This window comes from Cariama cristata, unplaced genomic scaffold, assembly GCF_000690535.1.
Source record: "Cariama cristata isolate BGI_N322 unplaced genomic scaffold, ASM69053v1 scaffold24631, whole genome shotgun sequence".
NCBI lineage: Eukaryota > Metazoa > Chordata > Aves > Cariamiformes > Cariamidae > Cariama > Cariama cristata.
Genome location: NW_009600178.1, coordinates 1 through 61,715, shown reverse-complemented (window position 1 = coordinate 61,715; position 61,715 = coordinate 1). Strand labels below are relative to the sequence as shown.

The following is a 61,715-nucleotide window of genomic DNA, read 5'->3' as shown; positions in this document are numbered from 1 at the left end:
GGGAAAGAGGATTCTCAGCTTTACAGAGCCATGTTAAATACATGCTAAATCTTTCCAAAAAGAAAAGAAGTAAAACTAAGTTGGCTGAAACCACCAAGTATGTTTGACCTTTTTTCCCTATAAGCGAAATCTTAGACTTGAGCTGAGGTGTCCCTTGAATGAAAAGAAAAAAAAGAACTTGTTCCCTCTGGTACATTATTCCTTTCTAAAGATGGGGAAGATGATGTTTGCAATGTACATGATTCCAGCCTTCCACTGTAATCGACGTGGCCAGAGATCTCCCTGCCGATGGGACTGCACGGCAGATCTGCCTCCCCACAGAAGCAAACCTCTGCATCACTAATGCTTCGGAGCACCCTGGAATAGACCTTTGAATCTGCAAGAATCAGGGCTTAGAAATGACCAGTGCATCTTACCAGCCTCCCTCTCAACCTTTCACTCAACTTTCATTAATTGAAAACCAAACAAAAATATCACGCACACGCACACACAAAGAGGAATATAAAGAACATTTCTCACTGTTACAATCACAATGAAAGTCTCAGATCCCCTCTTCCCCAATGCCCAGACTTCCCAGCCCCCAGGCAAAAGTAACTGGGAGGCTGCAGAAACCCTGGCATGAGAGTGCAGAAAGGGTACAACTCACTCTCTCACATAAGCAAATTTCTAAATACCCAGTGAGGGTAAATTGAATGCCAACATTATTTGCTGGGACTGGTGCTTTGTTTATGTGATTCACCCGCAAAGTTCATTTTGTAAAAGAAGTGCAAACAAGCACTGCCATTTCTTTTTTTAAATCCGAGTCTGATGACTGGCAGAGGTCTGTACCAGCTTCTCAGGCTGCCGAACAGTGCGTCGCCTGCCCAACACAGAGCTAAAAAGTAGTTCAAAACTTGTGAAAAAGAACATTTTTCTTTTCATTTTTCATTCCTCCCATTTATGGACAAATAATGAAAAGAAAAGAAAATTTTAAAAATTGCTAACTTTTAAAGTTTGCTGATTTTCTGAAGTGCACCAGCATAATACTTAGCTAGCAGTGGAGAAAAAATTCTTACAATCCATTAAAGATAAAACCATTCCAATTTTTTTACTGAAAAAGCTGCATTCAAAACCCAGTGGAGTGGAACTTTCTTCATCAGCCTCCCTGTGCTTACTAATATGCAGATGTCTAAAAATATATATTTACCCATCACAGGTTACCTGAGTTTAATCAATCAGAAAGAAACTGTAATGTCAGTTAAAATTTAACAGTCGTCTTCTAGCTTGTGTGGCTGCAGACTTTGAAGCCATGCCCAGAATAAAGTAGGAGTTCTCTGTGGGACTAAGCTGATTTGAGCATGGTTAGAGGGTAACCTTTGAAGGACGGCCAATACAAATGAACCTCCTTGATAATATCTGCCTTGAGCATGGTGAAATGTCCCTTGGATCTGATTCACTAAATGTTTCTGTTGACTTTGAGCACCTTTCAAGATAAAAAAAAAAAAAAAAAAAATCACAGAATTTTAGTGAGAAGTTTACTCTAATGATAAGTCTAATTGTTGACCTAAAATGGGGATTGCCCAAGAGCTTTTTATGTTTTACTAAATAAAGATATTTACTGTAGCGTGATGTTAATTAATAACTGTCTGATGGGCTAATTTGGAGACCTCAGGGTGGGACTGAACAGTCAAAAGCAGAATCTTTTCTCATTTAGTCTGCATTTGCTGCCAAAAATCAGTCTTTTAGACCTCTGTTTCAGCTCTCTTATGATGAATTTAGAGCAGTGAAGGTTGTTTGCAAAAATAGTTAGATTTGCTTGCTGGAGCTGGGATGTAAAGGCACTGGTATTCTTATTCCTTCTTTTTCTCCTTCCTTCCCCAATACAATATTAGCATTTTTTAGCTATGCAGCTTATACTGAAAGTACTACAGAGCCTAGATGTAGACAGCTACAATTATGCAATACAGAATTTTAGTCCACACTGAGCTTTAAATGTCTGGATGAGATAGTACTTGTCAAATGGGACCCTGAATGTGCACTGTACGTACCTTTCTTTGCAGCTGGGAAGGTGAAGGTAAATACTAGGTACATCTTTTCGGTCCATCTTTCTCAGTGTAGTTTGTGCCAGTGCATAGATTTGAGAAGGTTTCATCTGGAAGCCCAGGGCTTCATTTGCAGCAGGATCTCCTAACCTTCTGAAGGCTGCTCCTCCTGCTTCAGGAAAAGGAGCAAGGTCCTGGCACTTGGCAGTTTTGCTGTGTGCTGCCAGAGCTCTGTGTGCTTCCTTCCCATTCCTGGCCCACCATGGATATGCCTGAGGCACGTCACCACAGGTTTGTGCTTTGTTTTTTCAAAAACACCACCTCAGATTGTCCTTGCAAAACATGGAAACCCTGACAATTTCTTTTTAATGCCAATATTTTAAGAGGTTACTTGTTGCCAGTGTTAGTATCAGTATTCACCTCATCTAGATACCTTATGTATGACACAGGTTTCTCCTGCTATCCTATTAGTGAAGTCTTATCACATTTAAATCCAATTATCATTAATTCAAAAGACAGCCAGCAGTGGATAGCTTTTCTGTGATTTTAGAGGCTGGGGTATAAGTATCACAGGTTCAACTGTATGTTTCTTTTTATGATAATTAAGTGCTGACTTCATTCCCAGGACGGAAAGGATGAACCCTCCCCTCTAGTTCAAGTGCAGGGCCCCTAGGCATCACCAAAATGTTACAGGGATCTCTGAAGCCCTGCACTGAATTTCAGCCTCTGCTCTACATTGGAGATGCCACGAAACAAACTTCCAGCAGTCTGAAGAACCTCTGCTTTCAGTAAAACGGTCCCTAACCCCCAAAGCATGCCAGCACACACACAGTGATTCAGTTCCCTCTGCCCTGTTCAGTAGCAGGTGTAAACTTGGATTTTGTGGTATGACACTTAAACAACTAATGTAGGCATGCAAGGAAATAGTAATAAAGCCATAAACCTTTGTTGTGGCCTCTGCAGCATTAATGTTACTGCAGCAGAAAGCAGAGATGACTTTTCTGGTTATGGGAGAAATACAGCTCTTGACAAAATCATGTGCCATATATGAACAACACAGAACACTTATGAAATGTGAGATTCTTCTTTTTCTTAATATATTTTAGAACATATTCTCCCACTAATGTCTTCCAGAAACATACAGGACAACCCTGCTACAGCTTAATAAGCCATTCCTTTGCTCTGTGCTTTTTGTATTTCAGCACACTTTCCCAGATGCCATTCTCAGCTGAAACAGATTTTTCTACAGGCTGTTTCTACATTTTGCAAACAAAAATGTAAACACTCTGCAGTTTAATGAACTAAAACCATGCCATGAACTAGAGGTCTTCCCTTTCTCTCCAAGTAAGCATTTAAATTGGCATCTAAACAAGTATTTAAACTTCTTTAAAGGGAGTATTGCCAAAAATTAAATCAAAGTGGCTTTCGTTCTATCTTCATACCTACTAGCTATTAATATGGAACTATTGTGGGACTCATTAACTGACAGGTGGTCCTGTTCTTATTTCAGTCCCACAAGAATCTGTTTAGATTTTCCAATCTCAAAGAGCAGTAAAAAAAGAGACAGATTTTGTTTAGCGAAAATGTGTGTATGTTGTTTAAAACATTCATAACAAATGTAGGAAAATATCTAATACTCACAGCTGATATATTAAAATTACTTTGCTAAAAGCCATAAGGTCAGGTAGCCAGAGTTTTCCAGGAAGCTGATATGTGAACAAATAGATGCACTTTCTGGGTACAGAAAACACAGACTTGCCTGCAAACAGCCGAAACACTGCCCGGTGTTTCACAGAGCCCTGTTCACATGATGCAACCACCCAGGTCTCATCCATCAACACTGGAACTGAAGCCAACCCCGAGTAGTTACGCTACATAGTAAATTTTCACTTACGTTTTACCAATGAATACTATATCCCAAAGGTACACTGCTGTGATACGAACTCAGACACAGGGAGGATCCACACCACCACAAACACAAAACACAGAAGCTACGAGTGATATGGCTCTTCCAAATGCATTCCATCAGCGCACCCCTGAATTTTGAAGGATATCAATCAGAATCTCTCTTTTGACTCTGAGTTTGATCAGAGCTGTTAGTCCTCCCGGTTAAGTGAACAGAGACAGCTGTTTGCCATCCAAGAGCAAATGCCTTACCTGATTCTTCCTCAAGTGTTAGGAATAAAAAAACTGTATGAGGTGTTTTTATTTCAGTGGCCAAAATCCTCATTCTGCATAATTTGTGTGGCTAGAAATTGCTATGTCTTATTGCAGTAGTGGACTAATGTAGCTCTGACTGGGATTAATTGACTGCATTGAAAAGATAACATGTTAATAAGGCTTATGTTACCTATATGAGTTATTTTGTATACTTTAATGTGAAGTAAATAGATATTGCTAAAAGAAAGGAAAAGACAGATCTAGGGCAAATGTTCTGCCATTTCAGGCAAAGAAAAGCCAGCTGGGAGTACCTATGCAATACCTTTGGTATCAAAACGTCCTCACTTTCAGCAGGCAGATAAGCCTGATTCTGGGCTGGACCAACCTGCTCACGCATCACTTCTGGTTCATAGCGTCTGTCTTTCCTTTCCCCTAGTCACCTAGGGTATGGAAAACATAGAAATCTGATGCAAATTGCTGATACAGAAAGTCCAGGTGAGCTCCTGCTAAGCAAGGGCTGCCCCCAGGAGCTGGACTCTTCCCTGGCCACAGCTTTCCCCTTTTGAAGCAGCTTTAGGATTTTCTTCCCCAAACATCTCCAACCCTACCTGCCCCTTGCTGCCTTTGCCAGCACTGTTTTCTGGTTCTGTTAAACCCTCTTTACCGAATTTTGTGACTATAAAGAGGGGATTTCAGTGGTGTTAATGATCTTAGCCGCAGTGCTGGGGCTGCAGCAAGTGGGATGCCAGACAGTGCAAACTTCACCGCACCTTACCAGTTGCTGTTGAAGGAAAAGACGGGCTGTTGTGGTAAGGAAGTGGTGGCAGACAAAAGGCAACTTGGTAAAAAGGAATGAGAACAACACTCCTGGCACACCCCAGCACCTTACTTTGACCCAGGAATAATCAAGGTTAAGGCTGCCTGGAAATTTGCGGTATTATTACGCTGACTCTTGCAGACTCAGGACGTTATCCTATTTGCCCTCTGCAAAGCTTCCCATGAAGAAACAAAACATTCTCCTGAGATTGGCTGCACTTTCTTACTATACAAACTATGTACTTGCCTGTACTGACCTCTAAAATAAAAGAGGGCAAGGTAGTGCTTGCCATGGCAGGAAGTGTTTCCAATCCAGAGGATTTTAATTCTTTACTTTGACCAATATATTATTTTGCTTTTACTTCATGATGAATTTGTCTTGGATTTTAAAGGTGATTGTGAGTTACAAGAATGCATCCAGGTTTTCAATGGACTTAAGCTTAGATAATATTGTGTAAGATACACCTGAAATAGGGAAATACCACAAAAAGAATTTTTTGAAAGCACTGCAATCTTTAGAACTGATGAAAAAGAAAATCTAACACATCAGACAAATACCATTGAGTGTAATGATAAGTGTCTTCCTTGTGTTACCCTGGTTTGGTTTCATTCTAAGTGCACTGAGAAGAGTCTCTTCATGGGCACTGGGCCAGGACCACACTGATATTATCAGGATGAAAAAAGTGACAATCTATTATTGCAAGCAGAATATGCTGGTGACAAATACTGGTACTGCTAACATTATATTAACATTTCTCAATACTTTTTCTCACCTGTTTCTGTTGCCTCTTTCACTTGACTGTATGTCCCCTTCCATCTGTTGCATCTGCCAAGAGGGATAACAACTGAACTTCTGACAGTCCTAACCCTGGAGAAAAAATAAATAAAATCAATGTTTAGTGGTACTCATCATTGCAGAGAGTGGAAATCAAGGGTCATTGGGAGTCATTGTATATGGCTTAATACTCATGTATCATTTTGCACATCTATTCATCCTGGGTAAAGAGAAAAGTCAGCAGCACAGAGATGTGTGTTCCAGCTTCCAGACTTGTTCTGCTAATGCAATGCTCATAGACTATGTCCTGGAGAAAACTCTTTCTTTAGGGAATATGAACACCCTTCTGCTTAAATATGATGAAAATCTGGAGAAAGAATTATTCCATGTGTAAACAAAGTGTGCTGCTTATTTTATTTAAGAGCACTTTTTAAAAAGCTGAATATGGATCAATCTTAGGGCGGAATGCTCAAGAACAACATATTTCTCAGGGTAAAATGGGGGCTGCTCTGATATTTATTCAGAATCATTCTTTATTGACACTATCAGGTTTCAACAACTGACTAGTAGTCGTGGGTTTAGCACCTCTTAAGCCTAAAAGCGTCAGTGCCTCACTATTTTAAGAAATTGCAAAGGATGCCCAGAAACACAAAGCTTGTTTCTTAATCTATGAAGACATAATTGGGAGTAAACTGAGCTAGATGCAGAGAAATATGAAACAGCCATATAAAGACAAAGAAAGTCTACTGTAATCACTGGCTGAGTTAAATCTGTATTCATAAGAAGCGTGTCAACTCAGCCAACAGAAGTTGGCAGCTATGCATATGCGGCTAGTTTTTCCAAAGGAAGGCCAAATTAAAACTAGAGTGTGTTTATTCTGGCATCAAGACACTCTCACCCCAGCTGAAAGCTCAGCTATATTTGTTCTAAGTCCAGAATTATCTTCATTGTACTCAGTGTATTATCATTCCTTTCAGATACATATACATTCTTAAATAATAATTTGCATCCAGAGGTAATGTTTTTGAGGAAGGTTAATTCTGGTGAGGTTACATGACTACTCAGCAAGCAACAGGGTACCTTCTGCAGTTCTCCACTATCTGGTGTCCTTCAGTATTTAGAGTTTTTACTAAAACCCTGCATTGCTCCTACTTTTTCATATGGGGAAAATGAAGCCTAGGGAGATTACCTGATTTACTGTAGGGTCAATAATTTCCAGTCTTCTTGCAGCCTCATTTAAGAACATTGACAACATATTGTGGTTACCGGGTAAAGGCTATTTGCTTTCAAAACAGGGCTATGACGAAATGTACTGATGTTTACAAAAGTAATTATGTCACACACAAACTATGTAGCTCAGGCAATGAATTGGCCATACTAAACCCAAAACCAAAATAATTGTGTTTACCTTATTAGAGAGAGACATATCTGTGGCTGCCTTCATTTACGCAGGTGTTATTTGGAGGAGTTACCTGGGAGCTGCAGTGCGATGGGCTTTGAGATGAGTGTCGCTGGAGCTTTGGGAAAGGCTATTGGAGAGTGACTGGAATATTGCTGTGGTTGGGATGAATCCCTGGGGAAGGGACAGAGTTGGTGAGGCTGCCTAAACCTGAGTTAGCATCAGCTGTGGTCCCACCAGGTGGCCGGTGCTTGGGTGGGCTGCTGCTGCATCTCCTGGCTAGCAGGGAGGGGTAGTGTGGAGCCACCGAGCCCTGCCCAGAGCCATGCTCTGTGTCCAACATGTCCTGTCTGCTCTCCATGCCCCGCAGGGCTGCGAGGGGATGCCAGCTGCTGCCTGCTCTAGGTCATGCAAAAGCCCTGGTACAGAGCCATGTGTGGAGTCCAGATCTCCGGAGATTCAGGCCAGTGCCTTCCTCACAAAATCCCTTTATTTCCCATCAAATCGCTCGCACTTACTCGCCAAGGTGTATGTTTGTCTGTGAACAGAAAAAAAGAACAGGAAAAAATAAAAAGAAACTTAAACCCTGTAATTACTTTATGGAAAAATCTCACAGAATTTAAAAAAAGCAGCCAGAATTTTATAGAAACAGAGCCTCACAGAACTGATAAGAAGTTTGCAGAATTTTATCAAGAATTATTACTTGTTCCTTTTATCCAGACCTGTATTCCTGCTAGAAAGTTCTGCAGCAAGCCTGAAAAGTCCAGTTATAAAGCTTTAAATTATCATTTGGACCTTGCTTAAAGATTGCCAGGGAAATGATTTCCTTCTGCAAATCACCAATTTCATACTTGAATGACAGAAAGTTTACCTTTAACAAAGTTCACTATTATCATTATAATTGAACAGTTCTATGAAACATATTCTTTTGCTACCTTACAAATGCACTTCAGTGAAGTACTGCAAGATGGCAAAGATTATTACCTTTGTATCTTTAGATGTTTGTCCATTAAACACACCTTAAAACAATTTTTTTTCCCAGGATGCCTGAATAACTGACATATCATGTAACATGAATGCATATTGTCATATTAAGTTCTCATAAACAGATTATTTGCTCATAGCATGAAATGAGTTAAATTCAGAGCTAGATTTCTATCTTTGTTAATATAAAAGCTGGCTGCAGTGGAAGTATTAAAGACATTAGTAACCAATTGTCAGTCCCAAAATACTAGTGATTTTAATAGCCTAGTAGGTAGGTTTTAAATAAATAGATGCTTTACCAGCTTTGGTTTATGTAGCCAAGTACAGCGTGTGGTTGCTGGAAAGAATGACTTTGGCATCTCAGTGGACCATAAGAGACTCCACTCCCACAGAAAGGCAGACACACAAAAGGCATCAGAGCCCGAGTCTTAGATCCCCATATGGGTTTTGCAGAAAGTTTGTGGATGTTGGAAAAGGGCTTAGGAAAGGATAATTTAGCGTCACATACATAGCTTTCAGATCAGATTTATTAGAATGTCTTCTATGATGACCAGCCTTACTAATGACAGGCCTTACTAATGGAATCCTTGCGTAGTTACTGCTATATCCAAGACCTTACGATTTGCATGAAATGCTGCCTCTTGCCATAGGCTATGCAAGAAGCTGATGCTTTGCTCTTCAGCGGTAAATTGGCAACAGAGGGATGAGCACGCTCCTACGATGTGCTGTAGCTGACATGGCGGATTAGCCATTTCCATTTGGTGGTTTGTCTTTTTTTTTTCCTGGTACCTGATAGCCGAGTTGGCTTTTGTGATCTTCTGAATCCTGTGATCACTGGAGGTCTTACTGAACTGGTAACAATACAGGACTTGGGAAAACACAGGGAAAGAAAAGGGTATTTTACCTTGTCTGCCATTTTCCTCTTCATTTGTCTATGCTTGCTCAGGAAGTCCTGCTGCTGCGGGAGGAAAAAGTGTGTGAACCCTGGTGAGCGGGCTCAGCCAAATATACTTTGCTCATGGGAAACAGGATTGATCATCAGGCCAAGGCCTAATAAGAATCTAAATTCACAGAGTGAGAAATTTTAGGTAAAAAGAACATAAAATCTGGTTTGTTTCACTTCATTCCCCGTCTCTTTGTAAGCTGTTGTGCTAACCTTTAAGAGAAACATCTGCAATAAGCCGTAACAGGGAGAATATTGGAAAGGTGCTTCAAGAAAAGTCTGAAACAAGGTTTTCATTTGCCTGAAGTGTGCCTGGTGATTGCCAAGTCACACTAACACGCTACTCACAGATTCTTGTTACCGAGAGGGCAGGCTGATAGCCTTGGCACAAGAGGCTGTTCCCTCAGCTGCAAATCCAATCCATCTCCCCAAGAGGTTTTGGCTCTGTCCTGGAGCAGCAATTGTGGGTCACCTCAGTCCCTTCCCCTGTGGATGGTTGCCAGAAGACTCGGAGGAGCACAGCAGCACTGCCAAGGGAGCGACAGGTGGGACGGCGACCGAAGGCGCAGCCCTCTGCCAGGAGAAAGCTCCTGATGATGGACCAGACCACCTGCGGGGCAGAGGGGCCAGGGGAGGCAGAGCCCACAAACCCATCCATATAGAGTGGGTGCCAGAGATACCAGGGTACTCTGTACTGTAAGCAGTCTGATGTCTGTAATGCACAAATCCCAACTTTAACTGAAATCTCTACTAGGTTTCAAGAATGCATTAATTATACTTAAAAGACGAGGTAATTATGTCATGATTTGGTCTTAGGGAATGGAAAAGAAAACATTTAACAGTGATTTAAAAATTTATAATGCAAGACTGGGTATGTTTCTGTAGATGAAATCCTTTCAGGAGTTTTTAAGCAGAGTTGTTTTTGTTGGTGTGGTGTTTTTTTTTTTCTCATCTTAACTGTCAACACTCTTCCGAGTAAACAATCCTTCACATTAGAATGAGGCTTTAATGTGGAGATAAAAGCTTGGGGTGGGTTCTTGCCCAGCGTGAACTTGCACCTTTTGGACGGAGGATAGCTCTGCTTGTTTAAATAGCTGTCTTCCTGCTAATACTGTGAAGTGCAGTTTTGGTGCTGACAATATACATGACCTGAACAAGCTCTCCACATGAACTCCATGTCAACCTATCAACAGCATTTCTTGCCTTGGACAGAGTGAAAGTTCTTCAAGAAGTTTAGAGGACAACTGGCAAACACCTAATCTCCTGTTAATAGAGAGGGAAAAAGAGCAACAGACTAGGCGATTAGTGGACAAAAAAGACCCCAACTATTTCATAATAAATAAAAACAAATTAGACTGGAGAAGAAGTCTTTTTTTGTATTAGAAGTATTTACGAAATCTAATTTTGATGAAGTTAAAGGTGATGAGTTATACAAACCCATGTTGAGATACGAATACAAATACATACCTGCAGAAACTGCAAAGGTTACATATTCTGGACATTGATTTACTTCTTTAATTCAGTCTGATCATTCAAAACTTTAAACATTCAAAGGTAGTCAACAGTTCTGGACGACAGCATTAGTATGGAAGTTATTGCCTGCAGATTAGTGACTGGTTCTGTACACTCCGCAGCAGCCACATCCTCAGGGTAATTGCACAGATAACAGCGACGCAGAGTTCGTGCTAGGAAATGGTCAAACTGACCTCGGACAGAATTTCATCTGCAGCTAGAGGAATTATATCAGAAAGTGATTAGGCACAATGGAGTCCAAACATAGAACTGGAACAGTTAATTTATGGTACTATTAATCTATTAATTCTTACTGAATAGGATGTATGTAAAAAAGTTTAAATAAATGCTGCATAAATGCCCATGGGAAACAGGTGCACAATTGCTTATGCTGTTTTTTTTTGGGTTTTTTTTGGTTTTTTTTTTTGTTTGTTTTGTGGGTTTTTTTTTGTTTGTTTTTTGTTGTTGTGACGATTTTTCTCCTTAGTATATTCAGAACCACAGTGTTTCTGAAGCTGATTATGATCCCTCCCCTCAGACTGGACAGTTATAATACCATTTCAATCTATTTTACTTGTCTTGATAAAAATCAGTTCATTAAAGAATGAGCGGTCCCTTGAAAAAGATGAGTAATATTTGGTGTAGTAGTACTTCAAGGCAGGGGGGAAAACCTACAGGAACACTCTTTACCTTCTGACACCTGAAAACAAATACCCTCAGTTTTAATTGAGGAAGTATTTGTGTTTCAAGGGTAGTCTAAGAAGTGACTTAATAATAAGGCAATTTAGGCATATTCAGAGAGGATAACAGCTTTATGTGTTTCTGGCATGCTTTATGCTGTGTGTATAAGCACTCACGAAACATCCAAGCTTGCTAAAACGGAAAAATAAAAGAAAATAAAGCCTCAAAAATGCCTTTTCATTGTGCAGATTGCAATTCTATACAAAGTTATAAATTTCACAAATAAGGAAAGAATGAATGATGAAGTTGTTCAGTTTGGGGAACATATTTTGTAAACTAGAGAGCATATAAATAGTTGTATTAAAGTCTTTGCCAATCAGGTTGTCAAACTGAAATTTCTACAGTCAAAACTTGAGTTCTATATTGACAGCATTTTACAAGTTGGTAAATATGAGATTCATCCAAAGCCTGCTAAAATCAGTGAGCATTTTCATGGGCTTGAACAAAGACTTTAACATGATATGCTTCATAACGCAAATGACACAGTGTTCTCAACACCTATCTCTGCAATACTGCTTGAAGCTTTATAACCAAAATGGATTATTTTCAGCTTAGAAAGCATGTTAAAAATTCAGTTTCATGGACAGTACAAATGCATATTTTTCAACACAGTTTTCTTCAAAACTGTCTATATTTCATTTATCTACATGAAAAAAAACCAGCTAATAAGTAGAACAGAGAACCAGAAGTCAGGAAATCCAGGTTGGTTCCAATCCTGTATGTGATTTTGTGCAAAATGTTCTGTTCTTTTGTGATGAAAATATTTTCAAAATGCCATAGGCATGCTCTCCTCCAGCACTGAAATGGAAAGGTTTTTCCGCTAACAAAATCTGCAAAAAACATACACCAAACTGAACAATTAAACTTCCTTTTTTTTTAATTATCTGCAGTCCAGAACAGAGTTTTGCAGAAGAAAGCGTTCATAAGCATCCATTGGCTGGTACGGCTTCTGCAAACACCCAGTAAAAAATTACATTTACAAATCTCTCCATATGCTATAGAAGCGAACATTTTAAGATGCCTTAAATTGCACTTGTTCACACAGAATTTACTATACACATGTGGGATGCGGACTAGAATATTGAAAAATAGCAGTAAGAATTGGTGATAATGTCTCTCGCTTTCACACAAGAAAATGTTTGAAAATAAACTGGCACCAGGAAATAAACCCCACACCTGATGTGAAGGGCAATTGAGTCCGAGACCCAGAGGTTCCCTGCCTGCTCCACTTAGCGGCTATCCAGCTCAAAGCCTGACTCCACACCCGTCCTCCACAGAGAGAAGGCAGTTCCCCCAGAGAAAATAATCCCTTTGATGGTTCAGAGGCCACACAAGGCCTTGTTTGAAGGTCTATGATGTTTTATAAACAGCTAAATACAGCCCAAAGAATCTAGTGTTGATATTACAATAAAACATATAATTTTCTGAGTTTGATAATAAAAAAGAAGTTAGTGTTATGTAATAACTGAACAATTTACCATGATGGCTTTCACAATATTCTCCATATTTTCGCCAGTCACGTCTTTCTGGCTTGTTATTTTTGCACATTGCTCAGGAAGACTTCATACTGAGACATGAAGAATGATGGTACTTTAGTTATTAGACTTACCACACTTTGCCGAATGCTTTCCCATTCTCAGCCCCTTGTGTTGTCCTCTTAGGTCACGCCTGCCTTATGAGCAAGAGGGAGGGTTTCAGGCATAACTCCTGAGCACAATCAATATTTTGGTTTAGCTGCCAACCAAAACATTTTCAGAAAACAAAGATTGAGATCAAATCAAGACAAAAGTGCAGGGGGAGTTATTTTATTTTCCTTAAGTCAGGAAGCAGAAGGCCCTGGTTCACACTGAATCAGAAACTAAGCTTTTATTCCACTTGGAGATGTTTAACAAAAGCGCCCACAGAAGTTAAAAGGTAGAGCTCCTACAGCATTCACAACGGTAGGAGAACACAGCTCTTTCTGACCGACTCAGTGTGCTTCCCTCGAGCAGGAGAGGGCCAAGCTCCCTCAGCCTGATGCAAATCACAGATTTAGGAGCTTGTAGGCTACAGGCAACACAAATTCAAGTCCTTCCCTCAGAAGACTTGAATGCCAATTCCCCCCATCGCTGATAAATGCTTTGACCACCTGACTGTTCAACAGAAAGGAGGGAAAGGCATGACACTGCCTTCACTTTGTAAATCAAATATTTCTCCCTGCAAAGCTCATGAGCTGAAATCAGCCATTAAATTTTATCAGCAATTTTGGATCAAACAAAACCTCAGGTAGGTTCTGAAGGCACAAGGGAGTATTGCTATAGGTTTGAATAGCTGTAAGCATGCAAAACCCTTTGGCTGTATTTTGTGCATACTCCATTTATCAAATATAATTTCTGATATGTATTAGTTTATCTTGCTCCAAAAATCAGATACATTTGCTATAAAACTAAATCATTATTGAAATAAGCACTTACACTACTGGCTAGATGTAACACTGAAGGTATTTACAAACTAGAACATTGCCCTAGAGTTACCTCTTGTTTTTAAACTCCCTTCAGCCAAAGCCATCCTGTGCTCTGCTTGTGGGCAGCCTGGGAACCCCACCAATAAAACCACCAAAACTAAACAAATCCAAAAAACCGCACCCTTCAATACACAAAAATAAATAAACCTTTTTTCATTATACGCAAGTTGCCAGTGTGTGGTTCAGTATTTTCTGTGGTTCTCTCTTCCCAATCTGCCTACGCTAAAAAAGTAGTTGAGGGAGACTGGAAAGGCTGTTAGTTTTACAAGATATAATGGACATATAATGCCCAGCATGTACCATATGTTAAGCTAATATAAGACATCTTTATTTAGCTGCTTTGGACTAGTAATATTCAATAATTTTGATGAAGCTCTGATTTAAGCAATACATTTCCACATTCTTTTTATATCACCACTTTTGGGTTCGATAAGCTACATGAAAAATTCTTTGCTGTTACTGACTAACAAAAGGCTCTAAGACAGTGTTTGCTGCAGATGTTTTGTCTTTTAATCTGCTACAAATTAAGGAAGCTATGATATCAATATTGCACATTTCCAAAACGGCCTTGATTTAAAAAGCTTAAAAAAAGTCACCAACCACCGGCCTGACAACTTCATAGTAGTATCTGATCTGACCAAAACACAAGAATCTCCCACTTCTTGGTTTTCTCCTTTGACCCCTGAGCTGAAAAGACACTGGGGTGTAAACTGAGTGAAGTCATCACAGAGATACCTACATGCACCTGCTTAAAGAAGAATGCTAATTGCAGAAACTTAGCACATGAGGATTTTGCATTGACAACATTCTCAGGACAGCTGTACGTCCACATACCAAACAGCATGAACAAGTGAAACCTAAAAAAGGCAGACAGATTCCCCCCCCAATTATTTTCTTCAAAGGAAATAACTGGTATTCGACCTATTAATTTGGTAATAAACCTACATTTCAAATTTCTTTGCTCACCTCCACTTATCAATTCCTAGCAAAACCTGTTTGAACACAGTTGGGAAATCAGCCCTGGAATACAGAGGCAAGATATTCAGCGAGCTTCACTGGGATCTAGCCTTCACTGACTGGCGGACATTAACAAGTGGCAACGACTCCCGAGTGAAAAACAGGAGCATTTAGAGAGCTGAAGCGAAGGGCTGCAGCCTCTGCGAAGGCTGAAGGAAGCGCCCTGCCAGGCCCCAGCTGCCGCCTCCACCATGGCTCTGCTGCAGCGCTACCTGAGCAAACACCCAGATCTCCTAGTAGCATTGGAATTGGGCTTGGCTAAAAATGGGTCCATCTAGACAGACTTGCAATAGATACTGTTAACTCTTTAGTTTTCTAAATATGGTCAATTAAGGCGAGATTTTATATGGTCCAAGACAAGTCTTGGTTTTTTTCTCATAAGTGGAGCTCAATTGCTCAATTTAAATCTGAATTCTGACAATCTGAAAGCATGTGAAACACATCACTAGTGTGGTAAGCATGGGCTATGGCAAAAGTAATAGGAGGAAAAAGCAAACATCCTTAAGGTAATTCAAATAAGCTAATCACAGGAAAAAGGAAGAGGAGATCAAATAACAATGAGTGATCTGAAACTCGTACTGCTATCCCACAGGGGTTTTTCTCTCAGACAACTTGTCTTCAATATGTAGCCTCTGTGTAGCTCCTCAGAAATGAGAGATGAAGCACAGCGACCCTCAGCGCTTCCCCCTGCCACCACCTTGAACCATTGTTTTTAACCAGACTTTTTTCTTTTTTCTTTTTTTTTTGAAGAGGCAAAGACACAATTACAAGTTGCACCCTAGACACACAACAACTCATCCTCCTTTCTCAGCAACTTTATGTGTTCTTCATTAATATTAGAATCACTTTGGTTTACGAAAATGTGCTGCAAATAGAGGACTGACATTGCATGTAGCTAGGATAAGGACTGACAAGAGAGCTAGTCAAATAATTAATCTATGTAAGTGACAACTCGGTTCTAAAATGTCTGTTAAATTCCCCTAAGTTACCCTATGTCTTGAGAAAATACAAAATAAAACCTGAGGGAAATTCAAAGTTAAAGCTTCCATTTCTTTATCATTCTACAATTACATATCTGTTTTATTATGAATGACAGTAGATCTTGAACATAGTGAAAGGCAGCATCACCATACAAAGAATGCAGATTGTTGCTATAAGTAATGACAGCAGAAATTAGCCACGTATTGGTTGTGCTGCATGAAAGTAGTAATTTCTTCTTCACAGTACACCTACAAGTATGAAAATGCTAACTGAATGCATGATTAAGCATAGCATCTGTGCTTATGTCATAGATAGTTAATAAACTCTACTAATAAAGTCAGCAACAAATAAATTTGAAAGAAATTCAAGGGCAAAAGATAAACTGAGAATACCTTTGATCATAAAATACAAAAGCCCTGATGCATCTGTTGGTGCCCCCAAGACAAGGAAGGGAAACTCAGGAAGCTAATTTTTTCTTTTGAACAACTAATGATATGAAAAATGACGCAAGCAATTACATCTTCAGATTCACAATTGCAGTATACCCATTGCAAACACACACAACCACAGCTAGCACATGGGGACTGGAAATCAAGCGAAGAGCTCAAAAAAATTCCAACACTATCACTTTAATACAAAAACTTACTCCTATTGTATCTCTTGCATTTTGGTTACATGCCTACACTAGTTGACACAAAAAAAATCAGGGAATGAGGAACAGACACAGCTCTCAGCATAGCTGAGTTGATGCTGCCTGAACAGCTTTGATTATGGGGTGATGTTTAACTCTTAAAATCAAGTATAGGAAACTAAAACTGGGTCTTCTAAACTATTTTCATTAAGATTTTAGTTCTGTACCTGTGAGTTCTTGGCCAACATCACAGACTATTGAAGAAACCGAGTTCACTTTTTGAAAGCAAGAATTTATGGGTATTGAATATTTCACTGTAAGAAACATTTAAAAAAAACTGTAAGCATGTGAAACCCATCATCAGTAGAAACTGGGCAAGCACAGGCTAGGAGATGATCAATAGTACGAAAGTAAACATCCCCTAGGTAATTCAAACATAGCTGGGTTGTAATACCCCAGGAGATTTCAGCCCATATCTGGCAACTAACAGAGCAAAGTAAGAAATTATTAACTTGGAATTCTTTTCACAGATTTACAGTAACCTCCAGTAGCACAGGCTACTGGAAAGAGTTTTCACCTTCCGCAATGTGCCATTTGAGATAATACCTTAATGCATTTCAATCAATATGCACAAATACGATATTGAATAGATTCTGAATCCTGAAACAAAACCACCCAACCTAAAAGCAATAAGGCTGTTCATATGCAACAGGAACAAATGTATGTTATTACTTTAAAAGCTTTGGTCTGAATGAATACCAAGTGCTTTCAATGCTTGGGAAAGCTTTTCTTTCACTGTAAAAATTGCCACAAAAGTCAGAATTCTGAAAGAAAAGTGATGCAGAACACTTTATTGATTTCAGTACAATTAGACAATGCAGCAAGCACTATACAGCGGTGCACATGGGAAAATATTAGTTTACTCAAGTTTTAGCTTTATCTAACATGGTGATTGAAAGAGAAATAATTTCAGTTCTTAAACTAAGATATTAATCACTATAAAAATTAAACCTCATTAGTCAAGGTAATAAAATTGTATTTCTACAACTCAAATTCCATAGAAATACTGTATAAGAAAGTACATTTTTCTCTTCCACTACTAACCAAATTTTTCCTGTCCTCATCTCTATTTTATGTAGGTCACATTTATCTGCCATGATTAATTAATTTTTCTATTAATGAATTGAAATATTTAAGAATTAATATGATGCATTTAATATCACAGAACATGTCTTGTCAGGGAATTTTAAAATCTGAGCAGGATACTCCTCTGTCTTAGAATCCAGAAAGATTTGGGAAAAGATTGCTCTGTAAATCAGGTAAGTTAGATGACAAAATTAAGTGCCTTCTCCGCTCACTGTGGTGTACGTTACTGGCCCATCTACCCATTCCTTCCTACTGATCAAGGCCAACTATTAAAACCCCCAAGCAGTATACATGCTGCCACCACAGTCCTTGAAAATAAGGTGTGTGAGGTTACATGAAATCACTAGAAGACAACCAAAACCAAGACCCACATGTTTGAGTTTAAACCACACTGTTTTCAAAATGACTGTGCTTTGGCTACTTTATATCCAGCTCGATTGATTTTCTGGGGGGACAAAACACAGTTCCTGCCCTCCACAGTATCACTACTGACATGAAATGAATAGCAAAATAAATGAATATTCTAGCTCTCCACTAGAGATCGAATGTACAAAGTAAACTCACTCATTGACAGGATGTTTGAATAACTTACACAGAGTTACAAATAGCTGTGTTCTGGTAATGCCTACAGAGACCAGCGGAGGCTGCATTGTTATTATCCAGCCTGGTAGCAGCCAGAGATGCTAGTGTAAAGATACTAAGGTCTCTGTGAGAACAGATGCATTTCTCCTGGTTAATATTAAAGCATGCTATACAGTTAAAGCACCATATAAACAAGAAGCCTATAAATTAAACCTGACCATCATACATCTACATAACATAGGACAGCTCTCATGGGAGGAAAATATTGCATCAGAAAGTAGAAGTCTATTCATCATTCACTACAAATATAAAATCATAAAAATTGATGCCAAAAAGAAAAATGGTAAATGAAGCCTTGCTGGGGTAGAACATAAAACTCCTGAAATGTGTAAATCCATTAATGAATATATCCTATTCTAACACATATAGGTATTATTTAACATTATTACTTCAGAAGAGTCCAGAACTTAACTTAGGTGCTGCCCAACTTACATGAACTTCTCCCACCCTTCCAGAGTTTAATGAGCAACTACTCTACCAGATCCTTAGAGACAAAAATCTTTCCCATTTTCCTTGACCTCAGAGTTCCTCCCTAAATGTAGCTTATCGAACAAGTTATTTTTAAATCAAATATGCATTCTAAAGTTATGAGTGCACTAACTATATCGAACTATAATAACCCTTGCCATACCTGTTGCCCTGTTATATTTTACATAAAGCCATTGGGGTTTAAAGACTTCAGTAATAATTTAATTAATAATTTGAAAGGTGCAGTTCTCTGGGTGCCCATTTTTGCTCATTAATTTAAAGAACAAAACCCACCTGACTATGAATTAGAACATTCCTAACAGAAGTGAAGCAGCTGTGGCAGTCCAAGAAGTCCCGTTATTATTTTCCCCAGACACTATGAATCTTCAAAAGTGCAAGGAACTTTAACAACATATACAACAGCACAGATCCTGAAGGAAAAAAAAAAAAAAACCTAAATAGAATGGAAAATTACTTGACCCAAACAAAAGAAGAAATTTTCTTGGAAGAGAACTAAGTGCTTTAGAAGGAAAACCATATGCTCTTACAGTCTGCCAGTCAGGACATGAAAACAGAGGCTTTGACAGACCTTTAAGATATTTCATTTTTTTCAGTGAAGGATTCTGAAAGAATATTAAATACCACAGTTATGAAAAATAACAACAGACATAGCATTTGCTTTCGGAGAAAGTCAACCAGTACCTCCACCAACTACAACTACAGAGAAGGAAATGCACCACTTTTGGCCAAAAAATCAAAAGGAAATACTGCATTTCAATTTTAAGCCCCAGCACCAGCCATCTGATCCTTAGTTGGAACAGGACAAGGCAAGCTAGGTTTTCTAATCTCTTCCTAAATGTCAGTCTTGAGCCTATTGACTGTTCAGAGATCAGTAACAATCCACTTTCTTTGAGGCTTTGGCAGAGTCTCTCACTGATCCCAACAACACATTAGAGAACTCTTAACAGAAAGAGAAGACATTTTCAAAATCCAAAGCTAGACAGAAGTGAGTGCTTCTCCCTCCTCCATGTCCATTTGCTAGAAGCCAATTTATATTTTGTTTTTGTGAATCTGAAATTATTTGTGATATACATTTATAGGGTGTATCTTTTTTCTTCATTATGTGTACTTACAACATCTACTGTTAGTTAAGATGAAAGTCTGACACGACATCTAATTAAGTGGTTTCAGTCCTCATCTTTGCTGCCATCTGTAGGTAACTTGAGTGGTACAAAGGAGACAAGAAGCAAGTTTGAATCTGATCAGGTATTAGTCCTCTGATCAGGACCTGTGTCCATGAGAAAGCATGATGTTCTTGTTACCTGCCTCTCCCGATTTTAATGTTAAAATTAGTCAGAAAAAGATAAAACATAAAACAGCTTGGCTTTGTCTCTCTTTGTACCTCAAAGTAATATTGCAACTGAGGAAATAAAAAAAAAAAATACAGAAAATTTAGTTGAGGATCCATGCGATTTTACAGTATTATTACACTATAGTATGCATTGGAACACCTGTAATTTTGACTGTAAATATGGAATATACTTCTGGGTGTATGTCTGGTAGCTGACACTCAATTTCTTTTTCAGTGAGCCATGCAATGTTTTAGCAAAACTGTTACTGTAAAAAAAACTTTTCAAAAGAAAAATAAGACAAAAGTAGATAGGTTGATCATATTTTTAAACCCATTATGATGAATTTTGGAAATCTGAAATTAAACAAGTGAGGCCAGAAATTGAAATATTTTATTTAATGACTGCACAATTTTAATACATAAAAATAGATACTTAGTAATGAATAAGTTTATACAAACCAGATTTCTTTTGTACGGTACAAAACAATGATGGAGATAAAAAAAGATTTGCTGGATTACAGGGCAAGACAAAAGAAAAACAAAACATCATTGAGGAGAAGTTTTAAAATGATCAGAGGCTTGTTTCATAAATACAGTGCAATGCTTTCATTTAACAAATACAAAATTTACTATTTAATTTATCAACATCAGGAAATATATAAAATGTCATTGAATGACAATCATTTAAAAACTGATGCAAATACAACAGCCTTTTTAGAATTCTGAGGTAATATTACATGGTAAATCAAAAAAGCTTCAATAAATAAAACTAAACCCAAGGCAAAGTGCAATTCCGTGAAAATAAGAAGATAAAGCTTTTATTTTAACAATAATAGATAAATAGTTATTAAAAGTGGGCTTAAGTAATAAAAAAATATTCTGGCTAATTTGCTGTGTTTTCAGATAAACTGTATAGCTATTTATTCATAAGCCAACCTTCCATGAATCCAATTCTACAGAGAGGGGAAAAGGGGAGGTGTTTGTTTCCAGATTTCTTAACCTACATCCACATTCCGCTGTTAGAAATTTAACATTGCTTGAAGCGATCTACTTCATTCAGTGCAATGGTGAAAGTTTCATTTATTTCTTAACACCTGAAATCCTGTAACTGAAAAATTATTTTAAAACCTCCATTTGGGAGAAACAATGTAAAATGCACAAGTTTGAAGTTCTGCTTTTAACACTTTCTGTGCTAACCTAGTTTTGTTCCAGGCTGAAGTCAATGGAAATTTTATTACTGGTTTTAAGGAGAGCATAATGAATACATTGCCAAATATTTTAAAATATCCTACTGTTTCTCTCTGCCTTAATAAAACAGTAAAATCACCAGTACCTTCCCTAGGAAATAGAATAAAATAAAATTTACACTTCGCTATTGAAGAAAATCCACAACAGCTTTGAAACTATGGATTAGGCAGATTAATTTGTTCATCATCTGTAAATCTATTGGTTGTATGTAAATAATATAGAGAGGGAAAGCAAGAATAATGTAATATTTTACTCTTGTGGCAAATAAGTAATTGAGTACAGAATCCAAAAGATATTTAAGCACCCATGCCCCAGCAGAAGTCAATGGGGAAAGCTGACAAATTAGATGTCAAAGTGTCTTGAATGATCTGGGCCTCATTCAGCTGAAAGAAAAATCTATATAACACACAGTAGCTATTCATATTAAAAAAATATACTATACTGTATGCTGATAAATTCTTTCCATTTAATGAATAAAACCCAGACTTACAATTACACCTGCATTTTAGAACCAGTTTCTTTCCCAGCTCCTAATTTACTAACTCAGAGCAGGCATACCAAGAATTCTTTTCATGTAGTTTGTGCAGTGAAAACCACAAAACATTGTCTTTAAATGCTGGCCTTCAAGTTAATGAAAGCATCAACATTCTTCTGAAATGTTATTGTATTCGCTTTTGTCACAGCTTACTTAAGATTTTCAACAAAGTTGCTGAAAAAAATGATAGCATGATACGCTGTATCAGTTTTCAGTGTGTTGTGGATTTCATTCTTTTCCTGAAATATTTCACCATATGTGGAATTTATTTTAAATATCTAGTTTTGTTTACTATAACACTACAATAGGTCTGGTTAGTTTGCTGTCAAAGAATGAACATACAAGTTGCTTAATACCTCTAGTTTGAACCGGAATCCTCTCAAGCTGAAAAAAGTACCTTTTAACGCTCTTGTACAGTGAAGTGTAAAAGCTGAATATAGAACATCTAAAACCTCTTATTCATAAAAAATAAATTTTTAGCAGTAAATGGCACTATCAAACCCCTATTTGTTCACAGGCAGTTATTTACATGCTTCTTAGACAGCCTGTTTCATTGAGAAGGAAAACCAAAATACTAAAACTGCATACATTTTATAAAGACTAAAATTCCTATTTGCCTTTGTGAAAATATGGCTACATGCTGTATGTTATATTTTTTCTATTATTCATGTTAATTGAAAACATTCTACCACTGGGTTTAGCTAATAAAGTTATATTCTGTATATTAACTCCCAGTGGGATACCTGCGATGTAAAGGAATTATGATTAATGATAAAGTGCTATTAAGAAAAACCAGAAACAAACTATAACTTAGAAATAGTCTTAGTTGGGTTTTGTTTATCAAATAGACCAACTTTTTGTACAAAGCAAGCTACTTTCTGTGGCAAAGCAAGCAATAAATGTATTGCCATTCAGGAAAAAACATACACTTCATATTTAATTTAAAAAAAATATTTAAGTTGGGTAAGACGGGCACCGTATCAAGAGACATAACAACAAAAAGCTTAAAGGCACAATTAGAAAAGAGTGAATGCTACATAAAAATGCTGTTCTTGAAGTATTTGATTTTATTCTAGACCAAAACCCTCTGCATTTGAAATTCCAATGATCAACTTTTGCTTCAGTTCCTTCTTGTTTTTGTAAGGAGGGAGACAAAGCTGGTTGAAGCAGGTATGGGCCACAGGTAACCTAAAATATTTAAAAAAAAAAAAACAACCAACAACACACATTTAATAATAATACGATAGAAGGACAACACTAGCAACTGTCTACACATTTTCAGTTAACTATTACTTAAATAAGAAAGCCTGTGAAAGGAATATTTATCCTAATGTTTTTGGTTCAAGTTCTGTTGAACACAAATAACACCACTGTTGGTCATATGCACCTCAGCTGAATTTGTTTGCCTGCAACTCCCTTCCCATCTTTCTTTTTTGTTAAGTTGGAAACATCTTCTTCCAGTTTTAAAAAACTCCAGGTACCACAAGACTTCAAAAATCAGTTTTTCTCTAAATACAAGATCTGGGTATAATCAGAATCCACAGCATGAAGAAGGAAGGTGGGTCCTGCAGTAGGTATAGAGACACCTAGATGAACCAGAGTTACTGTAGGATACAGAACTCAAAGTTCAGCCTGGTAAAATACATCCTTACAGACATATGGCTCAGTGCAGAGCGCTAAGGAGCTGACTGAAGCCCAGGGAAAACAACAGTTCACAAATTTTGGTCTTAGCCACACCACCACTTTAAGCTGCGAGTTTCTTCTGAGAGCTGAGTTTGAATATATATTGCAGATAGCTCTTAGCATTGACTGAAACACTGGAAACTCTGCCCCTCACTAGAAAGAGCTTAGTTTGATGAGAACTGTTCTTCAGTAGCAGAAGCATTTGTTTTCCATCACTATGAGATGCCATTAACATCCTGCCTCATAGCCACAGGCAATAAGAAGCTATAGGATCTTCTTGCCCTTTATATTCTCGAGTGACATGCAGAACAGCACTGAGGATATAGACTTTTCCTACAACTGATTATTTGGGGGAAGAGAGGAAAAAGACAATGAGCTGAAGCTCAACCTGACATTTGGAATGAACCCAACACACTCAAAAATTTCTAAAACTTAGACACTTAAGAGTTAAATTTTAGTATGTGACTCAAAAGCTCTCTAGTTGAAGCCCTTAGTCTTTCGAACGGCAGCAGCTTGGTCTTTGGTCATCAGCAAACCTTCTTGAAAGGGGGTAGAATCCCAAGCTACTTCTCCCTCCCTGCCCTTTAAACAAGCAAGCAAAGATACGTTAATCAGACTGGAATTCACATGCTTCAGAATTTGGAAAGTTGGGAAACTGGATATGAATTTGGCAATTCTTACTGCTATTATATTCTGTGATCCTATTGTGTGAGCAATGCAATGCCAACATGTCTACGTTCATCCATGCACAGGCAGTCTGACTGCAACAAGTATCTTGCAAAATGCAGACCTACATAATTCTAAAATGCACGCTATTTCAAAACACATTTTCCCATTTTTAAGAAAAAGAATAATTTACAGGAGAATGAACTTAAACAGAGATTTAATATTGATTTTCTTCATTTTTCATCAGATCCTCATGTTCCTTTAACATGTTACTAGAACCAGTTATTAGCTCATTGAATAAAGCATTAGAAATAGCACAGTAATGAGACAAACCAAATTTAAAAAAACAAATACCAAATTTATTTTGTTTATGCATTTAATTCAGCTCTCCACAGAAAATCCAACAAAATTTTTTACTTTAAAAATATGGTTCCATTTAAGTATTTTTATTATCCTCAATGTTTTAGAAATCTAGATAAAGCCAGTAATTACTGCATAGCAATGAGCTTCAGAGCAGTAAGCTTTTCTATACAGCATTCCAAATTATTTAATCTAACTTTCTCCAATCTTACGAAGGAAAATACTAGCTGGAAAGCATGTGGAATTTCTGAAGTCAGTGCAATACAAAATAAAATGCTACCAGAAACATAAGAACTTGGCATGAACAATTTAACCTTCACAATGAAATTACAAGGCTGCTGTATTCCTATTTCTTCTGAGCAACTTCTTTATCAGCCATACACTTACTCACCAGAGACTCTAAAGGAATGCTACATCTACTCAGTCATACATGTTAAAATTCTTATTTAAGCCATCAAGAAAGTATGCAAGCATTTTCTGCAACTGCAGGGGCTGCTATACATAATGACAGACAGACTCAACAGATTCAGAAAACTTCATGGTGATTCACAGTATATTTTCATTAGCTCAGCTGTCATGTTAGGAATAATTAAACAAACAATTTATTTGAATTGAAAACATGTAAGGAATCTCTATAAGTAAAGAATTCCTACCCTCAAGTGTAAACATGGACTGGAGAATCAATTTTGTATTAGATGGTCCCCTGCAAAATTTATGCAATCAATAAATGGGTATAACAACATTTTGAAGACAAACTAAAGGAGTCTATGAAGTTTCTTCCTTATACATTACTTTGCTCTTCTTTATAAAGACATTCAAGAGTGATAAGGGCTCTCAGGAAATAATTTAACAAAAAATTTTAAAAGTCCAGAACACTACTTACCAATTAGTGGATGTTTCACTCTTTGAAATCTTGAAATTCAAATCAGCCATTCCTCCCACAGGTACTCTATCACTTCCTGTAGCAAAATGTAACAGTTTCTTTTGAAGGTCAAGAGAAAATCCAAGTACTACATCCCAAAAGTATCTATGTTCAGAGGAGAGGGAGAAGAAAACGGTGTAAGATGCAATATCATGACAAAACAGTGTGAGGATAATAATATAACCATAAGCACTACATGATGAATGTCACTTACTGAGAATTTAACTAATGTAATATATAGGAGATCAGTGTATCCTAACATGCAAGGTTAAATGTGTTCCTGAGGACTTGACAAGTACAATGTTTTATGATTTTTGGAATTACATCTTGTCAAATGATGCCTAAACCCACTTTTCTATAAAAATATAAATGCCTTCTACTGACTGATATAAATGCAGTTAGTCTCAAACAGAATTGGAAGAGAAAAAGCATTTTTAGAAGACTAGATAATAAAAATAAAGACTCAGATTTTGCTATGCAGGATTTGAAGTTAGTCTTTTTAAACTATCTCCATTCCAATCTGATCATAACCTTTTAAAAGTATTCAGCAACACATTATGCCATTAAGGATCTAACATTTCCTACTTACAGATAACTTAATAGTGTCTTTATCTTATTTGGAAATAGGTTTTTAAAACTTCAATCATTCTCAGATTATCCTTGAAGAGATTATTCCCAACAGTCTACCATTCTATGATTTTTTTAAACTCAGTAATTAAGATGAAAAAAAAATTAAGCCTACCGTATAGTAAGATCGGTTTTCTGGTAGCCCTCATATTGGGTACTTCGCTGTAAAGCAGACATATCCAGTTCAGGACTGCCACAGACAAGAATTTCAACCTCTTCTGGACGAAGTAGCTGCCAGAAATTAAGGATAAAGTATTTAACTTCTTTAAAGATGAGAAATGATGCTACTAGATTCAGATTAAACTTTTCTTTTGACATTACAGAAAAATTAACAGAGTATCATTAAATATAAATCTATAACTTAGATATACACTGCTCTATAGAAAAATGAATTCCTCAGTACTTTGAAGAATCTCTTACCTACTGTATATAGTAAAATGCAAATTACTAGATAACATCATATTTTATTTCTTTTGTTCCTCACTTCTTTTTCATTCTTACATTTATTACACTGACTTGCTTGTCATCTCATTAGATTACAAATGGGTCAGGAAGAAAATTAAGTTTGTATGTATGGAATTCAGAGGGAGGGTCTTGATCTCAATTTTGGTTAGAACTTCCATTTCATTTACACTGAAAAGTCCGCACGTAGGTTGATGAGCAGCAGTGGCTGACAGAACTTGACTCTTAGTTGTACACACTGCTGTGCAAAGCAAATACACATAACAATAAACCATGTTTAACAACCACTAAACTTACACCTGCAGAACCTACTTATTCATTTATTACAACATCATTAAATTGCATGAAATTACGTCATGGCATTTCAATGGATTTTCATTCTCCTTCCAGAACCTTCCCTGCTGTTAGTCACATCTCCCTTGTTGAAAGTGTGTCATACTTGGCTAATTCCACAGGAATGAAGAAAATCTCATGCAAATTCTAATTGCCTCTTCTTTCTCTTCTTACTGCACAAAGGATGATGTAAGTTACAAAAGGCATTCCAACGCCAAACCGGACTGAATATGGAAGAATGTTTAACCTCAACCTCACTGCAGAAAGTAACAGGTGTTTTCAGAGGAGTCACTCAAGAGCACACAGATATAGTGGCTCTGCTGCTCGTAACTGTGAGGAATACAGAGAATCCTTGTAAACATTCATGTGAGAGCTTGCGAAGTGTCTGTGAACACATACTGATAAATCTAACTTGTGGAGCTTTATTTATCTGTTTTCAATGGAAAACTACAGAGAACAGTTGATTACCTGCTTAATTTCTTCTGCTTATGTTGGATTAATCAACTACATTGATTAATCAAGATTCTTCAGGAATTCTAAAATCATCAAGTGTAATTTATTTAATTTAGAAAGTCATTGTCACATATTTGAAACAGAATTGAAGAGTTACGTTTCATTTTATTCTTACCAGTAATGCATATGAAGCACAGACACTATGAAACCCATAATAGAAAGCTGCAAATTGTTTGTAGATTGATTTGTTGAGAAGAAAATCAACGTAGAGCTGCACATATTCTAAAAAAAAAACAAAAAACAAAAAACAAAAAACCCCCACACAAACCAAAAAAAACACAAAACACATTTTATTTTGTTACATCATAATAGTCTTAAATAATCATTTGTTGTGTTCCCTCAAATTGTACTGAATTAAGAAAAATGAATGCATTGCATTTTAGATGGTAGGCATACCAGAAAGGACTACAGTAATTTCATTTTCACACTTTGTTAAAGAAAACCTAGGCTTATAAGAGGAAAAAATGTCAAACTTAAATCTGCCAAATAAGTGTAGTTAATATGTATTGAAGTACCTTTCCTATTCTGATTTGTGACTGGAATTTTATCTCCATTTGGCTTTAAGTTGTAAGATTTTATGACACCAAATTCTTCCTGAAAAACCTGGAGAGAAAGAGGAGTCAAGGTCTGTACTGGAAAATACATTCATATACTCACAAATTACACGAAATAATAAATACAAGCTTTGTATTTCCCCTGTCTCTCTCTTTAGCACATGCTGTAATTCTGAGGGTTGTGTGGTTTTAAAAAGTTAAATATTACAAATTTGAACAAATTGCTCAAGAAATTGGTATTCAAAGTAGAAAAATTGACCCTGTTACACAGTGGCATATCAAACTGACCTGCAGGCTCTGGAGCCACAGAGTTTTTCATACAAAAGAACAATTTAGGAGCATCAAATACAATTAAGAAGGTATTTGTTCCACTGTGGCTCACCTAGTAACTCAAGAGTACCCACTTTACAAAAATTCTCATATGGTCTGACAACAATGCAATTCAAAGATGAGGAAAAAAAAAAAGTTCAATACTAGTCCAACACACATCCATAAACCAGCATGAAATTTTACTAACTAGCATGTGTTCCAAAACAATGAATAAACGAAAAAGGCTTTCTTGATTGAAGTAGCAGTTAGACATACAGGGCAGGCAAAACTATTGTAACTTGAACAAGCTATTGTTGGAGTGAGATTTCCTGGATGAAGTGTACAAAATAATCAGAGTAAGCTTTGACCAGCATCTGGGTTAGACAGAAAAGGGATTTTTTTGCAGCTAGATGAATTCCACAAACTGGGTCACCAATTGCAAGGTGATGGTGTCACAGCAAGCAAAGAGCTGAAAATGCACCAACAGCTGGCCATGCGACCCTGGCAGCCAGTACTAAGATCCACCTACGCTGCCAGGGGACAACAGCTTAAAGCCCTGTATGGAGCCAGCCTCTGTATGCCCCAAGGCCCCAGGATGAGACTGGTCTTGAAGCAAGCTTTAATGTTCATGCAGTTATACTCCAAACAATCAGCAATCACACAGTAGTAGGCCACTCCTTTGCAGAAACATTGGTAAAAATTACTGAACGAGTTTGAGATTCAATTATAATTGTGTATTTAACAACCTGAAAGGTTGAGTAAAAATCCTCTTCGACGTTGCCTTCATAGGATAGAAGTTCACTTAGTCCATGGGCCAGTTCCTATAATATGAGTAAAAACTAGTAAACCTACAAAACTAAGTGAGGTACTTTGCAAGGATGTGCCAGAATCATTGTGTTACACAGAAAGTATCATGAAAAAGGCTGTATATTCAAAATGCGTACACAAAGAAAAACTCACTGCTTAATCAATATGCGTGTGTGTATTTATTTATTTTTATTTCAGTATAAACTGTTACATTTTTCTTTTTACTATGGAAAATGTGTCTAGAATGCTCATATCGGATTTTAGTATTCTAACTTCCAGTAGGTCAAAAAATTCTGCTATGCTAGAAAACATGAGTTATTTGTTTTCAACAGAAGAATAGTAGACTTTATCAGCCTGTACTGAAAATAGGCTGTTTTCAAACAGTTTATAACTCAAGCATTAAATATAAATAAAGCAGATTTTAAATCAGTAATTTAGCCTCTTTAAAAAATGTAATACTTACGGGCATAATCTGAAACAGGTCATCTAACGTGACATCACAGATGCCTACAAGTGTGTTATGATCGCAGGGAACAATGGGAGGACTCAATAATTTCTTGTAACAGCAAGGTGGGAAACGAATATCCAAGGTGATGCTATTATATACAGCAAGTCCCATAAGCTATACATGTCAAACGTTAAGGGCAAACCCAAACATCCTTATTATACTTAATATTTTAAGTAACTTGGAAAAAATATTTTAAGATTATACTCACCATACTCTGATACATGCTAAACAAACAGAAGGAATGGAAATTATTTAATTTTTTTTGGACTGACAATTTTTAATGCGGTTTTGTATTACAATTAAGTAGTAGTTAAAATGGTCAAATGACGCACATTGACAGAACACTTGAGAATCTTTATCATAGTATTCTATACAAGCATTTATAAAATAAATTGTTCCAAAGTACTGTTATGAAAAAAGTTTTCAAAGAGAACTGTAGATATATGTTTTTAATCCAAAAATTCTGGAGAGCACTCAATATAGCAATTTTTCTTTTAAATAAATCTAAAAGCATACAGACAAACCTGCACCGGCACTACAGCTCATCTGCTAGCACATTTAATTGTATCTCGCAAACAAATTTGAAATTATACCAAAAATCAGAATAATCCCATTCATGATTCAGCTTCTCACTAGAATACTTCAGCTGGAAGATATCTACAACAATCATCTGGTCCACCTGCAGTCCGTTATATGGGGACACCATCATCTCATCTTAGTGTAGTTATACGCTTATATTATCATAAATCATTTGTCTGAGGACTTCATAAATGAGCACAGCAGAAAACCTAGGAAATAAACTTATGCTCAAAATAGGATGTTGCTTCCATTCAGTTGAAAAAAGAAGAGCGCCACATACCGATCAACGGGGACTTAAAATATTAATGCATACAAGCTCATTTATGTTTACTGAATGAAACTCAGAGGTGTAAGTACAGAAAAAATTACAACTTACATGTTTAATCTTAATTCTAGTATTTTCTGACTGTAAAATGTACCACGTACTCACATATCACCATTTTCTTCCCGTTTTTAGTTCACTTCCTTGAATGACATTCTTTTTATACATTTAAAATGGAACACATTTGTATATACATCTGAACGAGCTTCAATCAATGCCTTATTTCATCCCCATATTAACTCCTTGAATGGCTGTTTGTTTAGCACCGTCTAGAGGATATAAAAGGATACAGCTCCAATCAATCGGAATTCAGAATAGTTATCACATTTAAAGCGGCTGAACCAATGGCAGTGTGAGTCCTTGTGGTAGGTGAACATGCCTGCAGAAAAGGAAGGTGGCCTTTACAAAGCCTGAACTTCAATAAAAAGAGTCATACAAAATCTCATCTTTCTCACATATGCACCCTAAAAAGTGCTCCTAGGAGAGCCCCTATCTCCACGCTTGTTCTCAGTCCTGTTTTCCCACCCACAGCAGGAGCCTGCAGGTGCGTGGGCAAGGACCACCAAGGGCAGCACCAGGCCTGGGGCAGGCCCAAGCTCACCAGCCCTGTTGGGTGCTGGTGCAACACATTCTTAGTGCCTCCAGTCATGGGTATTCTGCAGTGTCTCTGTGCAATCTGTTTCTTCACTGTACTTCATCATCTGTACAGGCAGAAACGTTAATTGTCTAACCAAAATTTTTCTTGTTGCAACGTAAACCCATTTCTTCCTCTTTTCCTGGGTCAATAGCAGATGACAACCTTTAAATATGCTGGCATGAATCCCATGATACAAATACCACAGCCTTTACCTTCTTAGAATAGAAAGCTGTAAAAATTTTATCTTATACACACACTAGCAGCGAACGGGTATGTTTTATATTTTTTGCCAAAAAATTGTATCAGAGAAATTAAAAAAAAAAAAAAAGCCACAAATACCCTAAAAAAGTCACTCACTGGTCTAAATGACAAGCTAGATCCTACTGAAATCATGACTATTTGACTGCTATTTGCATCAGATATGGATCACTCTGTTTTAAAGAGTGATAGGAAGTAAAAACCTACATAATTAAACCACATAACAGCTTTAAGATGCCTAGGAAGTATTGCTTAGAGAAGGAAGACACTTACACTCCAGTTAAGTGCGCACTAACAGTGAAAGTAACTTCAGCAATGCAGAAGTAAATTGGATAAAACATGATGACTGGTTTTAATTTGTTGGGACTGAATGGGCCAACAGTTTATTATTGTTTCCATAGCCAGTGTACAAACCAAAGCACTGAATAGTTCTAAGGACATTTTGTATGCAGTAGCTCACCGCATCTGTGTTTGAAGACAAAGCTGGGAAAAAATAATATTTAAATGAAAAACCAAACTTCTTCGCATTAAAAATAAAGAATTAAAATCCAACTGATGTCTCAAGGACATCTAGTTCTTATGAAAATGTATAGGTAAAACTCTGCCTTCCTATTTCTGCCCACCATCGCCCCCCCCCAACAATCTAACTTCATCTTTTGAACTTTAGCTCAAAAGGGTGCTCATCACAAAAGGTCTAGTCAGTGCCTTTACCAGAAGCAACAGAACAGTTGCATGTAAGGCAGAGCAAGGTTCACATAGTGAAAGGTGGCAGTGATGCTGGAACAAAATAGGTCTCAAATCCCATTTAGTAATTATCCACACTAAGATGAAGAAAGCATTGTAACACACATAGGAGGGCAGACAACTGAGTTAATTGGGAGTTCTTTAATTTCAGGGGTTAAATCTACAGGATCAGCTAACCTGGAAAGGGTAACAACAGTGATGTTTTCCTACGCTTTTCCTTCCAAGCTTCTGACATACATTATTTGCCACTTAAACTTTAAAGACAGCAGAGTATACAGTCCCTTTCCAAGGGACAAGAACATTTCTGAACTCCTCCCACACTTGAGTGATAGTCATATCAATGAAAGAATTTACACTTTAAAGCGAGAAAGCCTGCCAGAGCTGATGAAAAAAAAATTACTCCCGAATGTTTCCAAACTGATCAGTTACCAAGCTCTGTTGACAACACATTTTTACTAACAGAACTGTCAAACTTGCAGAACACTTCCTCCAGAATAAATTGTTTCCTGTTAAGGTCGTTATCACCAAATGTCATCTCTCCATACAGACCCCTTTTTACTAGAAAAAGGACTATAAGCAAATAATGATCTCAGCAGATTTGAGGACATATTTAAGATCTAAAGCTTTGGACCTTTAGGAGTCCTATATGCAACAGAGGACCGTGAATTTAAGGGACATGAACACTTCCAGGCAAAGACAGACAAGCTCCTGCATTCCACCAATGACTATCAGGTGTTATGCTGAAGTCCCTGGAAATCAATGTTTCTAATTTAAGAACCAGCCTGAGAACATTTTAACCCATTGAAACAACAGTAACATATCCATGCACAGCTGAGGAAAGCACACTCATTTGAGAAATATTAGAGTGGGGAAAAAACCCCACCCAGATCTATCTACTGCAATATAAAACAAGTAGATTGAACTGCCTGTTTATGGATGCTCATTCATGTCTTCCAATCTCATACTTACTCGAAAAAAATCTTCCTTTTGTTTTTTTCCCCTTGGGCCTGCAAATATCATTATGGGCTCACAGGTCCTGGTAACAGCAGAGGCAGGCTATTTCATTTAGTCTCACATCTGCCCATACTGTCTCTGCACCTGAGTGAAGAACCTTTCTCTCCTGAGAGCATCTCAGACCACTTTAAGAATGCTGGCCACACAGATAACCCAAACAGAACATTATGACGATGAAGATTCAAGTAAGAACTAACCTCTACCTATACTAATCACAGGAATAGTGCCAGAACTTGCATACACTATCAGTGCAAACGGAAACCATTGATACATGGGAGGCCAGAGTCAGCAGTTTGCCAGAAATGAGCACAGTAACAGCATCCAACTGTAGCTACTTACAAAAACCAGGAAAACTCCCTAAGCTAGCCATATGAAGACAGCTGAAGGTAGTGTAAAAACAGAAAATGCAGCATGAAAAGAAAGAGGCAAGGATGGCAGGTGACAACCAAATACATTTGGATTTATCTTCACTTGAATATTTCCTTCAGAGGCTGCTATGAAAGACGCTACACTTCATCTACTCTAATCATCTGCTTCAGAGGCTGCTATATGTCTCTTCCTATTTTGGAACAGGAATATCATATTCCAGTTGCAACCAAACAACATGCTAAGCTAAATGGAAGAAACTTATTCTTAAATCCAAATACATGAATTCACACATATACTTGTGTGAATTCTAGAAGATTTCCAAGGGCAGACAAGTGTCAGTGTTTCAATGGCTTGCATAGCTTTTGCTTATTCTTCTTAGCTTGTTAGTAGGTCTAGCAATTCACTATAACTCATCGAAAACTCTTACAAGTTTTCTACTCATAAGAGAAATGGAAACAACCCTTTCAAAGGCCTGATTCCATTTGAGTTATAACAGATTTAAATTATCCTTGTCCTACTCCATAAAATACTTGATGGCCTTCTCCCACCTGCCCAGAGGTAAATCAAAATCCTGTGTCTGGATAGAGATGGCAACACTGTAACAAAACAGATATATCACAGGAAGAACTTCAAGGAAAACCTACTGCTAGTCTTGAATCCCCCTGCTTCATATCCATTATGCTCACTAGCCTAGGGATACTGACAAACTATACACATTGAGCCTCTGGTTTCTGAAATAAGGTTTAGCATGACTAAAGTCTGCAAAAGTTGAATCCTAATTTTAATTCTAAACCTTTCCATTGATCAGAAATTTGTTCTCCCTCTAATTTTGCCATACCACTGAAGCAAAATGTCAATTTTTCTGAAATGTCTGAACCTCCTTGTCAAAAGCCAAGATCTACAAAGCTCTTCAAGTATTTCCCATTCTCTTCCACTTTACTCTATGCCAAAACTTCTTGTCATCTAATATATAAATCTAACTTCCCCACTTTTGTTTTTATATCAGTTAGTAACTGGTCTGCCTAATACGGGATTCGTGAAGAATTCTTATCCATCACTGTTTTGATAATTTAAAATGAACAAATTTTTGCAATGTATTTAGAACATTTATGAGGACTCACCATAATCTGGGTGAAAAATCTGGCGAATCAGAAGAAGAAACCATTCTTTTGTGAGGCCACCCATATCAAGACCAGCTTCCCCTACAAATGTGACTTTCAACTTCTTTTTCAGATCTGCCCTCTTCCTTGCTAGCTATTGCAAAATAGGTAAGGAAGAAGAAAAAGGAGATTTAACATATTATCACTACTTCTAGCCATAGAGAACACATCTCTCTGTCTCTACCATTCTTGCTTTGTTTAAACTACTAATTTGCATCATCTCCTATGTCATGGTTTAACCCTCAGCTGGCAACTAAGCACCACACAGCCGCTTGCTCACTCCCTCCTGGTGGAATGGGGAAGAGATTGGAACAGTAAAACTGAGAAAACTCGTGAGTGGAGACAAACACAGTTTAATAAGTAAAAGCCACGCCCACAAGCAAAGCAAAACAAGGAATTCATTCACCACTTCCCATCGACAGGCAGGTGTTCAGCCATCTCCAGGAAAGCTGGGCTCCATCACACGTAACGGTTACTTGGGAAGACAAACGTCCTAACTCCAAACGTCCTCCCCTTCCTCCTTCTTCCCCCAGCTTTATATGTTGAGCATGACATCATATGGTATGGGATATCCCTTTGGTCAGTTGGGGTCAGCTGTCCCAGCTGTGTGTGCCCTCCCAACTCCTTGCGCACCCCCAGCCTACTCGCTGGTGGGGTGGGGTGAGAAGCAGAAAAGGCCTTGACCCTGGGTAAGCCCTGCTCAGCAGTAAGGAAAACATCCCTGAATTAGCAACACTGTTTCCAGTACAAATCCAAAATATAGCCACTTACCAGCTACTATGAAGAAAATTAACTCTATCCCAGCCAGAGCCAGCACATCCTACTAATAGGTCAAAACTATATTAAAACAATGATTGAATTGCAGAAGCAAGACAATCATGACTACTTGACATCATCAACTACCTTGCATATGGTGCCACTCTCTAGGCTTGAAAAGAAGGTAGACGGTATGCAAATGGACTTTTATTAAGCTACTACATACAATGAATTGAGTTTGTCTGGAATATTTTGGACCTATTAATTTTTTACATACACAGAAGACATTCTTCGAGGAAGAAATGATAGATTAAAAAAAAATTAGACATCTTTTGGAGATACTCAGAAATAAGGAGGGTAGCTAAAACTTTCAATATTTGGACACTGTTCTGTTCAGCATAAGATACCTGCCATCAAGTATCAGCTGTTTTGTAAAACTTTTTTTTGAAAATGGTAACAAGTTCTTTTCATTCCTTTGTCCTAAGAGACAGCATTTCATCCAGGTTTGCAAAAGACCTGCAAAGAATTAGATTACAGCTTTTCACAATTAGCAGTGATCTTTCAGATCAAGTCCCTACACAATTTTTCTTTAAATCATTAACTACTGGCCAGCTCCAGAGAAAGTGTTTAAACCAGTCAGGAAGATGCATGTGCTAAAATAATTTCTACATTGTTAGCTGCTCAAGTAAATTCTTGTTGCACAAATTTTATAACTATAGGTATTTGTATTATTTGACACAAACTATTTATTAGCTGAAGTGACTTTCATTTGCAAATTTTTTTTTTTTTAATTTGAAATACAAATAAGATATCTTTCCCCCACCTTCCATTTCCCACACTTTTGAGAATATGGATAATATAATACATTCTTACTCATCCCTGAGATGGGAAGAAGAAAACATCAGAAATAAATAGGAGAATATTTTGGCTATCAGAACTCTTGGTTATTTCAGTGTGGTAAAAAAAAAACACCTACAATGCCCGAGAGAAAGCAGTATTACCACTCATATTTCTTCTGTCTTAGAAGAGAAGGCCAAAATAGACAGGCCTTAATCTAGGAAGAAAAAAGATTAACTTTTGTTTTATGAACATGAGTAATCAGGATCAGGCTGTTTAGTGAGAAAGATTAGGGAACCAGATTTCACTAAATATTGTTAATTAGCCAGTTTCAGTTGATACTGAAGAATTGCCTACTTTAATGGACACATCTGTTTCATGTCTAAAAAAAAGGAAAAATTACATTCAAGAATGTGAGGAATTAGTTAAAATCAAGATAAGAACTTAAGAAAAGAAAACCTAAAATAATTCTTGTAGGATAGAGAAGTTCAAAGAAGTTCAAACTTATTACTGATTAATCACTTACTATTCATGCTCCTATCACGGAACCAAGTCCTACATAACCTGATAATTATGCACTGTATTCTTAAGACAAAAATTGCAAACACAAATACATACCGCATGGCTTGCAAACATGTATGTTTATTGTGGGCTTAGCTATGGAGCAGTATGAGGACGGAAAATAAAATTCAGAATGTCTAACCCAATCTATTCTGCAGCACTGCTATTGTGACAGTAATTCAGTTCTTTTTATTTAGTATTATATATAACCAATCTCTTAGTGCAGAAAGATTTAAATATGAGTTATCAAACTGAAATCTAACTGCAATAGCTATTCTGCAGCAACACACCATTCAATTACATTTTTTTGTTACCTCATCAAGTGAATCACTAACAAGGTGCATCCTCCTCACTTTCACATTTAGGAACAACATATTCATGTCAGGTTTCTGTCTCCGAGAGACTTTATCCACAAGGCTTTGCTATTTGAATGAAAAAGAAACATCATACATGCAGTGTCTTCATTTAAAAAACAAAGTGCCACACTTCTTAAATGTAAAGAGTCCTTAGTATCTTCCATTAAAGACATTACCCTAATTCGATAGCTGCCTCAGTATCTTCTAAGAGATGGAGAGCAATTTCTTTTCTACTGCAGACAGCATTTACACCATATTTGAACTAACTTATCAGGAAGTTTAACAAGAAGGTGGCAATTGTGCAGCAACCTTTAAAACTCCCTAAATAGTTAAAAACATACCCATAAGACTCCAGAGATTGGCTTGTTCTCTGCTTAGCTATTCACAAGACACTTCCAGCAAGACAGGAATGGAGAGGTGGTGGTGCTCCCACATTGAGCACCGAGGAAACCAGTATCACCTAGCACCTGAAGAAAATTACCACTGAAGGAGGCAGACAATGCCTCTTTCAAAACAGAAGAGGCTGCCCAGAAGCAGTACCTTTTCTGTGACTTGTAAACATACAGTTGCATCTTGGTCTTCCATGACAACATATCTTCACAGAATAAAATAAGAAACAGTCCAAAATTCTTATGGAATTTTTCTTCCTTCATTATCTTGTTAATTTAACATGCTAGCACATTATGCTGTCTTCTCAAAAAAAAGAAAAAAAAAATTACTGTAACTCCTTCTCCACAATACTGGTATTTATAAGCATCCTGAAACTAAGCACATTAAAAAAAAATATTGGGAGAATCCAGCATGGACATTTGCAGATCAGTAACAGTAAAATGGCTCAAGTTCTTTTTCAGGGTAGTCTGAAATACTAGAAGTTGATGAAAAGCTGTATGTAACATCAATCTAACAAAAACTTTTAAAATACCAATGGATGAGACACAAATCTTTATCACCAAATGACTTACCCGTGCAATACTTATCATCTGTTGTTCTGAGTCCCTTTGAATAATAACTTTTTTTGCCGCTATAGAAATAATAAATGGGTATTGACAGAAAGAAAACCTAACAACGAGAAAAGAAGATAAAATATTTCCTTTTTAGCATCTAGCATATTATTTTCTTTTCAAGAATACAGCAGTGAATCGTTGCATTATCATTCAGTAACTACCTTCTCTCCACCAATAGTAATTTGGCAAATAGCTGCAGTTTTTTTGTGTTGCATACATAAATACTCAATTCAGTAGAACCAACTGTTACTTGCAAATACTACCAGAAATTGTAATTAGAAATAATACTTATCCTCAATAAAGCCCTTTTTATTGTTTATCATTATGAACAGACCTAATAAAAACCAGTCATCTTCTGCTTTAAATACTAAATTTTAAGTGCTACACTGAATCAAAGAAAACAATAATACCTTCTTATTAAATACGAGAAAAACAGCTACCTTAGGTACACATTAGAAATATTTCTGGTTTGGCTTATTTGCTGCAGAATTGACTCTCAAAGGAACTGGTTTTTCACAGGTCCTTCAGATCTAACCCAGGGTTACAAGTATTTAGGACTTCTAAAAATTCAGATCACAGCCACATTCCTCTGCAATCAAATAATACAAATAATTTTGAAAAACTTCAGAAATCATCAAGGTAAAAGTTTTTTTTTTTTGCTACTGGTTATTTTGGTAAGTTTTTTGTCAATTTCGCTCATGTATCACCTAGTAGAAGTTCATATTGAAATACCCAGAGCTTCAGACTCTATGTGTGCATCTTCAATCCAGACTGCATGTGCACTGTGAATCCTGCCTGTGAGAAGCTCTGGATTCTAATGTCTTTAGGAAAGAAAGGAAAAAGAGGAAGAATATTTTCACTTGGCCTCCTGGAAATCCTAATCAAAAATGTTTTATCAAGGAGTGTTGACTTAGTTTGAAGAATTACATATTTCAAAATATTTCATATGGAAGGCAAACCAGGACTTGCTCCTAACTTGGCCTTCTTAGTTCTAAGTATATAGTCTTAATTGCAATTCTTTGTTGTTTTGTTGTTGTTGTTTGTTTGGTTTTTTAAGTGGAACAACACATAGTTAAAAGATGTAAAATCGGAAAAAACTGTGGTTGAAAAAAAGTAAAAGAATTAAATTTACTTTAAGAATAATACAGCTAGTCTGCACTTCAGCTACTCCAGAAATTATGTATCAAGCAAACTTTGTTTTGATGTGTATTGAATTTCTAGTGTCCCAGCTAACTGAAAAAGAAATGCAGCAGGTGGAAATCTCATAGCCCTTTTATAAATTTGGATATGGGTACCAAAACAGCCAGATAGTGCCAATGAAAAAAAATAAAAAATTGAAGCTCAGCAGTATTCAGATTCCAGTGCTTTGACTGAGAGTATGCAAAGCCTACTCTATGTTTATTGCTATCATGTGTTGTGGGTTTTTTGTTCTTCCTTCCCAAGCAGAGTATCAGGTATCAGACAGAAGCCTAGCCTGCTTTGGTGGAGCAAATCATGCTATCCAAGTTTTCCTCGACTGCTGCTAAAGGCAAGGAAAATTGCACATGCAGTAAACAAAAAGCTACATTTGGATGGCTGATGTCTTAAATTAGCTTACTGAAAAGTCTTGAAAGATGGGGAAATTTTAATTGATCTTGTGATTCAAGCTGTAAAGACTGAGTGATATATACTGATACGCTGAAAAATACAGCTATAGAAAATAAGATTTTTATTAAGAAAGCATTAATAAGATTTTAAACTTTAGCAGAAAGATGAAATGCCTGTTTCTCTAGATGTCATACTGCTGGCTGCATCTCACAAGAAGAGAAAAACCTTTGCAAGCTTTGAGTCTGTAAAGATTTAACTTGTGTGTTTATTTTTATGTAACAGAAACAGTACAAGTGATTTCACTGGAACAAATATGATCGGAGCCACATATGTAGAGGTAATTAAATACATTTTCATCATTATGTGGTAAGTATACACACAAGATCACTTTCTATGAATGTACTGGAGGATAAAATATGTCTGTAGTAAGCCACAATTAGAAGTCTATGCCAATAAATAATAAACTCATATTATTGTCACCTATATTTTACATCTTTTCTCCAGTTTGTAAAGGCAGAATGAGATTTACTACAGTCAATCTCACATCCGTGCAGTAGCAAGTATAGCAAGTAGTAGCTATGCTATGTTTTTCCAATAAAATACAGTATTTAATGTGGCTATACATACATATAAAGTTTATTAATACTGTATATACACACAGTATTTATACACTATATATAAGATAGATATACAGAGTGTAGATATGGTACTATTTGAAGTAGCACTTAACAAGAAACAACCACTTATTCCTCTTACCTGTGAGAATTTCCATAACATTGCCAGTTATGATATTCTTCCATAAGATCAATATGATCAAGTGTAGAATTATAGAAATCCGTATATGAAATAATAGGAGGACTGATCAGACTATTTGCAGCATCTACAAAGAAAACACAGAAGTCTTTCAAAATACTGCCTGGACTCAGCACATCTGTTTTCTAGGCATCCTGAGCACCAGTGACCTCAGAAAATTTAAACCAAATCAACTACTAATAACTTTGTCTCAGTCTTAGCTACAAAATTAGAACTATCACATAACACCATACCACATCATATTAATTGCTGTAGAAAATACTAAATCCCTAGTTCAGCCCATTTGACTCTAGCCCACTTAACGACACACACTAAGTTAAGGTTTCGTGGATAAAGAATGCTATGTTCTGCTGATATCAATGAAAAAGCAGTTTGATAGATGGATTTCTTAAACACTTTCATTTAATTTCAAACATAGCTACAGATAAAACATCTATATGTTTTCCAGTTAACAATTACCTGTTTGAGGTTGATGCCTGTTTGCAAAAGGGATGGAAAGGGAGGGGCACAAAATATAGTATGGAAAGATACACCTATTTCCTCAGGTAACTACTACAGCATCTAGACTCACCAGTACAAAAATTAAGTACTTGATCAAATGAAGAAAGCCAATTCACATTTAAGTTGCCTGTCTCATCATGTAACATTCCTATAATGTCAAACAGCTAATAACTTTTCTCTATTTGTACTTAAACATAATTTAATTTTGATAAGTCAGACAGAAAGTAGTGTATTTTGAATTACTAAATATCCTTTTTCCCAGGATTAAGGGATTAGCAACTCTTTCACAGATGACTAGACAACACACGTCTTGTTTTTAGATATAGTTGAGCTTATGTGTCTAAACTGTTGCTCTGAGCAGGCAGGACTGTGCAGAATGCTTTTAAGTAGAAGTTTTAACTCGACAGAGAAAAGATAGTAAATGCTCTAATCGCTAAGCTATTGGGGATGAGTGAAGGAGAAAGTTTGCATTTGCAATGGTCAAATTTGCTCTGGTCTATGAAGAGCTGGACAAGGATTTACTTTTTTAAGCTGTAGTTTTGGACTTGAGGTGTATATGCATGGCCTAACTTGTCTTAGATACTAAATACTTCTGTGTGGGTAAGCCAGTTACAGAAGAAATTCTGGCAATTACACATTTAAAACAGCTTCTTTTATAAATCTAAGGGAAACCTTAACCATCAGTTACTTCTGTGGATTTTTGTTTGAATGATGTTCAGCTGTTGTTACAGGAAAATGATGCCTAGCCATTACCCTCTACTGGAAAGCAAGTACAAAGACTTGCCAATAGATGTTTCTGGTACTTACTACTTTTTGGCATTTTATTGTAGTTTGTGCTGTGCCACCTCTCCTCCGAAAAGAGGAGAGGTTTAAACTATCACCCCCCCCCGCCCAACACGACTTTCCTAGATGTGTGTGTATACACACACACGTACATATATATATACACACACACACATATATGCATACACAGCTCAAGAAAAATACCTACTAAATAAAGCCAGGACTTTGGTTGCTGATGGAATCCACCAGGTACATTTCACCATAGGTGGAAACTCTTCAGGTTTTGCAGGAAACAGGCGTAAAGAAATAAATTGCAGTAACCTGTCCACCAGCTGCTTGAACCTCCTCTGTGAAATCCTAAACCAAACATGTTGCAGTTACTCTCATGTGATCACTGTCCACACTAGAGTTTATATTATCAGATTTCAATGTTATTTTTCAAAAACATGCTTTTGTCCTATACATAAAAGCAAAATTCCAAATACAAAGTTTGAATAAGCATGCTTTTAAATACTGGCACACAGCAGTGCTCTTAAGTGCACCCCTAACTATGCTTTTTAATGTCTGGGATTAAAAAAAAAACAAACCCCAAAATTCTTAACTATTTCACTCCACAATCTGAAAACTGAGGAATTCTCAATTTTTTATTTTGAGATCCTTGGTGCTATTGAATAAAGAGTGCAAAGTACTTCATACACTTGTGACAAGTGCACATTTTAAACGATGTGCTGCACCACTTCCATAATATCACAACAATACACATATATGTGTAGATATATTAGAGCATCCTTTTCTAAATAAGAGCTCTCCTGTTTTAATGGTTTAGATTACTAATACATGTTTTAAGAACAAAAACATCATTATGCCTACTGCATCATTAACCAAGAGGGTAAACCTTATTTGTAAACACCGATTCAAATGAAATCGTCTATTACCACAATTGTAACCAAATGTAGACATTTTACAGGGTAGGGGGAGGGAAATATAATTTCCATCCTTGCAGAGGAGAAAATCCTTTATTAACAGATTCCCTAGGAGATCAGGTAATTGTGAATATGGCCATTCAAACTTTTTTTACCCCAGACTGAACTTTCTGCACAGTCATTATAAGGAAGGCAACATGCATATCAATTTAAAAGCCACTCTTTAGGCAGTTACCCCCATATGACTTTATTAGTGAGGTGCTATTAGAGTTATTTCAATTAATTAAAAATCTAATGTCCTAACTATAGTCTCTCACCACCTCTATTACACTATGAAGCAGGGACTCAATTTCATTTGTGGTTTCCATACAATACAGTAAAGTTACAGTATCTTTTGGAAATTATGCAAGATAAACTTTTATTTAAACAAAGATCATAAAGATGTTTGTGTTAATAATATCATGTAAACATGTATCTAAAAAATTTACATACATAAGTTATTTTGCATGTGTTACGGAAAAATAACTTACATAAGTTATTTGCAATTAAGGCTTTTTGCATAAAGATATCCATTTTTATACATTATATACAGTTTGCATCTATAAATCAGTATCACTTAGTGGACTATGTTCAAATGTACTTTGAAAAAAACAAAAACATCTCTTTAGTCAATTAAATTAACTTTCATATAATTTATAAAACAGTCAACATCAATGGAAATACAGTAACAATTGTAATTCTAAAAATGGAATTTTTAATATTTTTTTTTTTAGGTTGTTTTTTTTTTTTTTTTACTTTTTAGACCAGTGCACTAGGAAATGATGGTCAGCTTCTGTTAAGGCTGCTATCTGTCTTAGCAAGTGAGCATAGATGACATAAGTAGAAGTGTTACTAAATTGAGGATTCTGAAAAAGATTAAAAAAATGTGTTAGGTTAATAAACTGCATAAAGGGAAAAAAGTCATTAGGATTTTTTCTTATGTTTGTTGTTGCCAATACAATTACGCAGGAAAGGAATTCACAAAATTACTGTGACAGTGGTAAAACTATGGAAAAAAAAAAAAAGATTTGCAACTTCTAGTTAAATTTAAAAAATACATAACTTCTATATTGTAAAGATATGATTTTTTTGTTTCAAAAGAAAGCCCACAGATAACAAAGGCAGCACTCAATATATTTTTCCGGATTGTTATTTACTTTGTAGCACACAAATTACACTCTGAGTGATGTACTTTCCATCTTAGTAATAAGGATTCTCATAGCGCCTGTATTCCAGCACATCAGTCCAAACTTATTTTCTCTTCTACGTATGAGTTCACATATTCCCACTTTTCAGTAGGATATATTCCTTATAATTCACAGCTAGTATATCTCCCCAGAGAAGAAAACTACTGTCTCAAAAATTAAATTACCCCCTGATTTTCTCAAATAACAGCAGAAACCTCTCCTTGCGTGGAGAGGTGTTATCTACGCTGGCAAAATTTAAAGGGGAAATTTGCTGCAAATGCATATCAACTATAATAGGAAAGGTAATACATTAACACAGACAGAAATCAGACAATGTAACCAGTCAGACAGACTGGAAAGAGTCTGTTGGATAAAATGCAACACTGGAGAAAGTTACAGCAATATCAAGAAGTGCATATACTGAAACTTTCTGGAAAGATCAGAGTTACAGCATACCAATAAAGCAAATCTAGAAATAAGGAAGAAGTAAGAACAAATAACCTGCTAAAACATTTGTTCTTTCAACCCAGAAAATGATAGGAAACAATTACATGTCTAACCATTTGTTCATAGTTTTAATCTATGCAACCTTTCACCATCAACTGTCTTCCATTAAGCTCCCATTCCCATCATGCATATCCTATACTTCCATATATTAACACATTCTTATAACAGGAAATTAAATGTGAAGTACCTCACATATACAAAGTATCTTGTTTTGCACAGTATACTGGTTTATAGATTATAAGTTAAGCAGATAAATACTTAAATAAAATTACTGTATTTTTCTTACCTGCAAAAGTATACAGTATGCTCTAAGATCATCTTTTGTTCGTGGCCTATGAATGAATGAAATAATAAGCAGAACCATATGTATACATCATACACAAAATAAAGAGTCATGAAATCATTCATTCTGTGATTTAACTTTGCTTTGCCAATACATGTAGAATACCATATTTAAGGATCTTCACTGCTCTCAGAAACTGAAAATGACACTTAAAGATTCTGACTACTCTCTAAAGGCAGTAGGCTATTTTAGCTTCTGTCTTTCGTATCATAACACAAGAGAGAAGGCAAAAAAAAAGAAAAGTCAGAATTAAAGAGTAAGAAGCATTCCAAAGAGGGAAGTCTATACTGTTGCCTATTTCAGGTGACACCACAGAAGAGTTTATTTGCCCCATCTTTGATATTTCCTGCCAAAACTCCCCATAAACTCCTATCACTGCAGCCTCTGTCTTTCTTGCTGTTTATCTGCTTCAAGGTTTTTACATAACCAGAAATACACACGCACCAACAGCACAGAAGAGGTAGTATAAAGTGGAGAAAGGAACAGCCAAGGGCTGGGTCACAGGTGAGTCACAACGAGGTGCTGTCTCTTGCTATATCTTTTTGTGAATCAAACTATGCATTCTCACTTCTATTACTTCTTGCTAAAATGTTATCATCTCCAAACCTCCTGCCTTTGGGCTATCCCTTTCTGCATCCTGCACTGCCCTTTCTATGCTGTTGCCACATGTGAACGGTGGGGGAATGTATGGCTGGGTCTGCCTCTCAGAGGTTCAAAGCCAGTTTACAGAGTTCACGAGAATATTTCAGCAGATTTGCCTGCCACAAAGAGACAATTCTTAGGAGCCAAATAAGTTGTATCAGAACATTTTCTTTCTTCAGCTAAAACAATAAAGACAAAACACATATCAGTTGTAAGTGCTGGCACAGCACTAATGCAAACACTTGTTATAATTACCCTTTCCATTCTTGTAGCAGACCATTAATTATTCCTTTTAGGACTGACTTCTGAACATCTTGAGGCTATGGAAAAAGGAGAGGAAAAATCATACCTGATGTAATTGTACATATTCTGTACAAGATATTGTACAATCAATCAAGTTTGTTTTGCTTGTTATTCAAGCCAGCTAAGGAATCTTTGAGTTATGATGCTGAGCTCCTACGTTTCTTTCCTTGCAGACCATTAGCTGAGGCCTGGAGTTGTGCCAACAATGGCTTTCAATGCTTTAAACACTTAAAAACTGTAAATATAATTTCTAAATTACTCCCATCCTTTTCTAGGACATTTACTAGGCACAGTATCTACTTTTTGCTACCCCATCCTCATATTTTCCTTATTTCCCACCATGCAGTGCCCCATCACAATCATATCATATCTTGCAAGCGGTCTGAGATCTACCACAGTATAAACTGTGGATTACTAGTAGCAAAAATTTCCTCCTCTTTTACTAGTGCAGTTTTCATGATTCTATGGCAATTCTCATGGGACCATTTTAAGTATGTTTTGAGAGATTTGTCAGAAATCGTGCCTATCTGAGAAAAACTTTTGGTATAAATTGCTTCTTAGCATATTTCTTTGTTGAAATAATTGTTACAATGTTTTAAAACATGAATTCTTTTCTTCTACTTACAGTATTTAATAAGGCATCATAGACAACATTCACAAATTTTGCATTGATTCCAGAGTCCTCAATGGTATTAAATGGAGAATTGGTATCTTTCTGTATGTTAGAAAATACATGAAGCATTTTGGTTTTAAAATGTTTTGAATATTTTAGCAATCTTTGAAAAATAAAAGTTCAACAGCAAGTTTAAACAAAACACATACATATATAACTACTTATTTTCCTTATCAAAATAAAAGAATCTAAGTTGCTTCTATTAATATGTGAAAGATGAAGCTAAACAATAGTAATCCTACACACTGGCAATATTCATGCAACTCCTTTCCTTGTCATTCTATTTTAAAAACGTGAGGGGTTCTCAAATAATGAATTACATCAAACTGTCATCTTTCATCTTTGTTGTCGATTCATCATCAGACAAGAGCAACAAAATCATAAGCACTCAGTATTTGTTAAGTAACTAAAAGTCACAGGTTATTTTGCCTAGGTTCAGGCCCTACTGTCCACATTAAATATCATAAGCACATTTTGCTCTGTAATAGGCAGGAAATATTAATTTACTATAATTCAGAAAGTTTTCACACACAAATATGATCTTTCCCAAGGAAAACTGAGTATGTCATCACAACACAAGAACACCCATACTACTTCAGCCTATATCACACATTTTTTAGGGACAGGGAATTTCTGTTTCCAGATTTGCCTGGGACTCTGTATTAGCTGCATTAGTTTGCATGTTTTTAAACTGTAGTTTGTGTAGAAAGTATCTACACAGTCATAGTGTCACAAAATGAACTATATACTGGAATTTTAAAGCTCCACATACACTTGAAGTATAGTTGCTTAAGCTGGAATCAATAAATCAGTGCAATAACATATTGTCTACCAAAGGCGGGTGAGATCACAACAAAACGTTCTTAGTGGCCTTGAGTAACTAGCTGCAAGCCTTTAACTGATGTTTTTGTAAACATTTTGAAGATACAAAGCACTGTAAGTACTAAATAGTATTATGAATTATTTTTACCTTAAATGCAGCATTTATCTCCAGGAAAGAATCAAATGTTGTAGAATAAAAATCATGGACAGCTTTCCAGTCTCCTGAAGACTTAGCCTTTTCCACATCATCCCTAGAAAGAATATATTAAAATGTTGGCAATAAAAGGGTTCAATCTTCCCAACAACCTAGACTTTAGACTGCACTGTAACTCTAAGCTTTCCTCACTAAGCACACTTTGAAGACAGACAAGCATAATATCAGTATCTTTCGAACATTTTCCTTGTCATTTTAAGATCATGGTATTACAAGAGAACAAAAGCATAGTTTTGTGTTTGATACACCTCAGCAATGTCTCTTATTCAAAATGTTAATTCATGGTGTCACAGTTCAGTATGTTAAGACAAATAATTAGCAGAACAGAATTATGCTGAAGATACACTGACATGATAAAATTTCTGACACTAACTTATTTAAGCATGCAGGCTCCTAAACTAGTCAAATTCATTATCATTTGTACAAAATTTAATTTCTTTTCAAATTTTTCAAATAAAACTTAATCTCTGTATTCAACTGTACGTGTTCCTTAAGGAGACAACAAAATCTATGTATTTACTCTTGAAGTCATTTTAAGTATTGGACCTTAAAGCAAGTATCTGTATATGAAATTTTGTATAGTATCATACATTTAGAACAAACAAACAAAAAAACCCCAACCAGCCTTTGAAGCAGAATTTTATTTTAGCTATCTACAATACTGGTGATACAAATCCCAGTTTGCTCCCCCCAAGATAATTTCTTTCTACTAGATATTTTAAAAAATTTATCAGTGGGACATATCAAAAATGCTAATGATTTTTTAATACTTTACTTGGAAGAATAAAACTATTGATAGATAATTAGGCAGCAGTCATAGATACAAAAATCTGAATATGGAAAAAATTTCAGCTCTTCAGATCACCCAATTACCAACAAAGGATCACCTCGTGTCAAATTCTTTTATATCCGGTTCCTTTTCCACCAAATACACACACTGACTAATCAAAAAGCATTTCTTTTCCTCACCAAATGCAGAAAATTTCAAATATGGAAAAGAACAATGAAGAGTATATGCTCACACGTCTCTTCGAGCAACTGTGATTTTTTTTTTCCCATTCATTTGCAAAATAGAAGAACCAGGCTTCTTCCTAGGAATACTTCTCCCCACTTCCAGACCAAGATTATCATACTGTAAAACACTCAAGAGTATTACAGCAGCATAATGCTGCCCTGTGGGTGCTAAGGCAAAAAAAAAAAAAAAAAAGCAGCTACATTTTCTATGAATTAGTAGACACCCCTCTAAGAACACATCCACACTAAAGACACACTCTGCCAATATATGTTCATGTATTGCAGGCAGAATCTCCTAGTGTAGACATACCTTATGCTATTAGTTTTTCAACAAAGTTATGCCATTTCCACAAATGACAGTGTCAACGTCACAATTTTTGGGAACATAGCAATGTTAAGTAGAGGAAAAAAAAGCTCCCTGTTGCCTTGTGCCCACAGCAAACCAAGCAAAGCCAGCAGAACTTTATGCTGTAGACCTGACATCAAGGAAACAGGCTATATTAGTTAAAAACAACTCAGGTTGTTTCCCCGGGGACTTCTGTTAGCCTACCTAAGCCAATCAAGCATCATGTGCCAAGTATCATAAAAGTGCTGGAAGAAATCTAAGGCAGATACATTAAGGGTCTGTACTGATCTGGGAAAACAGAAGTGGAACACAAGACACTATTTCACAACAATTCTACTAGCTAAATCAGTGTTATGGGACAGCAGCATAAATATTGTCTGCACAGATTCTTTAATCTTAAAAATCTTTTTACTTAGATAAACTTAAAGCATACTGCCTTTCATAAAGAAGTGTTAAAATAGCTTACACTTACACTGCTTAAAATTGTGGTCATGTAAGCAGCAAGAATACATGAAAAAATAAATAAGTTTTTTCAATAAAACTTATTGAAAATTAACACTAACATAATGCATGAAGAAAGGTCATCTGCACTTTTAGCCAAAGTTACAAATAGTCCAGTCACATAATCACCACTCCAGGTCCTCAGATATGACATTACATATTTAAGTGTCTGATGTGCAGTGTTTCACACAAGACTGAGAATGCCCAGTACCTCAATGGACAAGAAACACCATAATTGGCAGTACAAAAAAAATACCTAAGATTGAAAGGGATTTTCCAGCCTACAATAAGCCATGAACTTTTTTTTTCAAAACTAAACATCCACTGAATGTCAGAAACTGAATTTCTAACTCTGAAGTACAAGCTTTGCTATTTCTTGAAGATAACAACACTTCAAGCTAGTGAAAGTATTTTGATAATTTCCACAGTAACAGAGTTATCAATCCCACCATCACACCCAGACTAAGTACTTGTCAGTCTTACTGAACTCTTTCCTCATTTGAGATTAACAAAAACAAATCTATGAATTAGGACAAAATGAAGAAAGTCCAAAGAAAGAAAGTACACTTTTAGAAACACCACTGTAACTTACTGAAAATCTTTCACAGTTTTGGTTCGGATGGGAAGGGAAGGTTCAGGAGGAATTGGTGCTTTCAGTTCTTGGGGTAGTGTATCTATAGAGATGCGCTGCTTTTGTCGTACATCGAGGCAAATAGGTGGTAGGTCTCTCACTTATTAAAAAAAGAACAATAAACACCATGCTATCATACACATGAACATTTAGCTAGTAAAATACAGATATATAGGAACTAGGGGGGAAAAAAAAAGAAAACTCACACTGGTTGATTCTACATCTTTAAAACCCTTTACTCATCCAAGTGCTTTTCTTACCATGTGCTCATGCCAGATATGATGGAAACGTTGACTAATTGAAGGGAAATTAAACCCTAGAAACAAAAACTGTCTCCTGAGTTCATAACTATGTCTTCGTGAACAAAGTGTTCCCTCCAGCCAATGGTGGGAGAAAATTGGCCAGTCTGTCTCCTAAGGCCTTCTGAAAGGGAGTCTCTACTATTTTGTGAAGGAGTTCCTGGACCAAGCTGCAAAAAAATGATTTGTGTATTACGAAACCAAAGAAACCCAAGCCAGATTTTCACAACTGAATTGCTGACATGCTGCTGGGAGGGGAAAAAAGAGAAAAAGCAGCAAGTTGGTGACCCATGTTCCAACTCATTATCAGGGAAAATAGTAAAGTATTGTACTTATATAACACACACTGGTGTACATGCAGCAGTATTCACATCACACAAGAAAACCCCAAGTTGATATATAGTTTCATTTTTAGAAATGAGTGCTGCAGAATTTTCATTAAATCTATTTGTAGCCATAGATGCTCAACTTTCTGGACATTAAATCAAGTGCCTCCTAATGTCAGATGCATAAAGAAAGTGCCTATTCTGAACATCACATCAACCTGAACATATGAGGAAGTCAAGCTAAGCAAGTCAGAACATAATTACCAAACAAAAGAATTCAAAGGATGTCATGGAACTACAGAGTTACACTGAGTGATCCTGTTACAGCTGCTGTTTGAAAGAAATTGAGCAGTCCATGACTGGTAGTTATTAATTATGAATAGTAGTGTTGTCTATGTCTGTATTTACAATATATATTGTAAATATTGTAATATAGAAACTGTAACACTGGTGTTCCTTACACCTAAGAAATATCTCAAGCACAACCACACCAAAGTCCAACTATTTTCTGACATACAAGGACAAGTCTTCAGTCAGTTTTTCTACACTGGGATATATAGTTTTAGCTAGAGCTGACTGCAGATCATCTACAGCCTCCTAAAAGAATCTCTCCAATCAATTAAATGCAAAATGCAAGTTTTCCATCTTGCAGAGAATTACTGCTGAAACAGTAGCACCTTTGAATAGTTCTCAATAAATTTGGCTGCCTATTCTAAGTACAAGTAGCAGTGCTTTAACAAGGTCTTTCTATTCTACTCCTTACTTTCTGTTTGATCGAAGAACATCATATTGGGTTTAAGTGGCAAGGTTTTGGCAGCAGGGCGACTGCAGGGGTGGCCTCTGTGGGAAGAGAGATGGGGCTGCCTTCATGCCAGACGCAGCCAGCTCCAAACCAGACCCATCGCTGGCCAAAGCTGAGCCCCATCGGTGATGCTGGTAGCGCCTCTGTGATAATATATTTAAGAAAGGGTAAAAAAACACTGCACAGCAGCTGAGAGAGAGGAAGGACTGCAATTTAAAAAAAAGAAAAAAAAAAGAAAAAAAAGAAGACATAAATCACCCTGCAGATCCCTAGGTCAGTGGAAAAGGAGGGGGAGGAGGTGCTCCAGTCACTGGAGCAGAGATTCCCCTGCAGCCCGCAGAGAAGACCATGCAGAGGCCGGCTGTCCCCCGGCAGCCCATGGAGGCCCACGCTGGAGCAGATCCCCACCTGCAGCCCGGGGAGAGACCATGCCCAAGCAGGCTGCTGGCAGGAACAGTGGCCCATGGGGGACCCACACCGGAGCAGTCTGTTCCTAAAGGACTGTACCCTGCGGAAAGGGTCTACGTTGAAGCAGTTCTTGAAGGACCCATGTTGGAGCAGTTTGTGAAAGACTGTGTCCTGTGGGAGAGATCCCATGCTGGAGCAGGGGAACAGCATGAGGAGGAAGGAGTAGCAGAGATGAAGTTTTACGAGCTGACTGCAACTGCCATTCCTCACAGCCCTGCCCCTGCACTTGGGGGAAAGGAGGTAGAAGAGTGGGGAACAAAGGAGCAAAGTTGAGCCTGGGAAGAAGGGGTGCAGGGGCAAGGAGTTTGGAGTTTTGTTTTGTTTAACTGGAAATAAATTAATATCCTCAAGTCAAGTCTGTTATGCCTGTGATGGTAATTGGAAAGTGGACTCCCTGTCTTTATCTCAACCCATGAGCTCCTTCATCTTATTTTCTCCCCATGTCCTGTTGAGGAGGCAGAGTGATAGAGCAGTTTGGTAGGTGTCTGCCAGCCAGTCAAGGTAAAGCCACCAAAACCACGAAAAAAATATTCTAACGCAGTATACACAAACATCCATTTTACTGGCAGTGTCTTCTCAAATATCCTTAAAATGCTTTTTTTAGTCTGATTTATACCGCATGTTTTTAAAAGGATTTATACGAATTATGACGTATGTTTGGGATAAAAAACACCATATAAAAGTGTCCTCAAAAGTCAAACATATTAAACCAAAATCTTCTATGAATTGTCTAAGAACTCTCTAAGTCTTTTCTAAGAGTAGTTGTTTTTTAAAATTAACTAAACATGAAAGTAGTATCACTACTCCACTGCCTACTCCATTTATCACAGCAGGGAAATAAATGCTAACAAAATCCCGAAAACCCAAAGGCAGATTCTTTCCACTTATGCTAATGACAGAGACACTGCCATTGTGACTTAACTTAGCCACCATTAATCAGACAATATTAGATCAGAGCTGCCCTCAGTCCCCTGAGTATGGCATCAATTATAGATATGGAACCTTGACCACTCTGACAGCTGGAATTTAAAGCTATTTAAAGAGATGAGTAGTGATTTAGAAAACAAAGTGGACACATAGGTACTAAATTAATTCAAGTCAAGGTGCCAAATAATCCTGCCATGCAAGTGTTCTGCTATTGCACATCATTCTCTGAAAGCAGGATGGACTGACTTAAAAGAAACTAAGAGTATGTCTTATTTTTATATTCTGAGAAAGACAAGTCATTTTCATTTAGCTCTCATTCTGTCTTCTCAATTTTAAATGGATTAAACATTGAATTATAACCAGATGAATACACTGAAATGAGGAAAATATTCTCTCCATATCTGTAGAAGAGAGAGAGGCTGACAGAAGCCATTTCTCATTTCAGTAAATTGAGGCTGAAGGTGCTAAGCTGGTAACTTCCACCCTGTCAGTGACGCAATTTTCTTTGAAATATATACAGCTTAAAATAGATATACCAAAACTCAGTTTTAATAACATGTTTAATAAATACTGTCAACTTCAGTATGTTCTGCTATAATTCAAGTTTATTTGTAAACAGATTTATCTGCCTATCTGACATTCAAAAATATTAATTAAGATCTGTCACTTGAGTTCTGTTGAGGAGAAACTTGAAACTTTATGTATTGTGTCAATAAGCAGCAATAATACAGTATTAGAAGACAAGAAAAAGCAATAATTTCTGGCTGTTTGCCCAGTTATATCAAGTAAAAAGACTCAGCAATGCATGACTGCTTAGGGAATGATCAAAAACTTTGAGGAAGAAAATCTCATTGATACAAAGCACAATTGACTAGTACAAGGAAATTTAGGGTGAATGAATTTAGAACAGCAGTTATTTTCACAGTGACCAACACAGCTACTGGCAGACGAAAATTTTCAAAGTAAGTAAAGCAAACAAATCCTACTTGTACTTGTAACATTATAAAAAAACTAGAACAATCTAGTTCATATATAGATTTCATACCAGATCATTGTGGCATTAGAAGACTTGTTATATAAATTCAATCTCTGTGGCAGCTACATAGCAAACAAACATCACCCTAGCTTTCATGCTGTATGTACCAGCACATCCTTTTCCACACTTTTGTTTTTCTATGAAATTAACATTCTTTGAACTCAAGTCTAAAGTATTACCTGTATTATGCACATATATACACATTCAGAGAGATAGCACCTGCATAGATAAACTGAAAAAACCAACCAAGCAAGCATTATTCCTGAATAGCAAAAGAAGCATTTTTAACTAAGAAGTTTGTCTCAATCTTTATTTTTTTCATAGCATACACATACCTCCTCAAAAAATTTTTAGTGCACCTTGCACTGTTAGTAAAATAATCTGGTTTTATATAGGCAGATTACCCTGATCTTGAAACTATCAGAATATCTGCTGAATTTTACACATTGAGCTCTATTTCAATAATATATCCTTGACTATAATAAATATTCCCATGCATTAGTGTGGCGAAAATTAACAATCAAGTACTTATGAGGCAGCAATTACAACCAGGACAGTATCATGTGCAGCAAGAACTGAGGGCACTTCAAGATAGAGAGGTGTTTAGTTTATCATTCTTGTCATGTACAAAAAAAAAAAAAAAAGGGCAGGGGGTAGATTTCATCTGTTTAGTGAAATGAATTCTGCAAAAGGGCACTGTATTTTTTATATTGCTTGGCCCAATATTAGATTTCATTTTACTTTGTCCTAAATTTTATTAAACAGCAGGCTTTCATATCATAATATAAGACTGTATTAAGCAACTATTCAGACAGAAGTTGGACAGGAAACAATTAAGGCTTAAATAATGAAAGACAGTAGCTTGGAGTCTACGAATCAACTGCATGCGTGTTGCTTTCAAAAAGACTAGTAGTTATTAGTAGTTAATAATGACAAGAGGTCACATTTAGCTTCTGAGGAAAATATTCCCTGAGAAAGGCAAAACATTTTATTTCTGAGGACTTTCAGATTCCAACGATTATTTACATGCAATTCACATATGAAAACTTTTCTTTAAAAATACATAGGTGAGAGCAACGGCCATCTGAAGGTTGTTCTTCCAGCTTTGTTAGTTTGACCTTACATCACTTTCTAAGAATCAGCAGAGCTCTGACTCACTTTGCAGCATCTTCTTTATGCCTTACATCAAGTACTGCCCTCAAGAACACCACTTCTATCTTAATTCTGGTAAGTTATGCAGCAGTGGGAGAATTCTTCACTGGCCATTTCCAGCCACCTTGGTTTCTTTTGTGTAGTACAAGTGACTTGAGCAAAGCACAAAGTGTTGTCCTAGTCATCATTTACACATAATTGCCTTTTGTGTTTCAACGATTGCCTTTTTTTTTTTTTAGTAGAAAGCATGTCCTTACTCCATAACAAAAATTGCTTTGGGAAAAAAAAAAAAAAGAGAGAGAGAAAAGTCTTGCATTGACTTTTACAGTATAGCTAGCAAGGATACAAAGATTATTTTGGTAAGGATCCCGTCCTGCAACGTGTAAGCCATCTTTTTCTGCACAACTTGAAACTGACAATATCTGTCTGTAGTTTTGTTTCAAACTCACACTACTGAGATCTCTTTACTAAGCCTCTCTTTGTAGCCTTGAATTCATTGAGTGCTATAAAGACTTACGAGAACCACAGAATAAGACTGAGAGGGACCTGCTCAGAGGCAAGATCAATACAAACCTGATAAATGTTTGTACAGCCTTTTATCAAAAGTTCCAAATTACTGAAATTCCATATCCTAGCCCAAAAATCTAATAAAAATGTCAGGTCTAATCACAATGCCATCTCATCAGGATTCATGATTCTAGCCTAACATACTGAATACACAGCTCCACTTTCTATCTTTTCATCAATTATCACTGTCTCATCATACCACAACCACCTTCTTTCTCACCTTTAAAGCTCTTCAGAACTTACCAATCCTTGCCTGTGAATTTTATTGTGTGTCATCACTGGTTGTCATCGTCACTGAAAAACAGCAACTCTCAGCAACTGTCTCCTTTTAAAAAGCTCTGTGATTTCCTCCCCCCTGCCATCCTTCAGATGTCAATAGAAAAATTTTCTCCACAAAGTTCTGACACAATTTCTAGAGAAACTGCCATCTGACTGCAGCTAGACAAACAGTATCTGCAGGTGGACTACTGAATCTAACTTTCTTTAAAACTTCAGATGATTATTTCATCCCCCAGGTCTATTTGTTTTTCTTATCCAACTTGTCTATATGAAATAACCTCTACAGAGAATGGACTATCCTATCACTGCTGTACAATGTACAGCACAACATAATGTAATGAAATCTAGATTCCTAGATTTTCTGGCACTACCACAATACAAATATTGGCAGAACACTGAGCATCTTCTTAAATTGGTAACTAAGTAACACAGGGCTTTTATTCTCTTACCATTTTTGATGTTGGGTATAACAAGTTGCGTAGGCGAATTTCTGTTTCCGATGCCTTCTCTCTTTTGGTTGATAGTTGTGATGAAATTGCTGAAAGTGGAAAACTGATTTTTGGCTCCTCTCTCCAACCCCTGTAATTAAGATGACAGCATGCTATAAAGGGCTAATACACTACTGCAAGAGTAACCTTACTCATGAGGTATTACACAGAATACTTAAATACTTTTTATCTTGAAAGCAGAGTGGTAATACCTAAATAAGACATAAATAATGATTCTGCAAGTTACTTTCCAATTGAATCAGTAGAGATACCATAAAATTCCTTTCCATTATATTCAAGAAGTCAAGTATTAATTTGCAGTATATGAAGATATCCTTGGACTACCGTGAGGAAAACACAATACTATTAAAATGCTTTTGACAATATTCTAACTTTCTGTATCCTAATTTCTAACTACTTTGATATTCCTCACTACATCCAGCTCACTTTAAACAGATGAAAGCGTCACATATTCCTTTTTCCAAATAACCCTAATACACTGAAGTAGTTTAGACAAATTTCCTAAGACTTGAAATGTGGGGCCAAAAATTCTACGTCAGCTAACCTGCTAATAAAATTTAAATACTGGCTACCTGGATAAAAAACCTAATGATTAAAAATTGTCAGCATCAGCTGCCACTGAAGAAAGGCTAACCAACAAACATTCGTTAACACAGCATTAAAAAAACCTGCTTGAGTACCTGTGTGTGCTGCCACCAAGGAGTCTGCACAAGCCTTTGCTAAGAGGTGTTGACCACTTATGTGTTTGAACAGTGAACAGAAGGGAAATCCCACAACAGACTTCCAAAGGATTGCACCAGTTGGTCTTTTTGACATTGACTGCTATTAGATATAGTTATTTACTCTGGAGAATTTGCAAAGCATGGGTGGGTTAAGGGGCTTGGTCAAGATGATAGAAGTCGCATGATGGAGATTTTAACTTCCACCTCAGCTCCATGTCATCAGTTGATATCAAGCAAAGGTAGACCAACTCAAAAAACATATACACACTCTCCCTGCACATCATGATTTTCAGCCTCACATTAACCTAAAGATTCGTTTGTTTGATATCTGGTATCTCCTCTCTCAGTTAGAAAAAAATGTTTTCATGCAAATCAAAACTGTAATTCCCCAAATGAGAATAAAAATTCTAAAATAATTAACGTAATATCCTATCAATCTTTTTAAACCCATGCATTTCCCTTTCCTCTTAAGAGCAGTAAATTTGGACTAAGACATGCAGCCAGAGTTCTGAGGAAAGCACTTCACTTCCACCACAACATCCTGAAATACCACCACGAGGGTAATAACACAGCCCATAAACCTGCCATGCCACAGTGTACACAAGCTGGCACACTGCCAGGAATTTTAAATAACTGTAGCACAAACAGCCATTTTTCCATGGCTTATAACTCAGCAAATTATAAATTTGAACAATCAGCAGGGCTTCTGGCTTTAAAAATACCGAGTTTCAATTTCTAGCTCCAAATTCCTTGTATTCAACAAACATTCAAAAATAAAATATAATTACCACTATAATTTTCATATTAACTTTTTCTTTTGTTCTATAACCTTTGAAATATCATTAAGATGCTTCTTAAAAATCACCTGGCACACGACTGGAGAAAAACAGACCCTGAACAAACATGCCAAGACATGATTGACTGAAAAAGCACCTTTAAACAAATGCAGATCTGAGGTTAATCTGCTGTGTCACAAAATGTATGCCCTAGGTAGAAAACCTCTGGAGCTTGGACTAGTCTAATTATGATTAATAGGGAATAGATATCATAGACATAATAGGGAATAGATACCATAGATAACTGAGAAGAGGAGCTTCTGAAACAGGTTATTGTGACAGCCTTTTTGACACCAGCCATGCCACTGATATAGTATAGTGGAACAGTTATTTAAAAACATTCTTCTTAATCCACCTCCCTCAGCAGTGATCAGAAAGAACAGAAATTGCACGTGCTATTTAACTCCATCATCCTGCTCCAAGTGCAGTTCCAACAACATTAAACAAACATATGGACAAGGGCTTTACTGGAAAAGCCCTGGAGGAATACTGGGAAACTACATGCTCATTAATGAGGATCTCTGGCATCTCCTGGGAGAATAATCTAGGTCAAGTGTACAGTACCATGTCATACTTACAAAATTTTGCAGGAGGTCAGTGAACCTCTAGAGCCTAAGATTCTACACACATAATGCCATCAGAAAACTGAACCCCCCACATGAAAAACGAGTATGCTTAGAGGGAGTAAGTGGATCAAAGTAACCTCTAATCCTCTTTTTTAAGAGCATATTAATAAGTCACAATTCTGCTGGCTTCTTAGTGGAAGTTTTCCAAAGCATTAAGCCCTCCATAAGACTGGAGAGGTACTAGCATTATACTTTATAAATCTATGTTTTTCATTATTGAAGTTAAATTAGATGGTGAAAATAAGTCAAACTGTTTGCAAAGAACATATACAGAGTGCTTTCTGGGAAGAGGCAAAAGACCATCTAGAAGAGTTTCTTGAAAATCCTACTCTTTAGTGCTAACATCCCTCACTCAAGACCTGTATGTATGTGGCAAACAAGCGCCAGCGAGGAGTAAAAGGTTTTCTTCCCTGTGCAACAAGACATGGAATACACTCAGATTACCTAAAGGCAGCAGTCAATGCAACAGCCTACGCAAGAAGTAAGATTTTCCCTTCCATTCATATCTTGAAAGGTGTAACGTAAGACTGGCTTTGCTTTACAGAACCTTCTACTTGTTCCTGCTTACTATGGGGCAAGTTATTTAGCTTCCTGTAAGTTTCTTTTCACAATCTGAATACTGACCTCGAAACCATCACCCCTTATGCATTGTTTCGAATCCTCATTCAGCCCATAAGAAAAGTCTGAACTCCTTGCAGGATCATGTTAAATTAGTCCATGAATAAATCAATCTCCACAACTTTCCTTAGAAATAAAAGCCAAAAAAAAAAAAAGAAAAGTAACCATTCTTCCAAAATGCCACATGGCCCTTGGCTAGGAAAGGCCACGATATGAATGACAATAGCAATAGTCACATAATCCCTTTATTCCAACTTGCAGCCAGTTTAAACTCCGTATGAGACATCTTTCATGCACATGCTCTTAGGAGAAAAAGAGGATACTAAGGTTATCTATTGACTTACTAAAATTCTGACTTTTTCCACAGCTATTTCAGAAAACTGAAACTGTTTAAAGGATGTGTCACACCTTCACATTGCTTTCAAGGAAGCTCTAGTCATGCCACATCAGTTGCACAAATCTATGGTCGGTCTTTAGTGCACTGAAGAAAATGTCAATTACACAAAATCTGGGGAAATGTTTTGAGGCAAGGATATTGAGGTTCACTTCATATAGAAACAAGGTATAGTATCTGTATCACCATAGTCATATGACAGCTATAAATTTAGAAATAATAGGCAGAGAGAATATGAAAATTGTCATATGGAATATCACTATATTTGTATCAGGCATGTATTTTAAAGGGAGGGAATTTTAATGACAAAAAAACCCGTGAATAAGCAAAGATTTTATTTTTAAAAGACAGTAATTTCCCCCTTTTGTCATCATATCATATTACAAACTTGCCCAGTTTAATGAGGAGAAAGCTGAGAACATGCTTTTCTTTTTCAAAGTGTTTGAGAGGATTTGATTTAGTAACACTTACTTTTTGATGTTCAATCAGAACTTTTAATACAAGAACTTGTATTAAAATCATGCTATATATGATGAATCTCACAACGCACTTCACAAAGCCCTGGAATTAGATGTGTGGGTTGGTCACAACTAGGGTTTAATAGAACAACAGTCTAATACCTCCTGCCCAGCAACTCATAAAGGTCTTGCTAAAGCATACCTGCATTCCCTACTTGGTATATTTGGATCAAAAACTGTGTCCCGTTACAACAGAGAAGTCCAGGGCTATGGAAATGTCTATTACATCTATCCACACAACTCTCTCTCTGTAACATACTATTAAACCCCATATGCAGCTCTTCGTAAATTCAAAATCCCACATACATTTGACAAGCAATCACACCTAGACAGATCTGAGTTCCTTTGTAGCAGGTCAACTTAGAAAAATTATGCCTGTGGGCAACAGTTCAGATGTACATGAAGGATGTCCAGCTACAAACAAGTCCTCTTGATTCTTTAAGGCAGACGGAATTCTACATGGCTGCCCAGTTGCACACATTTCTCATTAGTCGAGCTAAGCCTGACACATTTTATACCAGCACTTGTATCTTTATTCTAAGGGACTGGCATTTGCCATTCAAAATCTGAAGTGGAGATTTTCAAAGGTAAAAATAACTCCTGGGCACTTGTCCATTACAGACTTCTCCCATCAAATCTGTATTTGAATCACAAGAACAAGCACATTCTTCCACATTCAGACAGATTTGCAAAGCTAAAAGTCTTTCAGAAGATTGGAACGTTGTAGGCAAAACACAAAATCGGCAGAACTGCTCAAAGGAATTTGTAGTTTGTCTATGATTACTTCGTCTGACATTACAATTATTTCACAACAGTCATAAACATTAGATGCTCAATCTTTTAAATTCAAATTATGTAAAATGATAATTTCTAGTAAGTCAGATACTTAACAGAACTGAATTAAAATTTCCTAACTGTATTACAACAGGATTGGTAAAATTTTTGCCCTGTTGTTGGACTGAAGTAACTTACAGCAGCTTCAAAATTGAGCTACGTAAGATATTCAACTCATGCCAGGAAAATTTTATGTTTCATAATATCGTATGGTTAGCAGAAAGAAAATCATAACTCCAGTAAAATTAAAAATCTCAAATGAGGTTTCTGAAATAAAATTATTCTGGCAAATATCCTTCTCACAGTTTTTTACCTGTGTTAACTCATTCATCAATTATTGAAACGTTTTGTCATCCTTGCTTCAACACAGAGCAAAAACCAGAAAAGACCTTTTAAGAAAAAGTTAAAAATACAGAAGTATTTTCCAGTTAGCTCTCTTGCTATTAAGTGTATTAAGAGCTGCAACCTTCCACCCCCAAAAACCCTTAAAGAAGATACTCAATGCTGCAAATCCTCAGTCATGACTAACCCAAAAGAGCAGACCGTTGTAAAATGTTAAAGAACTATAAGTAGATGGAGAATTTATAGCTTCATTATGTCATTGCTTACAGATGCACTAGTTATTTTTAAGAAACTTGAATGAAAGCCTCTCAACGGAGAAGAACATGAAAGAAAAAGAACATGATGCTCCCCCACAACCATGAATAAAGCGGCAAACATAGCAAATGACAGCGGGGACCGCAAAGACGGTCCCACTCC

At 36.7% G+C, this 61,715-nt stretch overlaps 1 protein-coding gene across 1 annotated transcript; it reads right to left on the bottom strand.

Moving 5' to 3' along the window:
• Positions 1-22,741: 22,741 nt before the first annotated feature.
• Positions 22,742-56,478, bottom strand: HECTD2 (HECT domain containing E3 ubiquitin protein ligase 2; the record flags this gene model as incomplete). The annotated part of the gene is made up of 20 exons (XM_009709952.1): positions 22,742-23,061; positions 25,466-25,609; positions 26,247-26,362; positions 27,555-27,661; positions 27,955-28,042; positions 29,049-29,123; positions 29,573-29,731; positions 30,809-30,897; positions 34,662-34,794; positions 37,169-37,276; positions 38,173-38,269; positions 40,558-40,681; positions 42,107-42,255; positions 43,617-43,726; positions 44,841-44,886; positions 45,795-45,859; positions 46,468-46,557; positions 47,486-47,588; positions 50,005-50,143; positions 56,349-56,478. Coding segments are annotated over 20 exons (2,193 nt in total), but the record flags the coding sequence as incomplete, so codon positions are not given.
• Between the last annotated feature and the right edge of the window lie 5,237 nt (positions 56,479-61,715).